Source organism: Ranitomeya imitator, chromosome 7 (genome assembly GCF_032444005.1).
Source record: "Ranitomeya imitator isolate aRanImi1 chromosome 7, aRanImi1.pri, whole genome shotgun sequence".
Lineage (NCBI taxonomy): Eukaryota > Metazoa > Chordata > Amphibia > Anura > Dendrobatidae > Ranitomeya > Ranitomeya imitator.
Genome location: NC_091288.1, coordinates 209,242,379 through 209,312,711, shown reverse-complemented (window position 1 = coordinate 209,312,711; position 70,333 = coordinate 209,242,379). Strand labels below are relative to the sequence as shown.

Genomic DNA, 70,333 nt, shown 5'->3' with positions numbered 1-70,333 from the left:
CTATCCATTAACTATCTATCATCTATCTATCTATTATCTATCTATCTATCTATCTATCTATCCATTAACTATCTATCATCTATCTATCTATCTATCTATCTAGTATCTATCTATCATCTATCTATTATATCTATTATCCATCTATCTGTTATCTATCTATTATCCATCTATCTGTTATCTATCTACCTATTATCTATCTATCTATCTATCTATCTATCTATCTATCTATCTATCTATATCTATCTATCTATCCATTATCTATCATCTATCCATCTATCTGTCTATCTATCTATCTATTATCTATCTATGATCTATCTATTATTTATCTATCTATTATCCATCTGTCTATTATCCATCTATCTGTCTATTGTCTATCTATTATCTATTATCTGTCTATTATCTATTATTTATCATCTATCTATTATCTATCCATTGTCTATCTATCCATTATCTATCAATTATCTGTTTATTATCTATCTATCATCTATTATCTATCTATTATCTATCATCTATCTATTATCTATCTATCATCTATTATCTATCTATCTATCTATTATCTATCTATCATCTATCTATTATCTATCTATTATCTATCTATCTATCTATTATCTATCTATCATCTATCTATTATCTATCTATCTATCTATTATCTATCTATCATCTATCTATTATCTATCTATTATCTATCTATCTATCTATTATCTGTTTATTATCTATCTATTATCTATTATCCATCCATCCATCCATCCATCGTATCTATCCATCTATAATATCTACATCGCTCACTCTGACAGAGTTGGACGTCTGTGTAAAATGTAAATTAAGACAGAATCTGATGATTTTGGAATCTCTTAAATCCGTGTTTTATCCTCGGCAGGACACAGGACACAGATCAGAAGTTGAACGTTGGACATTTCTCCATTTCTGTTGATGAAATGAGCTCAGCTCAGATAAAGGTTTTCTTTTGTTGTTTCCCTTTTTAACAAGCCGTAAAATAAAGCATGCTGGGATGTGTAGTTCCCTTATGACATTAGATGAAATAGATAACGTATATGTCACAAGAGACGTCAGAACATCTGCAACATTGAGACAAAACTGTAGAGGCAAGATGTAGCCATCTTATTGTCCAGCCTGAGACGCGGACCCCCGGACCCTCACCCACTGGGTTCAGCGTCCATGTGCAGTCTTTGTGCTGCAGGGTTAATGATGAGCAATCACGGTGCGTCCTCACTGTCTCCAGGATCCATAAATATCAGCCGGAGATATTAATTTGTCCCCTGAGTTCCTCAGATCTCGTTTTAGTTTACTTTCAAAAAGTGCATTAGATTAGGAGCTGCGGCGGAAACTAATCGCAAGATTCATCAAAACTGCAGGGGGGCATGTCGTCTGAGTGAGGGGTATGGGGAATGACAAAAGCACTAATTACCCAGAAGCCTCAGCAGCCGGCCAATTAACTGGTAAACTATGTGCTGCAGAGTCAGTGATGCGTGCATTGTATGGTGCGAGGAGGAGGCATTGGGTTATGTATGGGTCTACAACCACAGAGGAAGCAGGAAAGGCTCTTATCATGAAAGCAGGATCCTTCACCATTCATGGAGATGTCCCATCCTCAGCACCTCCTGCCACAACTGCTTTATTATTTTACCTTAAAGCTAACTCTAACAAAAGAAAAGCCTCAACATTAAACCTAGCTCTATCCCTATCCCTAGCTCTAACCGTAATCCAGGCTCCAACTTCAACCCTAGCTCTAACCCTAACTACAACCTTAACCCTAGCTCTAACCGTTATCCTAGCTCTAACCTCAACCCTACCCTAACTACAACCTTCACCCTAGCTCTATCCCTAACCCTAGCTCTAACCGTAATCCTAGCTCTAACCTCAACCCTAGCTCTAACCCTAACTACAACCTTAACCCTAGCTCTAACCGTAATCCTAGCTCTAACCCTAACTCTAACCTTAACCCTAGCTCTAGCCTTAACCCTATCTCTAACCGTAATCCTAGCTCTAACCTCAACCCTAGCTCTAACCCTAACTCTAACCTTAACCCTATCTCTAACCGTAATCCTAGCTCTAACCCTAACTACAACCTTAACCCTATCTCTAACCATAATCCTAGCTCTAACCGTAACTACAACCTTCACCCTAGCTCTAACCGTAATCCTAGGTCTAACCCTAACTACAACCTTAACCCTAGCTCTAACCATAATCCTAGCTCTAACCCTAACTCTAACCTTAACCTTAGTCCTAACCTTAATCCTAGCTCTAACTCTAACCTTAACCCTAGCTCAAACTTTAACTTTAGCTCTAACCTTAACAATAATTCTAAAGTTAAACCCTATCTCTGTCCTTAACCCTAGCCCTAACCAAAACCCTAGCTCTAGCCTCAACTTTAACTCTAACCTTAATCCTAGCTCTAACCTTAACTCTAACCTAACCCCTAGCTCTATCCCTAACCCTAGCTCTAACCGTAACCCTATCTCTAACCTTAACCCAAGCTTTAACCTTAACTCTAGCTTTAACCTAACCCCTAGTTCTAACCATAACCCTAACTCTAACGCTAGCTCTAGCCTTAACCTTAGCTCTAACCTTAACCCTAGCTCTAACCTTAACTCTAACTGTAACCTAAACCCTAGCTCTAACTTTAAGCCTAGCTCTAACCCTAACCCATGCTCTAACCTTAACCCTAGCTTTAAACTTAACCCTAGCTCTAACCTTAACCCTAGCTCTAACCTTAACCCTAGCTCTGACCCTAACCCTATCTATCCTTAACCCTAGCTCTAACTTTAACCCTAGATCTAACCTTAACCCTAGCTCTCACCCTAGCTCTAACCTTAGTCCTAACCCTAGGGAAGCCCTTGCCTCAGCCTTAACCTCTACCCTAGGTCTAACCGTACAAAAATCTTAGCCCTAACCTCTGGATAAAGTGTGTAAAGATATAATTTTTCATTTATTTATTAGAATGTCAGGGTTTCTATTGTTTGTTTGTTTTTACTGGATACACAGAGAGAAACTAAATCAGAGAGGCAAATGCAGAAGAGCATTCAGCAGCAAACGTGCAATGCACATCATGTACTGCTGTCTTACTTAGCCTCTCACATCTTAGTCACTGCCTATATGCAGAGCGCAGCAATTGCTGACAAACTCATCTCTCTACTACTGCGCTCTGGAGTATAATACAGGATCAATAATAAATAATAAATGTATGTACACAGTGACTGCAGCAGCAGAATAGTGAGTGCAGCTCTGGAGTATAATACAGGATGTAACTCAGGATCAGTAATGTAATGTATGTACACAGTGACTGCACCAGCAGAATAGTGAGTGCAGCTCTGGAGTATAATACAGGATGTAACTCAGGATCAGTAATGTAATGTATGTACACAGTGACTGCACCAGCAGAATAGTGAGTGCAGCTCTGGAGTATAATACAGGATGTAACTCAGAATCAGTAATGTAATGTATGTACACAGTGACTGCACCAGCAGAATAGTGAGTGCAGCTCTGGAGTATAATACAGGATGTAACTCAGGATCAGTAATGTAATGTATGTACACAGTGACTGCACCAGCAGAATAGTGAGTGCAGCTCTGGAGTATAATACAGGATGTAACTAAGGATCAGTAATGTAATGTATGTACACAGTGACTGCACCAGCAGAATAGTGAGTGCAGCTCTGGAGTATAATACAGGATGTAACTCAGGATCAGTAATGTAATGTATGTACACAGTGACTGCACCAGCAGAATAGTGAGTGCAGCTCTGGAGTATAATACAGACTGTAACTCAGGATTAGTACATTATAAGTAATGTAATGTATGTACATGTAAGGGTGGTAGACTGTACCCCTGATGGCACCAATCACATTGTCATGTGAATTGTGTTGTACTGTATAGTGTGTAGTGTGATTATTAATATAAGGCATTAGTGTATGAGATAAGATACAGTTAATGATTGGGACAAGCCCGTAGTGGGTGGGGCTCAGTGTTAGGGCAAGTGACTGCTTCCTGTAGTTAGTTACATAGGGTTTGGAAAGTGAAGAGAGCAGGGCTGTGGCATAGGCAAAAGTAGCAAAGCGGAATCCAGCCCTTCATCAGGTTCACTTACAGAGGGGAATGCCACAACCAGTAGCGCCGGCCCACAGCTGGGAGTGACCGTTGTTACAGAGTAAGGTGGAAGGAGATGGCCCGCCCAGCACAGTATTGTTTAATGTGCAGTAATATAATGTAAACTATTGTGGCATAATTATGCAAAATCAACTCGTAGCAGCCAACATTATCTTAGCATGTCGTCTTCTTTGTTTTTGCGGCATAATCCTCCCGTGGGCTGTCTTCTTGACGATTCTCATGGCTGAATATGCCAGTGAAGTATCCTTGTTGTAGGTGCTTCGGATGATGGCAGGCACGTGGTTCACACTTCCGGAGCCAGAACACTTCCCGAGGACTCATTCAGCCAGAGGTGGTATGTTCTAGTGAACACAGAAATAAAGCTTCCCTGTCTCACTTCTCATTCCGGCACGTTTTGTGCTCTTCTAGGAGGTATCTGAGCTCACGAGCCGCTCCACATCAGCACTGTGAGGCTTCGACACAAGGATACGACCATAAAAAGTTGCTAGATTTTTGTAATTCAATGAAAAGCCAAAATATTTCACATTTTCTGTGAGTGTATTGGCGTTGAGAATGCCTATATTTTGCAGACCCTTAAGATCTCGATACTCAAGGTCTAGTTCTGATAGATCGAGATCACTGACAATGGTATTAAATACAACCTTTGTATCCGCTTCCTTGGACAGATCGCAAAATGGCTTCACAATATCAATCATGTTTTCATCTAGATTGAAATGGTCTCTTAAGAAAGTTATGAGGCCCTCCTTCACCTCCACGAATATGGCGGTTAAGTCCTTCTTATCAGTAACATAGAGATTGTGTCCCTTACTTGTTCTTGGTTATGATGATCTGAAGCCACAACCAGATCCAGAAGTCAGATCAACGCCTTTCAGTTGTCTCAAACCACATGGGACTACAGTAATGCTTTCTGCGAGTGTCTGTGTCCAACCTTCCAAGATGAGCTCTTCAAGCAAAGATGATATTTTTGACTTCACAGATTCGGTCAATCTAAGCCATGTCAACAATATTGGTAAGACGCAGAAGAGACAACGTTGTCCAAAGGAAATAAGTGGGCGAGAGAACAGCATAGAGCAAGGATCGTGGAGTCAAGGGAGGTCTTTGAGGACATGTTTGAAGACATGAAAGCATCAGAGCAGGTTTGCTCATTGGTAAACAGCTGCCTGCGACCCTGCACCAAGCGGTTCCACTGGGCAGCCAAGACTCGAAAGAGGGATACAGCCTTCACTTCTGGGGTTCCTGAGGATCAAGGAGGGGAGAACCAGAATTGTGGAGCTGGTAAGAACTCGTGAGGACTGGGCTGGATGGAAGAGAGGAGGAGATGGGCCAGAACACAGGCCAGAGATATGGTGGATCCACTAGCTGAGAGGTACCGAGGACTGGCTTCCAGGGGAAAGGTTGTCAGCTACGACCCACAGTGTAGACAAGGGTTTATAGAGGAATTTGGGACCCGCCACAATATTCTTTTCAACCAGAGGACAGTCGAGACGGAGCATCTGCCCCAAAGGCTGCAGGAACTTACAGCCAGTACAAAGGCTGCCTTCCTAAAAATGAAGAGATTCTATCGGGGGTATGCTGTTAAGGATAAACCCTTCTTGCGAAACAAGAGGGCCTGGGAGAGGGTCATGGAAGTGGCCCAAATCTGGGCTACCTCCTCTGAGGCATCAGAAAGTCTCTGCGGGCCCCTTCCCACACGAGAACCGGTAGTCGTTAAGGTGATGAAGGGGGCGGTGGTTCACTTCTATATGTCAAGGTCACCGACACTGTCAGAAACCAGTCCACCTGTGGCTCAGATGCCTGGGAACCAAGCTCCGAGGATTACTTGGAGGCAGTCCTCAAGTTTCCCTGAAGAAGAGGAGAACACGGTCACTGAGAGAAAAGAGGAGTCAGAACATGGAGCGGGTCCAGTTGTGCCGATAACACGCATGTACGTTGATACAGTGCTCGAGTGGGTTGAGGACTCTCAGAATCCAGGACCATTACTGGTGTTATGCGATTTATGTGCATTGATATCTTCTAGGTGTTCGGATGGTCATGGACGACAATCATTAAAAAGGGGAGGAATGTAAGGGTTGTTGGCTGTACTGCAGCGTTCCTACCCCTGAAGATACCCATGGCATTGTCTTGTGAATTGTGTTGTAATGTGCAGTATGTAGTGTGATAATGTAAGGCATAGAGTATAAGATAGGATACGGTTAATGCTTGGGACTAACTCATAGTGGGAAGGGTTTATTGTTGCAGAAAGTGACTGCAGAAGATATTTCTGATTTACGAACCAGCCCCGTAAAAATGGGGGAAGTTTGGAGTTTGTTATATTTCTGTTCTCTTGGATTCTTGGGGAGTCTCATGACATTGGGAAGACTTATTTTAATTGAGGTCCTAAATCGTCTAATCCAGGGATGTTCAGCGGTGGACAACTCCTTTAAAGGTTCATCTAACGTGATTTTAGCAATTTATATGCAAGTGGTGAAGAACAGACGAGGAACTTGATGACCTTATTTCGGACAACCACTGAGGAGAGACGTCTGGTCGGTTCTGAGGAGAGACATCTGGAGAGGAGGCAATGTGATATGGGTTGTGAGAGATTTCAACCTTGGAAAAGGCTACAGCGACGTAAGGGAGGGCTGAGTTGAGTTTTGGAGGGGATAGGCTCCATCGCGTGGCCTGGAAAGTTTGATTTTGTAATGCAGTGGTGCGAACCATCAAGAATAACCAGAAGTGTAATTTTAGAATTTATGGCCACCTAGATTGTACTGCAACCAACAAGCCTGCTCTGCCTCGTGTGGACTGGAACCATCAAGAAGAATGAAAAACAAAATCTGTGACTTAATCAGTGTTTCGATAGGGAACCTTTTAACCAGGATCTTATACTTCTCCATAACAGTAAAAACCACCTCCATAACAAGAACAGTTCCTTTATTGCAATAGGGTCACCATGATAACCCACATATATACTCAAGTAACGAGGGATGCATTCATAAATAATCCATAAAATATCTTGAGAATGTCTGAAAAGCATCCGGTTGGGAAAGACTAGATAATCAAGAACATCCAAACCTTCAAAGCTAGAATCTCCAATAATTGCAGGACAGTCGAGAAGATGAGATTGGATGACATTCAAAAGTGGGCTGCAAAATATGCAAAACACATCCACATATAACTGGTTTGTCAGCTATTTGTATCGTCTCCTTAGGGGTCTACGTAGAGGAACCGCAAACCCCTGAACAGAAGGTGGAGGACATGAAATATTCTCATCATGTACCAGGATGATAGAATCGAAGGACATCTGTTCCCAACTGGGACTTGTCCATGGATGAAAGATGTATTAAAATGTTAGGCAAGAAAAGTTCTGAAATAGCAAACTCCACTGGATCATCGTGCGATAATTTCTCCTAAAACAAAACCAATTTTTTGGGTTGGTGATTTTTTTCCCATCTGGACAATGTCTTCTACTGTGGCAACCATGCCCTTCCACCCTGGAGAGAAGGATTTCTGGCTAGAACTTGTCCTGACTTTTGTAACAGTTTAGGGTATGTGTCCACGTTCAGGATTGCATCAGGATTTGGTCAGGATTTTTCATCAGTGTTTGTAAGCCAAAACCAGGAGTGGAACAATTAGCGGAAAAGTATAATAGAAACATATGCACCACTTCTGTATTATCACCCACTCCTGATTTTGGCTTACAAAAACTGATGGAAAATCCTGACCAAATCCTGATGCAATCCTGAACGTGGACACATACCCTTAGTCTTGGCTCTGCTCTTGGTTTGACTTGTAAGCTCTCTTTACTTTGGGAAAACGTAACGACATCATAGCCTCAAAAACAGTTATCTATTGTCCTCTCATGTAGACTGAATCTTGGCGTGGAGGGGAAAGAGGAAACCTTCGCCTCCTCAAGTAGATCATTTCTTTCTTAGAATCTAGGAGTCGTCTATCTTCTGACTCGTGTCATTGATGCGTGAGAAAATAGCCAAAAATGAAAAAGCCTTACAGCTCAAAACCCTAAAGGATGACCATTTCCCAAAGTTGAGAGCCCATGCTGGAAACATGGCAGCCAATTCTTCATCAGATCTCTAAGGACTTGGGTTATCGGACCCATTACAGTCAGCTGATCACAATCAGGTCCACTAGTGTGGGGTGGACCTTCCTCAGATATTGCCTCGTATGTCATACGTAAAAGACCACAGACCTGCTCCAAAAGACCTCAACTCCTTGAAGGCCACAAGATCTTGAAACCTCCTCCTAGATCATTACAGAAATGACCACATTGGGACACATTTACATAGACCATATTGACTTTTTTGGAGGTCCATGATCCATCTAGTAAGCATGGGGTGGACCTTCCTCAGATATTGCCTCGTATGTCATACGTAAAAGACCACAGACCTGCTCCAAAAGACCTCAACTCCTTGAAGGCCACAAGATCTTGAAACCTCCTCCTAGATCATTACAGAAATGACCACATTGGGACACATTTACATAGACCATATTGACTTTTTTGGAGGTCCATGATCCATCTAGTAAGCACATGATGAAAAGTAGACACAATGGTGGCCCATCAGCAAGACGAAGACTGACTATAGATACCTGGATTGGGCTTATGAAGAAGTGAATAGAGATTAGAGGACTGTTCCACTTGGAATTAAGGCATATAGATAATGACAAGATATAAAAAATATATATATATACACTAGGAGATGTAAATTTTCTTCCAATAAATTGATTAGTTTTTGTAAATTGTATAATTAGTAATTTCCTACTAAGACTGATCTGATTGTAAGAAATTAATAACTCGACAATTATCGGAATAATCACCGGCCCATAAAAGCATCATTCATCACATAACGACTCGAAATTTAACAAAACAAAACCCGACTTTGTTGTTTTCTTATTCTTCACAATGAAAAATTATCACATTACTTTGTCCGCTCGTAAGACGAAAATTCCATTTTAGTGTGCGATGTTGTGGGTTTTGTATAGATTAGGAAACAAGAAAAATCATATGTGAATTTCCAAAATTATGTTTTTCCATTTCTTTTTTTCGAAAATTGCAAAAAGAAAAGCTATGTTTTCTAAAATGGTGCTGCAATTGCAGCTTTCCCCTGAAATGAATAGAAATCTTAGTTCAGGATTGCAAAATAATTGCTGCTTTCTTACTAGGAGCAGAGTAACAGAGAGGTACATATACACAGAGTTGCTACTGGTTTGTGGTAAGACATTTAATTTACCCTCAGAACTGGATTCACAGCTACACAGCTTAGTACTGCGGTATAATATCATCTCTGCTGCTACTTTCTTGCAAATGGGTCTCACCCCAGAGCTGGCTACACGAGTACTCTGTTAGGTATTGCTTAATCCCTGCCCTGCTGCTGCTTTTTAGCAAATTTTTATCTCACCCCAGAGCCGGATTCACAGCTGCACTGCTCAATACTGCTGTATAATATCTTTCATGGTGCTGCTAGCTGGCAAATCTTTCTCTCACCCCAGAGCTAGATTCACAACTGCACTTTTCGGTACTGCTGTATAATATCTTCCATACTGTTACTCTTTAGCAAATATTTTTCTGAGCCCAGAGCTGGATTCACAGCTACACTGCCCTGTACTGCTGTATAATATATTTTATACTGCTGCTATCTAGAAAATGTTTAAATCACCCTAGAACTGGATACATAAGTACAGTGATGAGTACTGCTGTATAATATCTCCCCTGAAAACATGTTGTTGTCACCACAGACCTGGATTCAAAGCTACACTGCTCAATACTGCTGTATAATATATTTTAGGCTCTTATATAGCAAATGTTTATTTCACCCTAGAGCTGGATACCCAAGTGCACTGCCCAGTACTGCTGTATAATATCTTCTATACTGTTGATTATTAGCAAATGTTTACCTCAATCCAAAGCTGGATTCACAGCTCACTGTTGAATACTGCTATAAAACATCTTCCATGCTGCTGCTTTCTTGCAAATGTTTATCTCACCACAGAGATAGATTCACAGCTGCACTGCTCCGTACTGCCGTATATGTTCCATACCAATACCATCAAGCAAATATTTATCTCACCCTAGAGCTGGAATTTCAGATACACTGCTCAATCTTGCTGTATAGTATCGTCCATGTTGCTACTATCTAGTAAATATTTATCTCACACCAGACATGGATACACAAGTACACTGCTCAATACTGCTGTATAACATCTTCCCTGCCGCTATTTTTCAGCAAATGTTTATCTCATCCAGAGATGGTTTCACAACTACACTGCACAGTACTGCTCTATAATATCTTCCCTGCTGCAGCTTTCTAGCAATTGTTTATCTTATCCAGAGATGGATTCACAGTAACACTGTTCAGTACTAATGCATACGTACTCTGTGCTGCTGCGACTTCTAATACATATAGAAAGATCAGCAATTCCTTGTGGCTATTGGTGCTGTGATGTGTATGGGAGACATTCTAGTAGCTTCTAGTAGCTAGTTTCCACCCACAAGCTCAGAGACAACTGAGAATAAGGGATAGAGGCTGCAGAGGGGAAAACTGATGAGAAATGCAGGATACAAGTCATATAATGGTCAGATACGGTATTATTTCTCACGTACTTTTAAAAAGTTTTTGTGGACAGAAATGAAAAAAGTTACACTTTTTATTGTCACCGAAACTTTCCCCAAAACTCAAAAGGTATAAAGGGACATCGTGCTCCAGATATCAGGCTATAAATATGGACGTGGACGCAAAGTCTCCTGGAATAACTGAGATCCATAACCATGTAACCCGGCGCTCACTGATACGTAATACAGCCGATAGGTATCAGAACGGGGGATTTACTTCTGGTGGTTGGTACATTGTGATCCGGGAGCAGAGACGCACTGATACCTCGCCTTATACGGCTCCAGGAAAAACCGTCAGCCGCGCACATTCATCACCGAGGTCTGTATCCTCACAATCCCGGGATGCACTCACAAAACCTACTGCACTTATCCGAGGGGGGATTATCTGTAGGACATAAAACTGCAAACTCTGCCTCATGTTCACTTCTTCAAATTTACTGACACATAAGTCAGAATGCAAATTTCTGCAACGAGCTGAAAATGGTGAAATAGAACATTACTTTGTATAATTATCTTAGGAAAATGTCTGTAAATATTAGACAAGAATATAACTACTAAAATACTGCCCCTATGTACAAGAATATAACTACTATAATACTGCTCCCATGTACAAGAATATAACTACTATAATACTGCTCCTATGTACAAGAATATAACTACTATAATACTGCCCTTATGTACAGGAATATAACTACTATAACACTGCTCCCATGTACAAGAATATAACTACTATAATACTGCTCCTATGTACAAGATTATAACTACTATAATACTGACCCTATGTACAAGAATATAACTACTATAATACTGCTCCTATGTACAAGAATATAACTACTATAATACTGCCCCCTATGTACAAGAATATAACTACTATAATACTGCTCCTATGTACAAGAATATAACTACTATAATACTGCCCCTATGTACAAGAATATAACTACTATAATACTGCCCCAATGTACAAGATTATAACTACTATAACACTGCCTCCTATGTACAAGAATATAACTACTATAATACTGCTCCTATGTACAAGATTATAACTACTATAATACTGACCCTATGTACAAGACTATAACTACTATAATACTGCCTCTATATACAAGAATATAACTACTATAATACTGCCCCCTATGTACAAGAATATAACTACTATAATACTGCCCCAATGTACAAGATTATAACTACTATAATACTGCCCCTATGTACAAGAATATAACTACTATAATACTGCTCCTATGTACAAGAATATAACTACTATAATACTGCTCCTATGTGCAAGAATATAACTACTATAATACTGCCCCCCTATGTGCAAGAATATAACTACTATAATACTGCTCCTATGTACAACAATATAACTACTATAATACTGCCCCTATGTGCAAGAATATAACTGCTATATAATACTGCCCCTATGTACAAGAATATAACTACTATATAATACTGCCCCCTATGTACAAGAATATAACTACTATATAATACTGCCCCCTATGTACAAGAATATAACTACTATAATACTGCTCCTATTTACAAGAATATAACTACTATAATACTGCCCCTATGTACAAGAATATAACTACTATAATACTGCTCCTATGTACAAGAATATGACTAATATAATACTGCTCCCTATGTACAAGAATTGAACTACTATAATACTGCCCCTATGTACAAGAATATAACTACTATAATACTGCCCTTATGTACAAGAATATAACTACTAAAATTATTCCCCTATGTACAAGAATATAACTACTACAATACTGCTCCTATGGACAAGAATAGAACTACTATAAGACTGCCCCCTATGTACAAGAATATAATTACTATATAATACTGCCCCCTATGTTCAAGAATATAACTACTATAATACTTCCCCCTATGTACAAGACTATAGCTATCATATAATACTGCTCCTATGTACAAGAATATAACTACTATAATACTGCTCCTATGTACAAGAATAACTACTATAATACTACCCCTATGTACAAGAATTGAACTACTATAATACTGCTCCTATGTACAAGAATATAACTACTATAATTCTGCTCCTGTGTACAAGAATATAACTACTATAACACTGCTCCTGTGTACAAGAATATAACTACTATAATACTGCTCCTGTGTACAAGAATATAACTACTATAATTCTGCCCCCTATGTACAAGAATATAACTACTATAATACTGCCCCTATGCACAAGAATATAACTACTATAATACTGCACCTATGTACAAGAATATAACTACTATAATTCTGCCCCTATGTACAAGAATATAACTACTATAATACTGCCCCTATGTACAAGAATATAACTACTATAATACTGCCCCTATGTACAAGAATATAACTACTATAATACTGCCCCTATGTACAAGAATATAACTAGGGTAGGGACCACAAGGTAGGCAGAGTCCAGCTGGTCTGCAGGCAAATCCAGAGTTCCCTCATCCAGGTGGAAATCAGTAGCCTTCCTCTAGCGCCTGAGTGTTGTAGTTCCTCCCTGCTGAGCTCCTTGGTGAGGTCTTCACAACTATCATAGATGTAATGTCTCTTTCTCTCTGTCCCCCTGATGGATAGGACATACCCGTATGACTGGTGGCCTGAGGCTTTTTATAGGGACCCTAGAGACGCCCGGCCTCCACAAGTTGCCACCCTGCCTCCTGGGTATATGGTCGGGCAGCCAACGTGGAATCAACTGTCCTGCCAGTCTCTGAAGTAAAGCGTAGAGATCTTTGCTCCCTCGGTGTTCTGGCTACTGGTTACTGCGCTTCAGAAGGAGGCAGCCTGCTTCTAGCTGGTCTCCCCCTGATGTTCCTCTCCTTTCGCTATGACTTCGTTTCTCACTCACTGCAACACAATTCCTTTCAATGTCTTTCTTTGGATGCTGCCGCACGTGGGGCAGGCGCAGCTCCGTGAACCCTCGTTCTCCCACAGACCTCCGTCTGCTCTCCTCTCCTCGCTTTGACTCTCTGTCCAGACTACCAGTTTTACCTAATTGTGAGGAGTGCCCTAATAGATAGAAGCATGGCTCCCCCTGGCGGCCTGGAGTGTGAAGTGTGTATTGTGGTTGTGATACCTGGACAGAAGATCTCCTTCATTGCCTTCAGACGTAACATCACTCCCCCTGGTGGAAGAATAACATTACTGCAACGACCAGGACTCTGGGGCGCTGCAGATTCACAACTGCACCTCTCAGTACTGCAACATAATGACCTTCAAGTTGCTGATTTATAGTAAGTGTTTTGTCTCATCCTTTTGCTGGATTCACAGCTACACTGATCAGTTTTGCTGTATAATTTCCTTTTTGCTGTTGCTGATCTTTCTGAACATGTGCTACATATTTATGTGTGTGCGTCCTGTGCAAGGGAGACATCTTTGTAACTAGTGTCTACTCGCTAACTCAGAGACAACTGAAAATTTTTGAGGCTGCTAGGAAGGGGGGACAGGTACCCTTTAATTTCCCTCTGGTGGTGGCAGAATGCAGGAGATAAGGAGCATTATAGCTGAGAGATGAATTAGTGCAGAATTCTGGGTCTTGGACTTTGTTCCTGGCGTTATATTGAGCAGTGAAGCAGTTAACGGACGTCGCTCCACAACATCTGTCCTCCACCACTTTTCTCATAACCCATTTGCACGGTTTTGTATGAAATCTCCGCTCCGTGGACGTAGGTCTCTGCTTTTCATTTGATTCTCTCAGCGGAAATGTTTTATGATGGAATTACTGGCAGCGCGCTGGAGTGACGGCATTGTCAGGGAGCCAAATACAACAGGCAGCGAGCAGAGAATGAGAACGGGAGGAGGGAGGCTCCCAAAAAAGACGACTACCTCCACCAGTACAGGAGAGAGCCTGGACCCCCAAGATACCTTCTAAAAATCATCCTAGAATGTCAATTTCTCTTCTACTCCCTCTAGAGGTTGCATCTGGTATTGCAGCTCAGTCCAATTCATTCAAGTACAACTAAGATGCAGTACCAGACATGACCTATGAACAAGAGGGGGCGCTGTTTCTTGAAAAAAAAAACACCCAAGTAATAGAGCTATCTTTACAAAAATAAAACAGGAAACAGAGACCTTCTATATTATTGGTCTCTAACATAGGAAACCTCAGCAACCATCATTCCTCGAGGGGATGATGGCTATTGTAGTTTCACTATAGTTACAGATTTATAGGACGCAGAACACTGCTCTAAACATTTCCCTAATCCTTCCTTCATGACCTAGAAAATGAATAAGATTAAAAGCCAAGTTTAAGCAAATTTCCCCATGACAACACTTCCTGTCCTGGAAGTTTACGGTCATAATATGAACTCTGGGGTTTATAGTTACCAGAATCCAGTCTAAAAGAAGATCATTATACTGGAGATTGCAATTGTTCCTATCAGCACCTACGATGGCTCTGAGCTGCCGGGGCACATGACAAGAAGTGTTGTCATGGGGACCCAAATTAGAAAAAAAATAGATTTTTGTCTTTCTTCAATTAGAAGGTGTTGTTTTTATATCTGGGGGGTTATATGTTGCCAAATACAGCATTGTGCATGAAGTCTCATACTAATTACTCAGTAGGGGGCGACAATGAGCACAGAATAAAAATTGGAAATCCCTACTTGGTGGAAGCGATGTTCCTTATAAAACCTATTATGCTTCCCGAATATTTTTATTTCATTTTCAATAATAAATTCAGATGCCCTTTAAATGCCTGAATACTAGAAATAATCCTTGGAAACATAATATGTATCAGTCTCAGAAACCCGTCCTGTATACAGGAGGCAATTAGTTTCTGAGTCTGTCCGATGCTCCGGTGTTAAGGCAAGGAACAGACATCACCTTTAAAGCAGCCAAATTTTTCCTTGCAGTGCTTGTTCACACTTGTCTTTCTTTCTATACACAGGCCACGCACACACGATGGATTCCTGCTCTCCTGTCTCCATGTCTGTTCAGAAGCAGCAGCATGAGGGACATTACACTGGGGGAGAGTTAAACACTTACTAGAAAGCAGCAGCACAAAGGACAGTATACATCAATAACGAGCATTGTAGCTGTAAATCCATCCCTTGGGTGAGATTAACACTTACTAGAAAGAAGCAGCATGGAAGACATACCGCAGAAGTGAGCAATGTAGCTGTGAATTGTCACTGTGATAATATAATTACTTACCAGGAGACAGCATCACAAAGGTTACTATAAAGCAGTACAGAGCAGTGTAGCTGTGAATCCAGCACTGGGATGAGATAAACACTTCCCAGAAAGATGCAGCTCAAAGGACAGTATACAGTAGTAACAATCAGAGTAGCTGTGAATCCAGCATTTGGGTGAGATAAACACTTAGTAGAGAGCAGCAACATGGAAGACATACAGCAGTAGTCAACAATGTAGCTGTGAATCCCTCACTGGGGTAATATGGTCACTTACAAGAAAGCAGCAGCACAAGGGATATTATACAGGAGTACCTGACTGTGTAGCTGTGAATCCAGCACTGGGGTGAGATAAACACTTGCTACACTTACTAGAAAGCAACAGCTTTCAACTAGAAGGTGTTGTATAATAATACAGCAGTACTGAGCAGTGTACCTGCAAATCCAGCACTTGGGTAATATAAACGCTTCCCAGGAAACAGCAGCATATAAGACATTATACAATAGCACCGAGCAGTGTAGTTGTGAATACAGCACTGGGGGAGAGAAACACTTAGCAGAAAGCAGCAGCATGAAATACATTATGCAACAGTACTGGGCAGTGTTGATGTGAATCCATCTCTAGGCAAAAGAAAATACTAAAAAGTACATATGTTTGTGTGTGTGTGTCCTTCTCTTTCTTTTCTCAGCTCCTCCTCCCCTTACTCTGCCCCTTCTTCTTCCTCTCACTTCCATAGACTTCAATAGGAAGCTGTAACCTGATCACTCAGTGAGATGACAATCCATGTTGTCTTGACCACAACACATTTTAGCAGTTTTCACAGTTAATAATGAGTTCAAGAAGCAAAGGGAGGGAACAGGGGGAGGCGTGGCTCATACTGTAAGCTGAGAAAGAAGCATACTTCTCTGATGAGACATATGACAAGGTTTCTTACATTCGTTTGCACTTTTCATTCATGCAAAGTTTGTTTAAATGACGGTGAACAAATCGGAACACTCAAAACTGATACATTGTGGCAGGTTTACTAATTCTGGCCACTGTTTACACAGTGTAAACTTAGACTTGAGAGTCTAAATCAGACAAGAGAGCACACAGCAGTGTACAAATACAGTAGTGACAAATATTTTCAACAAATTCTTGATACAAACATAAAACCATCTGTAAAAATGCTGAAGGTGAAAAGAGGATGAGGATGGCTTCTACAAATGGAGAATAATCCTAAACACACGTCAAAATGCACAATAGATGACCTCAAAAGGCGCAAGATGAAGGTTTTACAATGGCCCTCACAGTCCCCTGATCTGATCATCATTGAAAATCTGTTGCTAGACCTCAAAATAGCAGGGGATGGAAGACGACTCAGGAATCTCACAGAACTGGAGGAATTCTCCAAGGAAGAATTGAGGAAAATTCCTCAAACAAGAATTGAAAGACTCTTGTCTGGCTACAAAAAGTGTTTACAAACTGTGACACTTACGAAAGAGGGTGCTACTAGGTACTAATCGTGCAGGGTACCCAAACTTTTGCATCTGCTCATTTTCCTTTTTGTAATTTAGAAAATATAAAAAAAGTTTATATATATATATATATATATACATATATACTATGTATATATGTATATATATATATATATATATATGACATGTGACATAGAGTGACATGTCAAGCATCCCCGATCTTTCCTAGAAATCAAAATGACCCTCGTCATCCAAAAAGACATTTCGATTAGGGAAAAGGGGGTGAGAGACAAGTGAAATGCTTGTTGTTGTGCAAAAAAAAAAAAACGTTTTGGTGCCGAACCCCTGTAGCATTTATAAAAGGTGGCAAGTATGCAATAAATTTTGCCCAATGTCTCTGTCCTGTCTATAGTCTTATTTACGGGTGTTTTTGGCAACATGATAAAATACTTCCATTAGCTTGGAAGTGATGTTATCCTCCTAGGGATGGCGGTATGTTTATAGTGCAAACCATATGTCTGCCATGACGTCATTCTGCCCAGTGCACCATACAAGTATATCATAGAAGTGTGGAGCTATGAATTAATCCAGAATTGATCCAGAAGGGAACTGAAGGTAACTGGATACAGTCACGGTAATCAATGTTTCTGTTTGTTTTCACTCTCACCCCTATAATCCTTCACTTTCTGCTAACCCCCTAATCCCTACACCTAGTAAGGAACTGGTTATCTCTCCCTCCATCCTCCCCATCCTTCTCACCTCCTCCTCAGATCTGTTCATCAACATATAATCCTCTGTCTCCAAACACAGACAGCCCCCCCCCATGCCCTCTCTTGTTTCCCACCTGCTATCACTTCTCTGCTTCTCACTGCCAGCGATATTTCTCCAAATCCTGGTCCTCCTCACCACATCACCACAGTAATTTCTACTTCCTATCCACGCTCTATCACAAATTTCCTTAACCTCTCTAACCTTATACCCATTCGCCCATACCCCACTTCCCCAATCCCACTAACAGGAGCTCTAAGGCTACTTCATTTCTTCTCTGCTGACATCCCACTCTGATCATGGGCAACTTCAACATACCCATTGACACATCCCACTCAGCTGTCACTAAACTTCTATCTCTCACTTTCTTCTTCGGCCTCACTCAATGGTCTTCTGCAGCTTTTCACAATGATGGCCACACACTGGACCTCATCTTCACCCATCTCTGCTCCCTATCTAACCTCTCTAACTCACCTCTTCCTCTTTCTGACCACAACTACTCACATTCTCTTCCCTCTCCTCTCCTTTTCCACAGTCCCCACTCCACAAACTCGCACACCCTCGTAGAAATCTTAAACACCTCTATCAACACTCAATTTCAGAATCCCTCCTCCCTCTTACAGACATAAGTTCCCTACACAATGTGGATGCCGCTGCCGCTTTATTTAACACCACAATAGCTGCAGCTCTGGAATTGGTCACCCCTCTCACACATACCAAAGCTCACAAAATCAACAGACAGCCCTGCACACCAGCCTGACCAGAGAACTGAGACAGGCTACCAGGGTTGCTGAGCGGAGATGGAAAAGATCCCACTCCAATGAGCACTTCATCGCATTCAAACAGTCCCTCACTACTTTCACATCAACACTCCCTGCAACATAACAAACCTACTTCTCATCTCTCATATCCTCCCCTTCTCACAACCCTAAGCAGTTATTCAACATTTTCAATTCTCTCCTCTGCCCCCCAGCACCTCCTCCCTCCCCACTCATCTCAGCTGAAGACTACACCTCATTTTTCAAGCAGAAGATTGATAACATCAGAGAAAGCTTTGGCCTACAACCCCCAGAGCCCTTCCTCCTAACTGCCCAGCCCTCCTCCGAAACCAACTTCTCCACCATTACAAAAGATCGACTTTCCACCCTACTCTTAAGATCACATCTCGCCACCTGAGCACTTGACCCGATCTCATCCCACTTCATCCCAAACCTCACCACAGTCTTCATCCCAACCCTAACCCATCTCTTCAACCTATCACTAATAACTGGTGTTTTCCTGTCATGCTTCAAACATGCCTCAATCACACCTATCCTCAAAAAGCCCTCTCTTCACCCATCCTCTGTATCTAGCTATCACCCTATATCACCTCAAAACTACTGGAATAATACGTCCACTTTGAACTGTCCTCCCATCTCTCTTCCTGCTACTTCTTTGACCACTTACAGTCTGGCTTCCAGTCACACCACTCCACTGAAACTGCCCTAACTAAAGTGATCAATGACCTACTAACCACCAAAGCCAAGCAACACTACACTATCCTCCTCCTCCTGGACCTGTCCTCTGCCTTTGACACAGTGGACCACTCCATATTTCTACAGACCCTCTCATCTCTTGGCATCACTAACTTGGTCCTATCCTGTCATACCTAACAGACCGGACATTCAGCGTCTCCCACTCACACACCACCTCCTCACCTCGCCCCCTATCTGTCGGAGACCCACAAGGTTCAGTCCTAGGGCCCCTGCTCTTCTCCATTTACACCTTTGGCCTGGGACAGCTCATAGAATCTCACGGTTTTCAGTATCACCTCTATGCTGATAACACACAGATCTACATCTCTGGACCAGATATCACCTCCCTACTAACCAGAATCCCACAATGTCTGTCCACTATTTCATCCTTCTCCGCTAGATTTCTAAAACTTAACATGGACAAAACAGAATTCATCATCTTTCCCCTATCTAACTTGACCCCCCAATGGACCTTTCTATTAAAGTCAATGGCTGCCCACTCTCCCCAGTCCCACAGGCTCGCTTGCTTGGGGTAATGCTTGAATCTGATCTCTCCTTCAAAACACATATCCAAGCCCTTTCCACTTCTTGCCCACTTCAACTCAAACATATTTCCGTACATTTGTCAAACTAGAATCTGCAAAACCCTAGTGCATACCCTCATCTCCCGCCTTGACTACTGTAACCTCCTGCTCTGTGGCCTCCCCTCTAACACCTAGCATCACCCCTACCCTGGAACTCTCTACCCCAACACATCAGACTCTCACCTACCTTCGAAACCTTCAAAAAGAACCTGAAGACCCACCTCTTCCGACAAGCCTACAGCCTGCAGTAACCACCGATCCACCAAACCGCTGCACGACCAGCTCTATCCTCACCTACTGTATCCTCACCCATCCCTTGCAGATTGTGAGCCCTCGCGGGCAGGGTCCTCTCTCCTCCTGTGCTGGTCATTAGTTGTATTGTTTAAGATTATTGTACTTGTTTTTATTATGTATACCCCTTCTCACATGTAAAGCGCCATGGAATAAATGGCGCTATAATAATAAATAATAATAGTTTAGGAGTTGCTGAGAATAGTTTATGGCCTGCTCGATTGACAGCTCATTCATGCACATTGATAAACGAGATGCTGTCGATCACTAACTGACTCCTCCCCTGTGACTCTTTATAGTAAGTTACAATGAATCTTGTAACAATAACACTATATCATTACACTTCGCTCCTCCTGCTCTAGATCCGACCTCCTGAATTTTTGCATGGACTTTTTTGCACTATTGCATAAGTACGAACCCCTTGGGCAAAAATCTTTCTTCTTTCTGCACTTCTTCATGGTCACAGCTCGGCTGCAGGGTTCTCCACCACTTCTCTCCTCTTTCGTCCATTATCATAGCTATTTATATCATAGCAAACAATTACTGAAGGAGCAGCCGGATGTCCCAAGTGACCCCGTGTGAAGATACCGCCCCCGGCCAGCCCCGGTATGTAATGCTCCATCAACAACTTTTAGGGATTAAGGAACTGTGCTCCAGCCACTCGGGAGAACAAGGCCTGAAAAATCTGCTCCTGGTGCTCAGGTGAGTCTGCAATGCATGCTGGCGGTTATGCAACTGGTATTTTTTATGGGTTTGCAAAATTTTTGTAAAAACTACTGTCATATTTTTAATGTATCGTCCTAATCCTGGAGGCAAACGCTCCCTGGTGCATATTTTATTTTCTTTCCTTTATGGCCTCTCAGTCGTCCTCTCTAGGTGTCATTGCGTTGTCCAGCATTGCGAAGGGCAAACCTAATCTCTTATGTCTCCTAACCAACGGTCTCTAGGTGTCTTTGGTGGATCTTGTGATTGCCACTCCTAGGCCTGGCCCTGCTCCACTTAGCCCAACATTTGTTTGGCCCCACTAGCAACTCAAGAGTTTCCAGTGACAAAAGGGTCCACTCTCAGCTGCCTAAGTACCACTCGCAGTTCCCTCCGGGGCTCTGATGCTGACGTCTGTGACAAATGTAAACAGGTCAAGGCTCAACCTGAGTTGGCACAATTCTTCAGGTTACATATCAATTTTGAGCTTGGAAGTTATAACATAAACAGTCTGTAGCTTGACAGATACACTTCTCCTAGAGGCACTGGGCTTGGTGGTTACACTCCAGAAGAAAAAGTCTCTAGATTGGTGGATATATTTCTTTCAGAGCTTGATGACTACACAACAAGATCAACATCTCTCTTGGAGGTTACAGTTTTTTCAGAGGCAATGGTCTTTTTGGTTAAACAATAAGAGGAAAAGTCTTTCTTGATAGTGACACTTCTCGTAAGTTGCACTGGGCTTGATGGCTACACAATAAGTGGACCACTCTCTTCACGGTTAAACTTTGGATCAGATGCGCTGGGCTTGGAAGTTACATAATAAGAAGAACAGTCTCTACTGATGGTTAAACTTCTATTTGAGGCACTGGGCTTGGTGGTTACCTTCTAAAAGTAAAAGTCTCTACATTAGTGGTTGCACTTCATCCACGAGTACCAGGTTTGATGGTAACACAATAAGAGAAACAGCCTTTCTTGGAGGTTACACTTCTTTCAGAGATGCTGGGCTTGAAGGTTACAAAATAAAAAGAAAAGCCTCTCTTGACAATTACATTTATATCAGATGCACTAGGTTTGGCTTTTACACAAAAAGAGGACCAGACTCTCTTGGTTTTAACTTTTCTAACAGATACACTTGGCTTGGTGATTAAACAATAAGAGGAACAGTATCTCTTCATGGTTACACTTCTATTTGAGGCACTGGGCTTGGTGGTTGCACACTAAGGGGACTGATCTCTCTTGGTAGTTACACTTCTATCAGATACACCTGGCTTGGTGATTACACAATAAGAGGAACAGTCTCTCTTGATGGTCACACTTCCATTTGAGGCACTCGGCTTGGTGGTTATACAATGATTGGGATGGTCTCTCTTTATGGTTTAACTTCAGATTAAATATCCTGGGCTTGGCTGTTCCACCTTTAGAGGTACAGTCTCTTTAAGGCACCAGGCTAATGGTTAAACAATAAGAGGAATGGTCACTAGCTTGCTGGTTAAATTTCTCTTAGAGTCACTGGGATTTGTGGTTATACAATAAGAGGAGCAACCTCTCTTGGAGGTTACATTTCTTTTAGATGCTCAGGACTTGGCGGTTAAACAATACAAGGATCGGCCTCTCTTGGAGGTTACACTTCTATCAGATCCACAAGGCTCGGTCATTACACAATAGGAGGAACCGTCTCTCTTGACGGTTATACTTCTATTTGAGGCACTGGGCTTGGTTGTTACACAATAAGTGGACCAGTTTCTCTTGATGGTTAAACTGCCCATCAGATACGCTTGAGCTTGGCAGTTACTCAATAACACACAAGACTCTCTAAGACAATAGGTTAGTGGTTATACAATACGAGGAACAGTCGCTAACTTGCTTGTTACATTTCACTTAGAGGCACTGAGCTTGGTGGTTAAATGTTTTTGCATTTGACCCACGATACGGTCCACGGCAATTCCTTCAGGAACAGTGGGTAACGCATGCCCACATATATGGAGCACAAGCTTAGCGTAAAGTCATATTCTTCCACTGCAAGTCATGGTTTCTCTCCTTTTCTGTCTCAGAGCACAGCTACACAAGTCACTGTCCAGACCGCAGCCTTACCCGCAGTCTCTGGCCCCAGGCACCACTAGGTGTTCCAAGCCACAGGCCTTCTCCAGGTCTATGTGCATCACTTCGCCACCCCCTCTACTGAGGTGTCAGGTCACAGTCTCTCTCAGGACGGGAACGTTGGCATGGTCATCTATCAGCCCTCATATACAGTAGGCGGAATCTACCAACAACGACAGGATCTGCTGATGGTCTAATGTTTATGGGGGACTTCCTAACTCTCCCCCAACAGATGATGTCAGGGGAGTGAAGGCTATTGTGTGTAATTTCTGCTGCTGATCTTTTTGTTTTTTTCCTGGAAATAAGCCACCACCAGAAGAGTTTGGCTGCAGCTCTCCCATAGAAAACACAGTAGCGTCCAACAGACCGAACGTTCTTGTATATGGTGGACCAGCGGTATAGCTGTCGGACGAAAGATCGTTTGCCCAGTAGCTATCTTTTGTGAATGGTGCACTTAACTCACTTTGGGACCACTCCAACATCTTCAGTCATGGCTACATACGGACACCAAGAAAAGAGGGTGTATAAATGCTGCAACTGTTCAAGAGGATGCACCCGCCACGTGTGAGAGTGACCATCAAGCCTTGGACCTCATCCAGAGACTGTAACCATGTGCTCCTTATAGTCAGAAAAACGTGTCTGCAACAGCGCCACCCCTATCCATGGCTGTGTCTGGTATTGCGGCCTGTCTGAAAAAAAAAATAGTCGGACTACAATACCAAACACAATCTGGGATCCATGGTGGCGCCGTTTATAGAAGGAGGTAGGGATTTCTTCTCATTATCCCTATAAATATGGAGAAATCTCTCCCGATCACAACGATTGTGCAATTTGTTCTGTTTTATAGGACAGATATAGATATTATGTGGAGTTGCATGCTGTGACAAGTGTATGTGGGGGTGTATGGAAGTGCGTAAGCCGTGTCCCTGGCACCAGGTTCATCCTTTATTAGTGTCAGTGCTCTCTTCTGGGCCCCCGGGGGCCGACAGGGAATGGGATGATGATCGGAGAAAGCTGCAAATTCACAAGTGAGAGCCAAATCTAACACTTTTCACGTAACCTCTCAAGGAGGATTCTGCAATGTGTCTGTGGGAATCTTCGGCAGCCGAATCCTGAGTTCCTGGAGAAGCCTTGGACCTGGAGCAGAAGGCAAGTGATCCAGGGGGAAAAAGAAATCTCCGAAATACCCTGCAGGCGAGCGAGGTAAGACCGCAGGGTGGAGATGTCATCGTGGCCAGTTCTTGCTGTAAAACAGGCTGCACATTTTTTTTTTTTCAAATTTTTTTTTTTCCCAAACCGCCATCAAGGGTGGAGTCCTAAAAATCTGACAATGTCTTTTGTTAGGAACTAAGCAAACTGCAAACACCACATGGATCAGTCCATGAAAACTACTCGGGTTTCCAAACCGTAAGTTATAATTATCATTATTACGATCCCTTCTGACCCCACAAAAATCTTCGATTTCAGAACTTTTGCTTTATAGGTTGTGGAATGTTTTTACATTGATGCTTTTTGTTGTTGCTTTGTTTTGGGTTTTTTTTTTGCTTCTTTTTACGTTTCTTAAAGCCACAGTTCTTGGAAATGTTCCAGCATGCCTAAAAAAAAAAAGAAGCCAAACCCACATTCCTTAAAAAAAAAAAAAACCCCCACAGAGAATGGATTTTAACCCTGTAGGTCAATCCGGACTTTTTAGGGTATGTGCACACGTCCGGATTTTTAGCGTTTTTTATTGCGGAATTTCGCTATAAAAACGCTATAAATCCGGTAAAAAAAACGCTAACATTATGCATCCTATCTTTTAGAATGCATTCCGCATTTTTTGTGCATATGTTAGCGGTTTTTTTCCGTAAAAAAAACGCAAACCGCAAAAAGAACGGACATGCTCATTCTTTTTACGGATTTTTTGCGGATTCCATATCAAAAAGGACATTCATGAAAAAAAAAAAAAAAATCCGCAAAAAATCCGCGCAAAAAACGCGCAAATTCCGCGAGAAATCCACGCGAAAAAAGACGCGGATTTCTGGCAGAATTCTCAGGATTTTGTCAGGAAAAAAACCTGACGTGTGCAAAAGTCACATTTAATGTTTATGTACAAAAGAAGCGGAAATGGAAAAAATGCTAGAAATCAGGTTGGAAAATTTAAACCGGTTTAAAAAAAAAAAGAAGAAAATTTTTTATTCCTCATGAAGAGTCAGGGGACGATAATCCATCCACAAAACTTACAATAAATTACATGATGTCACACATCATAAATTGGCGCACGGCGATAATAATTTATTTTTGGCCAGATCCACTTCGAAAGTTTTTTTTTTTTTAACCCTGTCCTACATGTTGCACGGTTTTCCTAAATTTGTTGTATTTTTCTAATGTCACCCAAGGAAAATGTGACCCGGGGCCAACGCTCATCGTCTCTGGCCGGTGGTCAGTTTACTCTGGCACTTCTTGGTATTTTAAGGGTTAAACCTTACACCACCAGCACTCAGAGGTCTGCTTTACATGAAGGTTTTCAGCACATATGAATTCGATCTATTTGAAGGACAAGTACAAGAAGTTGTCTCCGGCTTCTTCTGAGAACCGTTTTATCTCGGAGTAGGAAGAGCGGTGAGTGGCGGAAGCGGTTTCCATCGTTGCAGACTATAGATTGGCAACTGTGAGGACATGATCCTACAGACACAGCCAGTAACCTGCAGGGATCTCCAACCCGTGACTCTCAATCTATTGGTAAACTACAATGACCCAGCTAAAAAGTTTCTAAAACTTTCTAAAAAAAGTTGGGATGTTTGTTGGTTAAAGACTTCAAGAGTAATTTACGTCCCGGCAAAATGCAATATATGCCGACGTATTTTTTTTTTTACCAACACCAATTTTATTGTGGACACTCCTTCTCTACGCCCCTCATTCCCACCACCCTCCGTGTCCTTTTCCCATCCCATAAATATATACTTAGACACTAGGATGCTCGATAATTAGATGGAGGCAGTGCACAAGACATCTTCTGGAAATGCTAGTTTTTGGAAACCTTTGGTGCTTAGAAACCTTACAGGAGCATCCCAGACGTTACAGTAAGTTTGGTGAAACTCAAAGTTTTAGGGAAGATCTGACTAAGGTACTAGGATCCAAGGCCAGCTGCAACATCTGCCCTCAATTTTGTTTGTCCGTTTTTGCCTAAACTAATGGCCAAGTCATTTATACATTTTTAACTACACATTGCTGGCCGCCATTTTTGGCCACTGACTGCAGACTGCCATAAGGTTGTCAATGTACCGTATGTATTTTATGAGCAATTTTCAATGCAGTAGCTCATGTATATGATAACTACCTGTAGGGGGTCTGTATAATGGACTCAATGGCTGCCATATTTATAATACCGCATGCTTTGGAGTATGAAACTGTACTTGCGGAGTCTCAAAGGAGCGTCTAAGGATGCAGAATACGACTATTTGACTATGGAGCCTTCACAAACCTTATTGTGTCCTAGGACGGAAAATAGATAAAGTGAAGGGTTTAGACAATCGGGCCCCAAGTTGTCCTATAATTACCTTGGTCTGATAGTCGTCGCTGTTAGACCACAAATCAGTCCAACTTAGAAGTTTCTCGGATAAAGTTTCCACCAATAAAAGAAGAAATACACACAAGTGATTTCCAAAAATCTCCAGGGTTTGCCTGAGTGTTGGTTTATTTTATACCCTTCATCAAACGTTTAGCATCTGATTTTTACGAATATGCTTGTTCCTCTAATTGAACAATTGAACAACTGTTGAACAACTCCTGGTTTTGGCTTACAAATACTGATGTAAAATACTGACCAAATGCTGCTAGTGTGACGGCAGCCTAATAGTTGAACTACTGTTATGACAAGCAAGAAACATCAGCTGTGCAATCAAATCCGACTTCTGCTCTTGGAAACATTCATTAGTTTGTCCTCCTGAGGTTTTCATGAGTCCATGGTTGCTCTTGAACTCCCATCTCATCTGGATGACTCTCACTACATCTGTAGGTTATTGCAGCCGGGGGATGGTTTCCAGATGTCTGCAGACAGTTACGAGAGCGGCCGAGGAACTGTAGCATTGTAAACATGTTTGGAGACATTTGTTGGTGACAACGCGTCCATGCTTACACCATATTAAAGCCTGGTCTTACATGGAGCAACTCCACCAAGGTCATCTGCTCTGGTCCAATGTACAGCCTATACCAATGGACTCCAAACTGTCCGTCTCCGGATGATGTGAACCTACATGCTCGATGTCCTCTTTCTATGATCATCGAGTCCGTTTCCGACCACAAACCGTTGCCTTGTCCCTGGCACGGCACAGTTTCTGGTAGCCCATGGGTCATTATGGCTGGAATTTCGGAAGCAGGAAATGCTACATGGTAGGAAGGAAAACCATTGAGTAGATCACAGCTTCAGTATAGAGGGTTAGGTGTAGTGGCCATGTATAGACGGGAAAAGGAGAAAAGACCACATCGCCCCAAAATGTAGATGGTACTTGAGTTTCACCAGTTTACAGACCTGTATAATTCAGCAAAAACAGTTAAAGGGAACCTTTCATGTTGAACATGGTTTCTGCAAACACCATATCTGATAAGACAGGTATAATTTATGTGTTACTCATTTAAATCCCTGTTCATTCCAGATCTAGGGGTCCAGTGGGTGGTCTTAATCAGTGATGAACACTATTTCCTGTATATGTGTACATACAAAGAACTCGGTCAATCAGTGAGCAGCACCGCCCACTGGACTCCTAAGCCCAGAATGAGCACATGCTGTTCACAGATAGGACCGCATGCTGAACATGACCGGTTGGGTTAGGGTTTGTCACTATTGCCAGATGCTGGAGAGACTTCTGGCATCATGTACTCCATGCTCTGGCTGATGATACCCCCTCCAATTAATGGGGATCTAAAATCTCTGCAGAAAGTGACCTTATTGATGACCTTCTGACATATCACCTCTTGATGAGTCCTCCCAATCAGTCAATATGACAGTGATGACATCCTTCTTGGACCTTAAACATTTTTTGTGGCTTACCTGTGGTAGACTTGGCTACTGCTCCAAGCTCTTACGGTGATCCATTGTTATGGCTGTCATGGTGTACATGGACATGACTGTTAGAAAAATTGAAATGGGTCATGGAAAGAAGTTTTGTCTCCATGAGGGAGTTTGTTGTCCACTTTAGAAACCCATTTTCATGTACCAGATTAGTGTTTTATGAGTTGACATAGGGAAGGGGCATTATGTTTGGGATCCTCATCTCTTGGCTTGAGTGGAGAATAGTTATGAAGATTCTCTCTCACTCTGGAGGACTTGTCCTGTCCTGGGTTACACAGACAAGCCATTGATATGAATGGACTCTGTGCAATACTTAGTTTCACCAGAGATGGCACTGCAGGGAGACTGAACACTTACTGCCAAGTGACCTCACAGATCACAGCTGATCACTGGGGGTTCCAGCCGGGGACTAATTTTCCTGATCAGCTTATTGTCAAGAGACCTTCCAGGATTGTTGAGAACCCACTGTAGATATCTATATCGATGACAGGATCCCTTTAAAACTTGACTTGTAGATACATTTTTGAAGAATAACACCGATTGTCTTGTAATTAATTTCAATGCAGATGGTGGTTATGAAATCTTGGCGCCACTTGTCGTGTCCCGGGGGCATATTTAGGGTGGATCATACAATAAATAAACCACATTCTGATGTCGTCTTAGTTCTTGTTTATAATGAATTGTCCGTGTTGTTATTCCTCATTGCTGCGGGAAAACAATGCAAAAGCACATGTCTTGGTCTGGAGGACTCGCCGAGGCCATGACCAGATTTTAAGTGGTCAACAGTAGAAATCAGTGAATCTCCTGAAATTTGTTTCAAACAAATTCAATAAATTTGGCCGACAGATTCTGTTTGGTGAAACTAAATTTTTAAAACAAAAAACTCCAAAAAGATATTTCTTGTGCTTTAAGGTCTCTCCGAAGGCTAATAAACAGAGGGCCAGGGAGGGGTTAAATAAACATTATACCGGCTTGATCCTAATCGGTCCTACCACAGCTCCTCACCTGTCCTAGGATTTCCCTTTTCTTACCCCTCACCGGTCCTGCCGCCTCCACAGCTCCTCACCTATGATGGACTTACCCCTCACCGGTCCTGCCACCTCCACAGTTCCTCACCTATCATAGGCTTACCCCTCACCGGTCCTGCCGCCTCCACAGCTCCTCACCTATCCTAGGCATACCCCTCACCGGTCCTGCCGCCTCCACAGCTCCTCACGTATCCTGGGCTTACCCCTCACCGGTCCTGCCGCCTCCACAGCTCCTCACCTATGATGGGCTTACCCCTCACCGATCCTGCTGCCTCCACTGCTCCTCACCTATCCTAGGCATACCCCTCACCGGTCCTGCCGCCTCCACAGCTCCTCACCTATCCTGGGCTTACCCCTCACCGGTCCTGCCGCCTCCACAGCTCCTCACCTATCCTGGGCTTACCCCTCACCGGTCCTGCCACCTCCACAGTTCCTCACCTATCATAGGCTTACCCCTCACCGGTCCTGCCGCCTCCACAGCTCCTCACCTATGATGGGCTTACCCCTCACCGATCCTGCTGCCTCCACTGCTCCTCACCTATCCTAGGCATACCCCTCACCGGTCCTGCCGCCTCCACAGCTCCTCACCTATCCTGGGCTTACCCCTCACCGGTCCTGCCGCCTCCACAGCTCCTCACCTATCCTGGGCTTACCCCTCACCGGTCCTGCCACCTCCACAGTTCCTCACCTATCATAGGCTTACCCCTCACCGGTCCTGCCGCCTCCACAGCTCCTCACCTATCCTAGGCATACCCCTCACCGGTCCTGCCGCCTCCACAGCTCCTCACCTATCCTGGGCTTACCCCTCACCGGTCCTGCTGCCTCCACAGCTCCTCACCTATGATGGGCTTACCCCTCACTGATCCTGCTGCCTCCACTGCTCCTCACCTATCCTAGGCATACCCCTCACCAGTCCTGCTGCCTCCACAGCTCCTCACCTATCCTGGGCTTACCCCTCACCGGTCCTGCTGCTTCCACTGCTCCTAACTTGTCCTTGTCCAATGCAGGACAATGGAGCTGATTTGCAGTACGTGACACAACTCAAGGATTAGGGTGGCGCTTTTTCTTGGGAAAAAAATACCTTTTTTTGTGGCTCCTTTTAAAGGTTTTGTCCAATAAACAACGTTTACATTCCCTATCTACAGAATCGATAATGAATACATGATCACTGGTGGTCAAAATCGCTGGGAACTTCTCCAATCACAAAAACAGAGGACCCAAAATCCCTTGTGTAAATGGAGCTGTAGTGAGTATGTGTGATCACTGTTCCGGTCATTGTCCACAGCGGTCGTAGTTGCTCATTAATACTTTATTCCTACAGGGAAGTTCCCAAGTATGGTGGGGGATCCAGCAGCCGGTCCCTCAGTGAACATATGTATTCATGGAATACCCGTATTAAGTATTAGCATCTTGTCCACTTTGTCACCGAGCACCAAGGACACCAATGTCCACCATTATCCACCTTGGCACCGAGCACCAAGGACACCAATGTCCACCATTGTCCACCTTGGCACCGAGCACCAAGGACACCAATGTCCACCATTATGCACCTTGGCACCGAGCACCAAAGACACCAATGTCCACCATTGTCCACCTTGGCACCGAGCACCAAGGACACCAATGTCCACCATTATCCACCTTGGCACCGAGCACCAAGGACACCAATGTCCACCATTGTCCACCTTGGCACCGAGCACCAAGGACACCAATGTCCACCATTATGCACCTTGGCACCGAGCACCAAAGACACCAATGTCCACCATTGTCCACCTTGGCACCGAGCACCAAGGACACCAATGTCCACCATTGTCCACCTTGGCACCGAGCACCAAGGACACCAATGTCCACCAGCCTTCGCCCGAGCTAGATCCATGGGGCACTGGGAGGTGCAATCACTTTACCATTGCACTGGGTCATGAGTGGAATTTGAAGGCTCTGGCCAAATATGAAGAATCTCGCTGCACAGCAAAATAAATCTAAAGAAAAATGTGAAGTCATTGACCTCGGGTTCAGAAAACAAATCTTGGTGTCTGTAATGAACTATCTGTAAAGGAGGACACTTCATCATCTCAGCAATTCGTAAAATGTCTTCACCCTTTTCCATCATTACTATTAAAAAAAACCATTATTTTTACATTCTTGTGTCATTTTATCGGTTGTCCACTTAGTGCAGTATTTTTATTTTCTTAAAAGTTCCCAGTTCATAAAAGGATTATAAGGTGTTTGATTTCCAGGATCCACAGTGACAGCGATCAACCATAATTTGTTAGGAAAACTGGCAGCGAATGGTGAGCTCCACTGCAGTGCCCCCGCAGGGAAGATGATGAATTACACAGCATGAAAATGTCAGGTCCTCCAATACCAGGCACATTCTGTCTAGGTACCCTTTCCTCTAGGTAGTTAATGAAGGTCCTAAATGGTATACGCTTACTCAAAATGCATTCTCAATTTCTTAAAAGGTAATTATAGGGTTATTCTGAAGATCACTATGTGGTGTTATAATAATGTACATATGTAGTAATTAATTTGTGCCAATATGACTTGTGAAATATTCCCTGTTTTATTCATATCTCCAAAATATGCCCCTGGTTGCCACTGTATCCGTCCTGTAATTCCCAAGGTCATACTCGCGCATGAGCAGCAAGTGCAGTTTCTGCCATCCCGATCTTCTGCCATCTATGCCAACAGAGCTGCTTGTGTGTTTTTACATCATTGTTCTGCTTGTCAGTTTTCAGCAGAGATCAGCAGTCCTGCACTCTGCTCTTCCTTCACAACAGAGATTATAATAATTAGGCACAGCAGAACAGAGACTTATAGGCCTTAGCTGCGTTTGATGTCTGCTTCTGACATATCACTGACTTGATACTGCAAATGTCGCTCTGCTGATGCATATGTAAAGTCTGCCATATGAATCAATTGACTGGCATCGTTTGCTTTAAGCATCAACATTGCGACGTCTTCGCCAGAGAATTGATAGGGTGGCATTTTCTGTCATAGCATATTCTGCCATATGTATCAACAGAGCAGCATTTTCTAAGCTGTGCCTCAACAGAGCAGCATCTTCTGCAATATGTATCAAAGAGAGTTATCTTCTATCATATGCATCAACAGACTGCCATCTTTTACCATATGCATCAACAAAACAGCATCTTCTGCCATATGCATCAACAAAGCAGCACTTTCTAAAATGTGCATTAAAATGTTCATCAACAGAATGCCATCTTCTGTCATATGCATCAACAGACTATCATCTTTTGCCGTATGCATCAACAGAGTGGCATCTTCTGCCATATGCATCAACAGAACAGCATTTTCTAAAATGTGCATTAACAGAGCAGCATCTTCTACAATATGCCTCAACAGAGCAGCATTTTCTAAAATGTGTATCACCAGAGCACCATCTTCTACTATATGCATCAACAGAACGTCATCTTCTGTCATATGCATCTTCTGCCATATGCATGAATAGAACAGCATTTTCTAAAATGTGCATTAACAGAGCGGCATCTTCTGCCATATGTATAAAAAAAGCAGCATTTTCAAAAATGAATATCAACAGAGCGCCATCTTTTGTCATATGCATCAACAGATTGCCATCTTTTACCATATGCATCTAGAGAGCAGGTTTTGTAATTTCACATCACTGACCTATCATGAGCAGGCACCAAATTCAGCCCCTCTCTGCTTGTGTCAGCATTGCTATGCTTATTTATTACAAGCTCCGTTGTGCAAGCGGAGGAGAGCAGATTGCAGGACTGTTGATCTCTGCTGTAAACTAACTAAAAGATCGATGATAGAAATATACATGCAGATATGCTGATGTAAATGACTAAATATTAAACCGAGAACACAGAAGTCTGTACAGGATAGCACGAATAACAGAATAGAATGTTTTCTAAGCATAGTATAAGTTAACGAAGAGCCAAATATCTGTGTTGGATGCAGCTGAGCACAGTACAGCAGAGCTGTGCTGGAAGCCAGTGCTGTTTTATACATTCGTCAGTCTGCCTTTTTCCACTCACGGTTTGTTAGAGCTGGAAATATCCAGGAGTACATAGGAGAGGGAGAGGGGTCTGCATCACTGTGGAGAAGCAGGGTGTTGTTGTGAAATGTTTTAGCAGAAATAGGGCCATCCATTCAGCTGTGAAGCCTGAAGCACAGGGTGACAGATGGTGTTGAAAAAAGATTAAAAAAAGTACAAGAAATAATCTTTCTGTTGAACTTGGTCTGTATCTTAACAATAAGAATACATGTATTGTGAAAGATAATGTGATTGTGGGAATAACACCTTTAAATAGAGGAGTAGGCAGCTTCTTATTAAGTATTAGTTCGGCTATGAACATTATTTAATTATTAGGCTCAAATTTCTTAATATGGGTCAGAAGTCTTATTTTCCTATACCAACTTGTACCACTAGAGGGAGCTAACAACAGAGCTCTATAAATGTGTATGCATTGTGCTCCCTCTAGTGGTGGCTTTTGATTGTCAGAATCTTATGCTGTACATGGGGTGAGGGCTTTTATGGAGCGAACCTATGCTACACTATTAATAATCATTGTGCTTGTGAATAAACCTGGCACAAGCCCAGTATCTGTAACCTCTCATCAGAGGGCCCTTGCAAAAAATCTTAGTTTGCTGTGCGTCTCTTATTGTTTTCACCCATTGCTCCTTTAAGAAACTTTGGTATTCTTCTAGTTTTATCCTGCCTACTTCCTGGTAAGTCACATCAAAACATCTTCTGTCTATAGACAAGTATTATAAATTCCGCAAATGGAAGAATGGAACAGCGGGAACAAGGAACGACCTGTTCATCAGCCTCTTGTTCCTTCTATTCACATACAGACGCTTATTCTTTTTCTAAAAAAAAAAGTTTCTTAACTTTTAGAAAACTCAAACTTTTTCTCATTGAACGGGAGGAACGCACCTGCCATAGCAAAAAGGAAGATGATTATCTCCCAAACTGCGAGGGCGCTAATGCCTTAAAGGGACCTGAGACGAGCGGATGAAGAGTCGACTGTTTTCAAAGGTCTCAATCAAAAGCAGATGGGATGGAAGGGAAATCGTCCTCTGGCGAAATGGTTTGGACGGTGTTTGAACTCACACAGACGGCTCTTGTTAGTGAGCGCACCGCCGCCCCGGGACAAATCGTGTCCGAATAGAAAAAGAGGAATACTAATATGAAAAGGCATTGTGAGACGAGGAGGACGGGATGCGAAATATTTATCTCTTGGACACCAGGGCATTTATTGGGTGACGTCTTCACGTCTATGGAGGTCTCTGGAGAACAAAAATATCACTCCTTACGTAGCGCCGCTGTGCTCCGCAACCTCAACACGGATGGACCTACTGTAAACTGGAAGGGACCTGAAAAAAATGACTATATACCCTTTTTCCGAATTAACCCCTTCACCCCGAAACCTGTTTTCACCTTCCTGACCAGGCCAATTTTTTTCAATTCTGACCACTGTCAATTTATGAGGTCATAACTCTGGAATCCTTCAACGGATCCCGGTGATTCTGAGAATGTTTTCTCGTGACGTATTGTACTTCATGATAGTGGTAAAATTTCTTTGATACGAATTGTGTTTATTTGTGAAAAAAAACTGAAACTTGGCGAAAATTTTGAAAATTTTGCAATTTTCAAACTTTTCATTTTTATGCCCTTAATTCGGAGAGTCATATCACACAAAATAGTTACGGTAATAAATAACATTTCCCACATGTCTACTTTACATCAGCACAATTTTGGAAACATAACATGTTAGAAAGTTATAAGGGTTAAAAGTTGACCAGCGATTTATCATTTTTACAACAAAATTTGCGAAACCATTTATTTTAGGGGCCACATCACATTTGACGTCAGTTTGAGGGGTCTATATTACAGAAAATACCAAAAAAATGACACCATTCTAACAACTGCACCCCTCAAGGTGCCCAAAACCACATTCAAGAAGTTTATTAACACTTCCGGTGCTTCACAGGAATTTTTGGAAAGTAGAAGGAAAAAATAAACTTTTACTTTTCTTTCACATAAAATTTCCTTTAGATCTAATTTTTTTTACTTTTGCAAGGGTGACAGGAGAAAATGAGCCATACAATTTTGTTGTGCAATTTCTCCTGAGCATGGCAATACCTTATATGTGGGGGAAATCTACTGTTTGGGCGCACGGCAGGGCTCGGAAGCGAAGCAGCACCATTTGACTTTTTTAAATGTAAAATTTGCTGGAATAATTAGTGGATGCCATGTCGTGTTTGGAGAGCCCCTGATGTGCCTAAACAGTGGAAACCCCCCACAAGTGACCCCATTTTGGAAACTAGACGTCTTTGGGAATTTATCTAGATAAGTATTGAACACCTTGAACCCCCAGTTGCTTCACAGAAGTTCATAGCGTAGAGCCGTGGAAATAAAAAAATCACATTTTTCCATCCAAAAACTTTTCTAGCTCCAAATTTTGTATTTTCACAAGGGTTACATGAGAAAATGGACCTCAAAATTTGTTGTGCAATTTCTCCTGAGTTCACCGATGCCCCATATGTGGGGGTAAACTACTTTTGAGGCACAGTGCAAAGCTCAGAAGGGAAGTAGCGCCATATTACAGTGCAGATTTTTCTGGACTGGTTTGAGGGTGGCATGTTACATTGGTAGAGCCCTTGAGGTGCCAGAACAGCAGAACCCCCCATAAGTGACCCCATTTTACAAACTAAACCTCTCAATGTATTCATCTAGGGGTGCAGTGATTATATTGACACCACAGGTGTGTCACAGACTTTTATACCATTGAGTAGTGACGATAACATAATTTACATTTTTACCACCAAGATTGTGTATTTGCCCCAAGTTTTACATTTTCACACTGAGAAATGGGTAAAAATGGCACCAAAATTTGTTCCACGATTTCTGCTGAGCATGGCAATACCCCATATGTGGCTGTACAGTACTGCTTAGCCATACGGAGAGGCTCGGGAGGAACAGAGCGCTATTTGCCTCTTGGAACGCAGATTTTCCTAGAATAGTTTGCGGATTCCATATACAGAGCCCCTAATTGCTAGAAGAACAGAATCCCCCCCCTCAAGTGACCCCATTTTGGAAATTATAACCCTTTCGGAATTTTTCTACGATTTTGACACCATGGGTGTTTTTATCCCTTACAGTTACCTACTTTTTTTGTGGTTGCCTGGTCTACTCCATGTGTTTTTCGATTATGTAAGACCTGAAACAGATTTTCAGTGGAGTTCCCCTTTAAGTATTGAGTGGTCTCCAAAGTGTTAAGTCTTCTGCATAGTTCTCGCTTTATGCTAAGAATTTCTAGCCTGAAATCTCAATCATTTTTTTTTAACCTTGAAATAAACAAAATGTGCTGAAAAAAAAACTTTATATTCGACATCTGGATCGCGTATTCCTTAAATAGAAATGTGAATCGTGCTTCTGGGATTCAACCTTTTAAATGTGTCCTTGTAAAAAGAAAAAATGTCACGTCTGCCTGAGAAAATTTTGCGAATTTAAAAAAAAAAAATGTAATTGACTTTTTCCACCACTGGGGGCGATGTGTAGACAGTTATGTATGGCTTCTTACGGCCTGCTGAGCCCCCTGGTGGTGGCGACAGGTAATTAATATTTTTTTGCAATTCCGCAGTTTGACTTCTACATTATTTCTCATGATGTTTCAGCACGAGACCTGTGATGTATTTCCCGGTGGTCGTCATCTTAACATCTCTTGTGTCGGTTGACACTTCTGCACCAAGAACTTTTCTATGGCAGGAAGTTGGAAACCCTTCATGTGTTCGCTGCTGTGGAGCCTCAGATGAGCCTGCGGAGCCCCCCAAGAAGAGTCGAGTTAAGGAATATGTTGTCCACCCAATGCCAAGAGTCCAGCCTCGTATAGAGATGTCTATTCTTAAAGGTGAGTTATGGAGAGTGTGAGGTCAAAGGGATATGGTAATATAAGTAATATTATGCCCCCCCCCCCCCCCCCCTTACGGTGACCACATAGTAGGACATAGCAGGTATACACAGGAACTAGAATGAAATGGGTTTTCCCGAAAACATAATTTATCTCCTACCCCCAAGGTCACCTGTGTGAAAGGAACAAAAGTGCGACCACCACTCCCATTCACACAAAGGACTTTGAGACATCCGTTCTCCTGAACAGAAGGGGGTCCAAGCTGTTGAACCACCCGAGCAGTTTTACATTTATAGATCATATACAGGTCCTTCTCAAAAAATTAGCATATAGTGTTAAATTTCATTATTTACCATAATGTAATGATTACAATTAAACTTTCATATATTATAGATTCATTATCCACCAACTGAAATTTGTCAGGTCTTTTATTGTTTTAATACTGATGATTTTGGCATACAACTCCTGATAACCCAAAAAACCTGTCTCAATGAATTAGCATATTTCACCCATCCAATCAAATAAAAGTGTTTTTTAATAACAAACAAAAAAACCAACAAATAATAATGTTCAGTTATGCACTCAATACTTGCTCGGGAATCCTTTGGCAGAAATGACTGCTTCAATGCGGCGTGGCATGGAGGCAATCAGCCTGTGACACTGCTGAGATGTTATGGAGGCCCAGGATGCTTCAATAGCGGCCTTAAGCTCATCCAGAGTGTTGGGTCTTGCGTCTCTCAACTTTCTCTTCACAATATCCCACAGATTCTCTATGGGGTTCAGGTCAGGAGAGTTGGCAGGCCAATTGAGCACAGTAATACCATGGTCAGTAAACCATTTACCAGTGGTTTTGGCACTGTGAGCAGGTGCCAGGTCGTGCTGAAAAATTAAATCTTCATCTCCATAAAGCATTTCAGCCGATGGAAGCATGAAGTGCTCCAAAATCTCCTGATAGCTAGCTGCATTGACCCTGCCATTGATGAAACACAGTGGACCAACACCAGCAGCTGACATGGCACCCCACACCATCACTGACTGTGGGTACTTGACACTGGACTTCAGGCATTTTGGCATTTCCTTCTCCCCAGTCTTCCTCCAGACTCTGGCACCTTGATTTCCGAATGACATGCAAAATTTGCTTTCATCAGAAAAAAGTACTTGGGACCACTTAGCAACAGTCCAGTGCTGCTTCTCTGTAGCCAAGGTCAGGCACCTCTGCCGCTGTTTATGGTTCAAAAGTGGCTTTACCTGGGGAATGCGGCACCTGTAGCCCATTTCCTGCACACGCCTGTGCACGGTGGCTCTGGATGTTTCCACACCAGACTCAGTCCACTGCTTCCTCAGGTTCCCCAAGGTCTGGAATCGGTCCTTCTCCACAATCTTCCTCAGGGTCCGGTCTCCTCTTCTCGTTGTACAGCGTTTTCTGCCACATTGTTTCCTTCCAACAGACTTACCATTGAGGTGCCTTGATACAGCACTCTGGGAACAGCCTATTTGTTGAGAAATTTCTTTCTGGGTCTTACCCTCTTGCTTGAGGGTGTCAATGATGGCCTTCTTGACATCTGTCAGGTCGCTAGTCTTACCCATGATGGGGGTTTTGAGTAATGAACCAGGCAGGGAGTTTATAAAAGCCTCAGGTATCTTTTGCATGTGTTTAGAGTTAATTAGTTGATTCAGAAGATTAGGGTAATAGGTCGTTTAGAGAACCTTTTCTTGATATGCTAATTTATTGAGACAGGTTTTTTGGGTTATCAGGAGTTGTATGCCAAAATCATCAGTATTAAAACAATAAAAGACCTGACAAATTTCAGTTGGTGGATAATGAATCTATAATATATGAAAGTTTAATTGTAATCATTACATTATGGTAAATAATGAAATTTAACACTATATGCTAATTTTTTGAGAAGGACCTGTATGTTGTTTATGGGACAACTTCTAAAACCCAGTGACATCTCAAATTACACTTGTTCAATTGTTCACTTTTATTCTCCTTCTGGTCCAGACCATTATGACGACTTCTTCCAGCCATGACTCATTTCTGTAGAATTTGACACAGAGTCATCTCTGACTTCTTGATCTTTCCGATATCCTCACCACCTTCTCCACAAAGTTTTGTTCCATAATGGTGAACACAGTAAAAGTGTCCTCCTTTGTGACCCCGTACAGAAGTCTTCCCCATTGTCCCCCCAATGGAAGAAGTCCACCTATGTTCTGCTAAACAGTAGCAGATCACCTTTGTGCCTACTTAGAGTAGTCCCCCATTAATGGTGCCCCCTTTACACTAATCCAAAAAAGCACTGATAATCATCTAACCCCGTCCTCGTGTTAAGCTGTTGGGTCTTTTACTTATCTCAGCCGTTCATGGCTGGTCCAAGGAGACATGATGAAGTGACTTTATTGCACCTTTTGTGTGGGGCCGATAATGTCCTCATCATGTGAAAGGCCTCTCGTAAATCAAAGTCCAAAAGTGAGAGTAAGTGGTGTGGTGGGGATCCAATGGCTCCATGCTCTGCCATAATTGTTATCTGGATCTCCGGCCAAAAATTTTGGGCAAGTATCTGAGATATCTTTTGCCAAGAGGATTATTGTCTAAAACGTTCTTCGGACTCGGTCCGTCATTCCAAATTACCAATTGCCATGTTGTTATCAACCAGGATGAAATCCTCAAAAGTTAATTTGAACTCATTTTTCAGGTGACAAAGGTGAATTGGGTGGAAAAGGGCCTCCAGGAGTTTCAGGAAAAGAAGGTGAACGAGGATCACAAGGATCACAAGGATTTAAGGGTCAAAAGGGCCATACGGGTCCACCTGGGTATTCCTGCAAGATCCAGTACTCAGCATTTTCTGTGGCTCGTCGTAAGTCCTTACACAGTACGGAATATTACCAAACTGTTGTATTCGACACCGCGTTTGTGAACCTGTACGATCACTTCAACATGTTCTCCGGAACCTTCGTCTGCTACATTCCGGGGATCTACTTCTTTAACCTCAATGTACATACATGGAACTTAAAGGAGACTTATCTACACATCATGAAGAACAATGAGGAGACCGTCATATTGTACGCCCAACCTAGTGACCGCAGCATCATGCAGAGTCAAAGTCTTATGCTCCAGTTGAAGGAGAAAGATGAGGTCTATGTGCGGATGTTCAAAAGAGAGCGAGAGAACGCAATATATAACGATGAGACTGACGTCTATATTATCTTTAATGGCCACCTGATCAAGGAAATGGATGACTGAGTATTCATAGCACCAAACACCACTGAACCCCATGATGGTTGAGACCTAAAGACCAAAATTTGTACCCAAAGTCTCCAGCTTCAGTATTATTATCTGCGGAATAAATATTCTTATCGAGACGATTGTAAATAATAAATATTATATTATCAGGAATATTCAGATGTGGTAGATTTATCATTTCAATGCAACATAAAATGTATAACACACGCAGGTATGAAAAGTATTACCTAACTTTAAGGTAAGTATTAGGCTCTGGTATTATAGTAGTTATATTCTTGTACATAGGGGCAGTATTATAGTAGTTATATTCTTGTACATAGGGGCAGTATTATAGTAGTTATATTCTTGTACATAGGAGCAGTATTAAAGTAGTTATATTCTTGTACATAGGGGCAGTATTATAGTAGTTATATTCTTGTACATAGGGGCAGTATTATAGTATTTATATTCTTGTACATAGGAGCAGTATTAAAGTAGTTATATTCTTGTACATAGGGGCAGTATTATAGTAGTTATATTCTTGTACATAGGGACAGTATTATAGTAGTTATATTCCTGTACATAGGAGCAGTATTATAGTAGTTATATTCTTGTATATAGAGGCAGTATTATAGTAGTTATATTCTTGTACATAGGGGGCAGTATTATAGTAGTTATAATCCTGTACATAGGAGCAGTATTATAGTAGTTATATTCTTGTATATAGGGGCAGTATTATAGTAGTTATATTCTTGTACATAGGGGGCAGTATTATAGTAGCTATATTCTTGTACATAAGAGCAGTATTATAGTAGTTATATTCTTGTACATAGGGGCAGTATTATAGTAGTTATATTCTTGTACATAGGGGCAGTATTATAGTAGTTATAATCCTGTACATAGGGGCAGTATTATAGTAGTTATATTCTTGTACATAGGGCAGTATTATAGTAGTTATATTCTTGTACATAGGGACAGTATTATAGTAGTTATATTCTTGTACATAGGGGGCAGTATTATAGTAGTTATATTCTTGTACATAGGGACAGTATTATAGTAGTTATATTCTTGTACATAGGGGCAGTATTATAGTAGTTATAATCCTGTACATAGGGGCAGTATTATAGTAGTTATATTCTTGTACATAGGGCAGTATTATAGTAGTTATATTCTTGTATATAGGGGCAGTATTATAGTAGTTCTATTCTTGTACATAGGAGCAGTATTATAGTAGTTATATTCTTGTACATATTGGGCAGTATTATAGTAGTTCTATTCTTGTATATAGGGGGCAGTATTATAGTAGTTATATTCTTGTACATAGGGGCAGTATTATAGTACTTATATTCTTGTATATATGGGTCAGTATTATAGTAGTTATATTCTTGTATATAGGGGCAGTATTATAGTAGTCATATTCTTGTACATAGGGGCAGTATTATCTAATATATAATTGCCTAGAATACTACTTCCTGCAATTTGTGCCAACTTCCTGTCCGGAGCTAATGTCCGGAGCTAATGTCCGGAGCTAATGTCCGGAGATAAGTGACGTCAACAGTGTCCAGTGTCTGATTGGTTGCCGCCTGCTGCGAGCGACCAATCAGAAACGTGCCGTACTGTGACACACTCCGCCCGCCATTTTGGTGTGATTTTTGAATTTTTACCTCACAGCAAGTTTCTACTGCGTGGAGGCGGGCCCAGTGACGTTGCTCTTCAAGCTCCTGCCGAATTTCGTCAAAAAAAATGATAATACCATTTACCAAAACTATATATATTTAGTTGTGAAGTGGTTCAGTGACATTTTCACACCAATTTTGAACTTTTGTTTGGTGTTTTCTCCATATACTGCCTATTATTTTTGTTCTTTCTTACTATTATTTATTAATTGTATTATTCTTACATTTGAATAAATAAAGTATATATGGATTCTATACTCCCGATTCTTTAGAATCGGGCTGCCATCTAGTAGTAATTATATTCTTGTACATAAGGGGAAGTATTATAGTAGTTATATTCTTGTACATAGGGGGCAGTATTATAGTAGTTATATTTTTGTATATAGGGGCAGTATTATAGTAGTTCTATTCTTGTACATAGGGGGCAGTATTATAGTAGTTCTATTCTTGTACATAGGGGGCAGTATTATAGTAGTTCTATTCTTGTATATAGGGGCAGTATTATAGTAGTTATATTCTTGTACATAGGGCAGTATCATAGTAGTTATATTCTTGTACACAGGGGCAGTATTATAGTAGTTATATTCTTGTACATAGGGCAGTATTATAGTAGTTATATTCTTGTACATAGGGGCAGTATTGTAGTAGTTATTTTCGTGTACATAGGGGGGCAGTATTATAGTAGTTCTATTCTTGTATATAGGGGCAGTATTATAGTAGTTCTATTCTTGTACATAGGGGCAGTATTATAGTAGTTATATTCTTGTACATAGAGGCAGTGTTATAGTAGTTATATTCTTGTACATAGGAGCAGTATTATAGTAGTTATATTCTTGTACATAGGGACAGTATTATAGTAGTTATATTCTTGTACATAGGAGCAGTATTGTAGTAGTTATATTCTTGTACATAGGGGGCAGTATTATAGTAGTTCTATTCTTGTATATAGGGGCAGTATTATAGTAGTTCTATTCTTGTACATAGGGGCAGTATTATAGTAGTTATATTCTTGTATATAGGGGCAGTATTATAGTAGTTCTATTCTTGCACATAGGGGGCAGTATTATAGTAGTTATATTAATGTACATAGGAGGCAGTATTATAATTGTTACATTCTTGTACATAGGAGCAGTATTAAAGTAGCTGTATACTTGTACATAGGAAGCAGTATTATAGTAGTTATATTCTTGTATATAGGGAGCAGTATTATAGTAGTTATATTCTTCTACATAGGGGCAGTATTATAGTAGTTATATTCTTGTACATAGGGGCAGTATTATAGCAGTTATATTCTTGTACATAGGAGCAGTATCATATTAGTTATATTCTTGTGCATAGGGGGTCAGTGTTATAGTAGTACACTAACAGTCCTGTATGAATGTTGAGAAGTCTATAGATAAAAGTTCATAATGCTTACAGTATATGATCAATTATGCAGCAGGTCTGAACTGCTATGAATGTAAGTTACAGAAAAGAGTTTGCAGAGATTATTGCAGTGTAGTGTGAACAGTCACTTTATAACTGTTCATAATGCTTACAGCAGACGATGGGTTCCACAGCAGGTCTGAGGTGCTGTAGATGCAGCTTGTTTAAAACACATGAGTTTGTAGAGGTGATTGCAGCATAATATAAAAAGTCTACAGATAACTGTTCATAATTCTAATGATGGGTTACTCAACGGGTCTGAGGACCTGTAGAAGCAAGTTATAGAAAAACACAGCAGTTTGCAGAAATGATTGGCGTGTAAAGGGAACAGTCTTTAGAATACAGTTCGTAATAATTACAGCAGATGATGGGTTTCTCAGCAGGATTGCGGTGCTGTAGATGCAGCTTGCATAAAACGCAGGAGTTTGCAGAGGTGATTGCAGTGTAATGTGAACAGTCTTTAGACAACTCTGACAATGGATTACTCAGCAGGTCTGAGATGCCATAGATGCAAGTTATAGCAGCACAGAAATTGCTGAGATGATTGTAGAAGGAGAATCTGGATGGTGGCAAACTCTGAAACAAATAGCAGCTGAACCCATCACTGACGGAATACTCAAACCCACCGGTGTGTCTAACTAGACCTTAAAAAACCTCGCATGTTGATGTCAGAGATGTCCTCGGATCAATTTGTGAAACTAGAGCACAGCAAAGAGCAGCCGCCTTAGGGGAAATAGGAGCATGACATGACCTTCTCTACAGATGCAGGTCACAGAGGCGGCACACCTACGTGTCAGAGTCATGGAGATGCCTTATGTGTCTACATTGGGAAAGGGTATAAGACAGGGTCCCTTTAACCCTTGTCAGGCTGCATAATTTTACAACCTTAACAGGCTGCATAGGTACAATTGTACCTTCACATATACCTCCACTGTGGGAAGACTTTACTTGGTTTCAGAAACGAAAGTTCATTCAGCTACAAATGTTATGCTGATATCTATTGTTCAGTGTTGTTACTGGTCACTTATGTTGCTGTCAATTAAGTTAATTCAAACTGGGAGTGGCTTCTACTTGTCTTCCTGCCTCCCTCCTCTCATTAGCCATTTTGCTGTTCATCTCATTGCTGTGAGCACACATTTCTAGGCTTGTGAAGTCTTCAATTTCTTGGAAACGAAGGTAGGAAAGTCTCACAGCATCTAACAGCCAGTTATACCTTTATTCTCATTATGTGGGGACAGAACAGTCAAATTGTCTTTCAGCCTGGACTTGGCTTACATATATTTTGTATGAAACTTATCACTATAGGTATAATTTTTATACGAAAAATGGATAATAATTAGTATCTACATATTGTTTTACGATGTTTTATTTATATTCAGCACAAAATACGAAGCCAAAATTCATCTAGCAAGTCATCATGAGTGATAGTAATGCTGGATCTAGTTTCCGCCATAATCCAAGAAAACGTGTTTGCAGGTTAGTATAATTTTGTGAAAAGCCAATAATGTAGTATTTCGGAAAATTATTTATTTTACATTTTTTCATATTTACAGATTTACGTCTGACGAAATAATGCGAATGCTAGAAGAATCTGATTCTGAGCATGAGGATGAACCATATGTTCCATCTGATGATGAAAACTATGTACCACAAGTGGATGTTACTGAAGAAGATTCAGACATTGAACAAGAAATGGTCATAGAGCATGAAAATGAATACGAATCAGACGAAAGTGTTGAGGATGATTCTGTGCCTCAAAGTGCAGGCGACATTTGGACTGCTAAGGATGAAACTCAATGGTGCAGTAATCCACTGCCAAATGCACAAACAAAATCTCGTAATGTCCTACGACAAAGAGGTGGCCCTGCAGCAATCAGCAACCTATATACAGCAAAAGAGCTATTCAAGTCCATCATGACTCCCGAGATGTGTGACATCATATTACGGGAAACGAATCGAAAGGCCAAGAGAGTTTGTGATGCTTACAACAACGAACTGGTACAACGTTTTCCTGATTCTTCCAAACGGCCACCACAAAAAACATTCAAGCAATTTACTGAAACTGAACTTCATGCATTTTTGGGCATACTGATTGCTGCTGGTGTGCACAGAGCCAACAAAGAGAATCTGGAGGAAATGTGGAATGTTGCTGCTCTGCCTCTTATACGTGCAGCCATGTCTCGTGACCGCTTCAAGATGATACTCAGATTTATCAGGTTTGACAACGAAAATACACGTGCAGAACGTGTGCAAACAGATAAAGCTGCACCAATACGGGACATCTGGACAATGCTGAACAGTAATCTGGAGAGAGCCTACAAGCCATATCATTGTATCACCGTCGACGAGCAATTATTTCCATTTAGAGGTCATACTAAATTTACCCAGTATATACCTTCAAAACCAGCTAAATATGGCATAAAGATTTTCTGGGCTTGTGACTCATCAAATGCCTACCCTTTACAAGGTCAGCTCTACACTGGGAAACCAACTGATGGTCCTCGACAAGTAAACATTGGAGAACGAACAGTATTGGACCTAGTGAGCTCGTATAAAGGCTCTGGAAGAAATGTCACCACCGATAACTTCTTTACAACCATGGAACTAGCTAAGGTATTGAACTCCTGGAACATGACACTAGTTGGTACAGTGAGAAAAAACAAAAGGTTCCTACCTAACAACATGCAGCCTGCCAAAGAAAGGCCTGTATACTCGACAAATTTTGCCTACAATCATGATGCAACAGTCTGTTCATATGTACCAAAGAAGAACAAATCAGTCGTGCTTCTATCATCTATGCACATGACGGGAGAAGTTGAAGAGACACTAGCAGCCAAGCCAGAGATAATAAAATACTACAACATAACAAAAAGTGGCGTTGATGTTATGGATAAAATGTTGGGAGAGTACACTGTGAAACGACGAACATCACGTTGGACTTTGGCATTTTTCTACAATATGATTGATGTCAGTGGGTTAGCATCCTACATCATCTACAGAGAACACAATCCAAGCTTCAGGGCAAAGGATCAACGAAGAAAGTTCCTGAAAGATCTCGCAAATCAGCTGTGTATGATTGCAATTGAAGATCGTAGTACAAACAAAATGATAATGAGAAACCATTTTCTTCGAGGTGCAGTAGAAATGGTGCTTGGACGATGCATTGTGGTAGCATCGCAGCCAGCAGCTGGCCCCAAAATACCTCATGGTAGTCGTGGACCCTCCCCTGTTGTTGGTAGTTGCTATGTCTGCAGAGACCTGAGGCGAAAACAACGCAAGACTAGAAAGTCTTGTGTGGTTTGTGTGAAACCCATTTGCGATGAACACTCTGTAGCAAAGCCAACATGCATTACTTGCAAAGAAAATCAATTAAAAAAAGTTTCTTACATTTTCTTTTATAATGTAAATGAACAGTTTTTTACTTGTTTATAATAGTTAAATAGCATTATCATTAAAAAAAAATTTATGCTTTTTCCCTTGCATTATCTTCATTCAAAATATATGAGGTACATTTGTACCTATGCAGCTTGTTATGGATGCAAAAAGATCTCGACCCCTTATCTCGGAAGCGGGTGGAGATATTTTATTGAAATTTGGCCAATATATTCTGGACCAAAAATGTAGAGATGTCACGAAATTTCAGCCCTCTACGTCTTTTCAAAAAAAAGTTATTGCAATTTTAAAACGGAATAGTTACAATTGTACCTATTCAGCCGGATAAGGGTTAAGTCTCCCTTTGTGCCATGGACAAGGCTATTTACACAGCCTGTGTTTATTAATAAAATACAGAATAAAATATTGCAATGATTTTATAAGAAGTCTGAGGATGTGGATTGTTCTAAGAAGCCGTAGTCATTTCTCCCAGACAATGAGACAACTGATTACATTATTACACCGTACAATGTTAGCTTGTATAGAACGACTACTTTTCACTTTTCAAATGGCCTTAAATGTAATTGTACATTGAAGCAATTTTACTTGAAGTAGAAGAAATAACTTGCTACGGGCGACAAGTTCCACAGACAATGACGAGAATATTAAAGACTTATCTACTCAAGGAATGACACGCAATCGAGAAATGATCTGGGCCACCATTGATCCGTTCCAGATATCACTTCCATCTGGCACATTTCACCTTTCCTGGTAGATCTACTTCAACTTTGATGTTACGAAAGGTCAAGACCTTTAGTCTAAGTTCACGAGACCGGACAAAAAAAAAATTCATCCAGAAAAAGTATTCTTCTTCTCTACTGTCATCCATATTTTTTGCGCACCCATAGACTTGAGTAGGCGAGTCTCATCCGAAATGCCGAAGATGACAGTACAACAGTCTAACGAATATATCTTTACCCCTGAGAGATGATATCGGGAGAGAGAAGAACCAAACATGTCCAGTTTTTGACTCCCCATCCTTTTGATCTCTGGTAAATAAGTCAGTACCAAAGGAATCTGCCGGCGGCTTGCTTGTAGAAAACCCATGAGTGCCCGACCGAACCGCGTCGGGAGAGATTGCTGTTGGCCGAGCAATCATTTGTCTGACAGATATCTATGGTTAGTGGGTGTGGGTGGAGGTTATGGATAAGTCATCTAATTTTAAAAAAATGAAGGATTAGGGAATTATAGGTAGATGCCAGGACCAATTCTTGGAGGGTTATGGCCCATCTGTCCAGAAAAGGTTACCAGACCCCATGAAGACCAGACTTGAAGGATACATCACCAGACACCATACCGTACAGTTGATAGCTGTAAGTAAAACACCCTTTCAGGGAATTAGGAGGAAGCGTTGAAAGAAGCTGGGTAAAGATTGAAGATTAAAACAGGGGTCAGTTGACGGGTGTTGGAGAGTACGGCAGATTGGACCTGTACTATATTAAATCCTGGCGCTAACCCTAATTCTAATCTACCTGCCCAAATATAAAGAATTCTGTCTTCATGACAAAAAGAAAACTTTTGGTCAAACTTTAAACAAATCATGGGGAGGTGCCTTCCCTAAGAAAAAAGGAAAGTGTTTTGTGATGCTCCGCCCCCGCGGAACATGACACAATGTATCTGCTTCTTCTGGAGTGTTGCTTTAATACACATTGTGCATACTGTGTGATACTTTGCATACCATATAAATAAGGGCAGTTTATCAGAGATTTCCCATGATAATACTGATTAATTCATATAATAACATTTCTCATTTTGTGTATTGTTTCTGATAAGCAGAAATTTAGGAGATTTTCTTTTCAGGTTTTATATCTTGCATATTTATATCCTAGCCCTATACATTTCCTCGTACAAGTAAAATACATCTGACCTTTTCTTTTCTTTTACTCACTCATTAGCTCGGTGGATGTAAAATTACTAGAGATAAGCGAATAACTGTGATGAAAATTGAAATTGCCAAGAAATTTACAAAAATACTTGATTCGATTTACATTAATCCAACAAACTGGCACGTCAAGTTCTTCTCTCCACTCGTCATTAGCCTCGTGACATTATGATTTTGCATCTCAATATATGTCATGATGTCGCGTGAGGTCAAGGCTGGCTGGGTCATGATGTTGCGTGAGGTCAAGGCTGGCTGGGTCATGATGTCGAAAAGTCTAGCAAGCGTTGGAGGTGGCACAGATCCTACGCCACTGGTGGACACAGACAGAAGATGGTCCTCATGTAAGAACAGTATATTGGCCCCTTACAGCCCAATAAGTGATCAAAATGCAAAATTCCATCTGCTTTGGAGCTAAATGTTGGCCTCCTTACCACTTGGGTTCCTGTGCAGCTGCACAAGTTGCATCAATGATATGTCCGTCCCTGCCCTACACAACTCGTAACATGAATCCCGGTTTCGAACAACCAAGTGGGGAGTTGGGCGTACAAAGGTGAAGGACTGGGAGAAGTGAGAAGATTTTCTTTTTTACATCTTTATCATGCTCTGGGTTTGGAGACAACCCACAACATACTATTAAACATTGAAGTCAAGCCAAATAAATGTAATGCAAATCGAATTTCATGTCCAAATTCAAGCGAGATGCCGAAATCAAATTTTGGCACATTTGCTCATCACTTGAATATCATAAAATTCCTTTTGTCCAATGATATAATCATCCCGGTGGAAGACCCTATGGTCTTTAAAAAATAATGTTTCTGGTGTTTGTTTGTGGCCTGTTGAAGAGTTTTGGGTGTACTAAAAGGTTTTGGGATTAATTCAGGCCGTTTGAAGTGTGTTATGGTCTGTCGTGGTCCTTTTGAGACCTGATGGGGGTAGCTGGGGTCTCTTGAACACTTCTGCTTTCTGTTGGGATCTGTTAGAGTGATTGTGTATTTTGGGGTCAGCTAAAAAGTTTTAAGGTTCAATTAAGTTTTCTGAGTTCTTTAGGAGTTCTGTTGGAGGATGAACTAAGGTTTTTCCCTACAATGTTTTTTTAAGGGTTCTGGAATCTTGTGGAGAACTTTTATGGGTTCTGAGGTTTGTTGGACTCCGTTGAAGACTTCTGGGGTCTTTTGAACAATGTTCTTTTGACTTCTGCTGGAGAGTGGTGGTGATTGCCAAGGTCACTTAAGGGTTTTTTGATCAGCTGGGGTCTTTTGAATGGTTTTGGGGTCTTTAAGAGGACTGTAAATTGGACTGAGTTTTGTTTTCATATGTTGAAGAGTTATGTGGTACATGAGGATTTTTTAAATATAGTTTTGAGGTCTGTTGTGGGTCTTTTTCTTTTGAAAAGTTCCGTGGTCTGCATAAAGACATATTGGTTCACAATTTAAGAAAAATTCATGAGAAATTTACGGGTTATTGAGGGTGAGGAACATGTCTCGTCAAGCTATAATATACAGGTCACAAATGATTTTGTGTTTTACTGGTTTCTCAGAAGTTGACAAGTAGGGTTATAATCAAAATCCCAGAACATAGACATTGATTCCAAAGACTCTACTCATTATTTCTGCAACTAAGTCTCCTCTCCTTTCTCCTCCTAAAAAGAAAGAAATCTCAAAAATAAAACTGGAAATATCTTTATAAGAAGTAAGATCGATCCATATTTATAAATGCTTCCTGACTATTCTAACACTAAGTCAATTAGAAGGAGAATAAAACAGTGTTCTGCGCCTCTCTGCTGCGATTTATCAACTTCTTGACTCAATCGACCTCCACATAAATCATTGATGGTCCACTTCTATCTCCATCATATCATATTCATGTGAATAATAGAGCGAGTTGCTGAGAACACTTTAGATGTTTTATGGAGCTGTCATCGAAAACACAGAAGACTCGGAGGAGAAGCTCTGAGCCCAAAACTCCCAACTACCTGCAAAGTTTCCAAACTTTCATGACGTTGCAAGAGCGTTTGACTTGGGTTCCATCAATCTAAGGATTGACTTGATTAAATTAGCAAACATTGAAAATAACTCAAGCGCTATCAACGTGCTAGACTTGAGATTGCTTAGCAGCCGGGAGATTGACAGAGGGATGTGTCAGCCACATTTGATGTAGTTTAAAATGAAAAATAGTCAGTGAGATGTAGGTATTAGCAAAAGTATTGATATAGTTGGATCGCCCCCATGGGGCCGTGGGGTACTCGGTACCGGGTCCTTCGGTTCACAGGGGGATGCCACGGTGGCTGACCCAGCCCGTGGCCCTGGGACATCCGTGTAAAAGGGAAAGGTGTTTAAGGGGAATGTTCGTGATGCCACCTGTGGTATTCGGTCAGGGTGACCGACGCTGCTTTAAGGGGTCCACGGGGTGATGTTATGGCAGCTAGATGGTATACCTTCCCACAGGTGAAGTATGTCCCCAGGGCTCCCGGTGTGTAGATGGTGAATGAAGAATGGCACAGTGAAGAACATGGACACAAGGTTGCAGTCTCTTTACCTTTACTGAAGGCTTCAGCATCCACAGTCCAGAGCACCAGATCACAGGGCAGGCAGAGTCCGGCCGGTTTGCAGGCAAGTCCAGAGTTCCCTTATCCAGGTGGAAATCAGTAGCCTTCCCTTGCGCTGTGGTGGTGTAGTCCCTTACTGCCTATGGCTTCACATAAGGGTCTCACAAATGCGATGTTTCGCTCTCTCTGTCCCCCATATAGGATAGGACAAAACCTATATGACTGGTGACTTGAGCCTGTTTATAGGGTCTCTTAGATAACCCGGCTCTGTAGTTGTCACCGTGCCTCCTGGGTATAAGTGCAGACAGGTAACTTGCAATTAGCTGTCCTGCTGGTCTCTGAAATAAGGTGTAGAGGTCCTTACTCCCTCGGTGTTCCGACTTCCGGGATGTTGTGCCTCAGAAGGAGACAGCTTGAGCAGGGCTGGTCCCCTTCTGGTATCTTCTCCTTTGCTGCGATTTCCTTCACGCTCGCTGAAATACAATTCTGCCTTTCAACGTCTCTTTCTGGGAGCTGCAGCTCTGAGGGCATGCACAGCTCCTTTAAACCTTCCATCCTCCTCAGACTCTGGTCTGGAACTCACTAACTATCCCTACAGACTACCAGTTATATATATATATGGGGAGTGACCTATTATATAGGAGCAGAAGCTCCCCCTGGTGGTCTGGAGTGTGAAATGTGTTGCATGTTTGTGATACCTGGATGCAGTTATCCTTCTTTGCCTCCAAACGTAGCATCACTCTCCCAGAGAGGAAAGCAATACCACTGCGATGACCAAGACCCTGGGGCGCCACATAGTCCTTGATGCACATCCTATCTAATGTTTCGTCACATTGCTACAACACATTATTTTAGAGCAACTTTCCATCTGATCTCTATGGTTGGTCAGAAATGTAGCAAAATAGAGTTCATGACCTGTAATTTGTCCCCTAGATCTGAGGCTTTTTGAGTTCGCCTGACCTTTAAGAGAACGTTGAATCTAATGTAATCATTTTTGGGACACATGACGCCGATTCATCAAACAGTTTTGATCCCAGGTCTGACATAACATTTCTTAAAAATGCAACAAAATTATTAGGGAGATCATAGCTGTCCCAACATTTTTTCCATTTTTATGTCAACTTTTTGAAAAGTGGGGAGAGAGAACCATAGGGGATAAGGCCAAGAGAGGTGGACAAATTAATCATAATGTGTGCTGCAAAAGTGGTGTAAATTATGGCAAAAATATATTTCAGTCCCTGACTCGATAACATTTCATGCGGTGGAGCATGAGAACTGAAAGATGGAGCATCATACTCCCGAGAACTTGGTGCCTCTTATGCCAGACCACTCTTCATCAATACTGGCACATAGAACGCCATTCTTGATAAATTGGAGGCCATTGACTACCACTGTGCAAGCAAATATTTAAATGTTCTCATTTTACATGGCAGTGGTCCTCAGTTTATGGCTCTCCAATAATAGTAAAACTGCGAATGCTGTCGGGATATCCTAGGAAAGTTACAATTTGGAGATCACTCTCGAATGTTATGAGATATCATATTGAATCATCTGTGGCTTCTTTAGTATTTGGATGGTGATGGCCAACTTAATATGTTTAGTCTTAGGCGTTTTATGCTATGACTCCACTTGGAAGATGATGTGAAAATGGCGCTCATTTTCCCCCTTGGTGAGTGCCAAGACTTAGAAAGCAGATGATAAGTTGTCAGGAACCTCCTACTAAATGAGAAGAAAGACCTTTCCCAAGAAGAAAACAAGAGCTCACATTTTGAAGTCTTCTACCTTTTGATTTGGCTTGGTCATTTAGAGATTACTTCATGTCGAAGACTTACTGAAAATGGGAAAGAACCAAATCATTAACCACCTGACATCTTCTCGGATGAAGATGACTGTGTGCCATTTCCATAGAGTGGTTACATATTGTGATGTAGCTCTGTTCATGGTAGCCTGGCAGCACTTAATAGGGCTTACACGGTCAGGCTTTGCACAAGCCACTCCCTGGGGAACCCTGGCTTTCATCCTTTATCCTCTATCTGGACTTCCGCAGTGAGTGGATATTGACTGCTGGCTGGTGCAGCAAGCTGGCAGAAAGAAGAGTTGTCATGCTGGATAATTACCAGGAGATCAATCATGCAAAATATGCTCCGTTAGCTCACGATCATCCTGGGATAACACCTTATCTGAGCACGTTCGCTCATCACTAGACCCAATCCCAATTCAAGAGGGTCTTCTGCCTAGGGTATGGATTCTGGGAGACCTTCAGGGAAATCTACCATGAATCTTGACCCTTTATGGATTATTACACCATCATCTACTCTCTTGTACACTTTTTTTTATTCTTCTGTAACTTATATTATGCTCCCAAAGTATCACAACCCGTGCCCATCAGAAGACTTGAGAGCAATTACATGAAGATGATAGAACTTGATCTTCCATTGCCAATTGGAATCATCTAACAGAAGGCAAAAAAAACAGCTGCATTGTAGGCATAAGGTCATACCGGTGTTTGCAGATTTCATTTGTACGAAAAACAAAGCGTGGATTCAATAGTACCGTCATAAAATACTTCAAGAACACAGCGATGAGCACTCGGGTGTATTATGAGCTTGTCATGCAGTAACAAAAAGCAATGAATGCAGGTCAAACAGAGTGGAGAATCAATAGGCGCACAAGCCCCTTCCAAGTTTCCATCAGTCTCATGTGGACAATAGCTTTTCTTCTACCATAAAGGATGCAAGATAAATTCAGACAGGTATTGTCATTGGACCAGATGGCGGGCTGATATCCAGAAGACAGTTCTACAGATGACTTCAAAAGAGATAAACCATATATCTCCAGCTATTGGAAAACAGCAACTACCACCATGCCTCGGATTTGAGGTCTACAGGAATATTTTTAGGACCTCCAAATCCCATTAAACAACCTCAGACATTGTGTGTCTCTTCTAGAAGTCCTGGACAATAATATTTACGAGTATCCCGAATAGACAGCCCAAGCCAGGAATTACTCCTTACATAATGGACACTGTGTAAAACCCAGACCAAAAAGAGCCTCCATGCATAATTGTCAACCAGACAATTCTACGCAGAGTGCCACGGTCACAGAGTGCACCCATAGAGTGCTCTAGTCAGAGACTGTCCTCAAAGTAGTGTCCTAGCTAGAAAAAGTCCTCATAGAGAATGTTTACCACCAGAGAATCCACCCATTAATAATACCTTGGTCAAGAGAATAAACAAGGTCCAAACCAGAGTTTGTCTTTGCAAATAGTACCCCCCCAAACAATGCTCTGGGTAAAGAGTGACCTCATCAATGGTGCTCCAGAAAGATAAACCTACCAAAATAAATGCCAGAGATAAAAAAAAAAGGTGTCCTTACAAATAATACATTTGCCAAAGGCGGAACACATATACTGATATTACCACATTAATAGTATTCACACTTAAAAGTGACTCCATTCCCAGGTGCCCCAGCCAGAAAGTGCATCTATAGAGACTTCTCCAACCCAAGATTGTCCTCACAGTTGTCCTCCCAGTTAGAAAAACTCATCATAAAGAATGCCCAGGAGTTCACTATAGGGTGTCACCATGCATGGGGGCTTACTATAGAGTGCCATCATGTACATGAGCTCATTATAGAGTGTCACCATGTACAGGAGCTTACTTTAGCATGCCACCATGCATAGGAGCTAACTGGAAAAAACAAAATCCAGCTCACCATACCGACATTCCCAAGAGCTCGGAGCACGGAACCGCTGTGTCAGGGCGTAGACGAACAGGAAAGAGAAGGAGATCCAGCTCAACGAAATAGTGAAAAATCCATAGTTTATTTCCCTTAAAATATAGTGAAAGGACAAAACATCAGCATACAAAAAAAAATTTTAAAACCAAGGTCAACGCGTTTCCGGTGACTAAGCACCCTTAATCATGATACCTGGTACAAGACATGTCTATACTGTTATACTAGTATCCGGTTATCGCTCCGGTGCTGCAATTGGTGGAATTGTCTAATCAAGCAAAAATAGACACACATGATAATGGAAGCAAGACAAGCTTTCACTATATTTTAAGTGAAATAAACTATGGATTTTTCACTATTTCGTTGAGCTGGATCTCCTTCTCTTTCCTATAGGAGCTAACTACAGAGTGGCACCATGCACAGGAGTTAAATATAGACTGCCACCATACACAAGAGCTCAATATGGCATGCCACCACACACAGGAGCTTACTACAGAGCGCCACCGTGCACAGGAGCTCACTATAGATTGCCATCAAGCGGAGGAGATAATTATAGAGTACCACCATGCTGATGAGCTCACTATAGAGCACCGCCATACAGAGGAGCTACTTATAGAGTACCACCATGCTGATGAGCTCACTATAGAGTGCCGCCATGCAGAAGAGCTCACTTTAAAGTGTCCCCATGCGCAGGAGCTAACTATAGAGTGCCACCATGCACAGGAGATCAGTCTATCCTGTCACCATGCACAGGAGCTCAATATAGAGTGCCACCATGTACAGGAGCTAACTATGGAGGGCCACCATGCAGAAAAATTTGCTATAGAGTACCACCATGCACAGGAGCTCAATCTAGGGTACCAACATACACAGAAGCTTAATATTGAGTGCCACTACTGTTATGGCTGGCAATCAGGCAACACAGTGTGTAGTAATCAGCGCACATACAGAGATCTGGCAATAACCAAAAACAATAGGACGAGCTCTGAGACGTGGAATCTCTGTAGACTGCAGTACCTGATCTATCCTCACACAACTATAAGCAGCAGTGAATTGCGCCTAACAACTACCTATGCAACTCGGCACTGCCTGAGGAGCTGACTAGCCTGAAGATAGAAATACAAGCCTGACTTACCTCAGAGAAATACCCCAAAGGAATAGGCAGCCCCCCACATATAATGACTGTTAGCAAGATGAAAAGACAAACGTAGGAATGAAATAGATTCAGCAAAGTGAGGCCCGATATTCTAGACAGAGCGAGGATAGCAAAGAGAACTATGCAGTCTACAAAAAACCCTAAAACGAAAACCACGCAAAGGGGCAAAAAGACCCACCGTGCCGAACTAACAGCACGGCGGTGCACCCCTCTGCTTCTCAGAGCTTCCAGCAAAAGACAATAGCAAGCTGGACAGAAAAAAACAGAAAACAAACTAGAAGCACTTATCTAGCAGAGCAGCAGGCCCAAGGAAAGATGCAGTAGCTCAGATCCAACACTGGAACATTGACAAGGAGCAAGGAAGACAGACTCAGGTGGAGCTAAATAGCAAGGCAGCCAACGAGCTCACCAAAACACCTGAGGGAGGAAGCCCAGAGACTGCAATACCACTTGTGACCACAGAAGTGAACTCAGCCACAGAATTCACAACAGTACCCCCCCCTTGAGGAGGGGTCACCGAACCCTCACCAGAACCCCCAGGCCGACCAGGATGAGCCACATGAAAGGCACGAACAAGATCTGGGGCATGGACATCAGAGGCAAAAACCCAGGAATTATCTTCCTGAGCATAACCCTTCCATTTGACCAGATACTGGAGTTTCCGTCTAGAGACACGAGAATCCAAAATCTTCTCCACAATATACTCCAATTCCCCCTCCACCAAAACAGGGGCAGGAGGCTCCACAGATGGAACCATAGGTGCCACGTATCTCCTCAACAACGACCTATGGAATACATTATGTATGGAAAAGGAGTCTGGGAGGGTCAGACGAAAAGACACCGGATTGAGAATCTCAGAAATCCTATACGGACCAATAAAACGAGGTTTAAATTTAGGAGAGGAAACCTTCATAGGAATATGACGAGAAGATAACCAAACCAAATCCCCAACACGAAGTCGGGGTCCCACACGGCGTCTGCGATTAGCGAAAAGCTGAGCCTTCTCCTGGGACAAGGTCAAATTGTCCACTACCTGAGTCCAGATCTGCTGCAACCTGTCCACCACAGAATCCACACCAGGACAGTCCGAAGACTCAACCTGTCCTGAAGAGAAACGAGGATGGAACCCAGAATTGCAGAAAAATGGAGAGACCAAGGTAGCCGAGCTGGCCCGATTATTAAGGGCGAACTCAGCCAACGGCAAAAATGACACCCAATCATCCTGGTCAGCGGAAACAAAACATCTCAGATATGTTTCCAAGGTCTGATTGGTTCGTTCGGTCTGGCCATTAGTCTGAGGATGGAAGGCCGAGGAAAAAGATAGGTCAATGCCCATCCTACCACAAAAGGCTCGCCAGAACCTCGAGACAAACTGGGAACCTCTGTCAGAAACAATATTCTCAGGAATGCCATGTAAACGAACCACATGCTGGAAGAACAAAGGCACCAAATCAGAGGAGGAAGGCAATTTAACCAAGGGCACCAGATGGACCATTTTAGAAAAGCGATCACAGACCACCCAAATGACCGACATTTTTTGAGAAACGGGAAGGTCAGAAATGAAATCCATCGAAATATGTGTCCAAGGCCTCTTCGGGACCGGCAAGGGCAAAAGCAACCCACTGGCACGTGAACAGCAGGGCTTAGCCCTAGCACAAATTCCACAGGACTGCACAAAAGCACGCACATCCCGTGACAGAGATGGCCACCAGAAGGATCTAGCAACCAACTCCCTGGTACCAAAGATTCCTGGATGACCGGCCAGCACCGAACAATGAAGTTCAGAGATAACTTTACTAGTCCACCTATCAGGGACGAACAGTTTCTCGGCCGGACAACGATCAGGTTTATTAGCCTGAAATTTCTGCAACACTCTCCGCAAATCAGGGGAGATGGCAGACACAATGACTCCTTCCTTGAGGATACTCGCCGGCTCAGATAACCCCGGAGAGTCGGGCACAAAACTCCTAGACAGAGCATCCGCCTTCACATTTTAGAGCCCGGAAGGTATGAAATCACAAAATCAAAACGAGCAAAAAATAACGACCAACGGGCCTGTCTAGGATTCAAGCGCTTGGCAGACTCGAGATAAGTCAAGTTCTTATGATCAGTCAATACCACCACGCGATGCTTAGCACCCTCAAGCCAATGACGCCACTCCTCGAATGCCCACTTCATGGCCAGCAACTCTCGGTTGCCCACATCATAATTACGCTCAGCAGCAGAAAATTTCCTGGAAAAGAAAGCACATGGTTTGAACACTGAGCAATCAGAACCTCTCTGTGACAAAACCGCCCCTGCACCAATCTCAGAAGCATCAACCTCGACCTGGAACGGAAGAGAAACATCAGGTTGACACAACACAGGGGCACAGCAAAAACGACGCTTCAACTCCTGAAAAGCTTCCACGGCAGCAGAAGACCAATTAACCAAATCAGCACCCTTCTTGGTCAAATCGGTCAATGGTCTGGCAATGCTAGAAAAATTACAGATGAAGCGACGATAAAAATTAGCAAAGCCCAGGAATTTCTGCAGACTTTTTAGAGATGTCGGCTGAGTCCAATCCTGGATGGCCTGAACCTTAACCGGATCCATCTCGATAGTAGAAGGGGAAAAGATGAACCCCAAAAATGAAACTTTCTGCACACCGAAGAGACACTTTGATCCCTTCACGAACAAGGAATTAGCACGCAGTACCTGGAAAACCATTCTGACTTGCTTCACATGAGACTCCCAATCATCTGAGAAGATCAAAATGTCATCCAAGTAAACAATCAAGAATTTATCCAGATACTCACGGAAAATGTCATGCATAAAAGACTGAAAAACAGATGGAGCATTGGCAAGTCCGAACGGCATCACCAGATACTCAAAATGACCCTCGGGCGTATTAAATGCCGTTTTCCATTCATCTCCCTGCCTGATTCTCACCAGATTATACGCACCACGAAGATCAATCTTAGTAAACCAACTAGCCCCCTTAATCCGAGCAAACAAGTCAGAAATCAATGGCAAGGGATACTGAAACTTAACAGTGATCTTATTAAGAAGGCGGTAATCAATACACGGTCTTAGCGAACCATCCTTCTTGGCTACAAAAAAGAACCCTGCTCCCAATGGTGACGACGATGGGCGAATATGTCCCTTCTCCAGGGACTCCTTCACATAACTGCGCATAGCGGTGTGTTCAGGTACGGACAAATTAAATAAACGACCCTTAGGGAATTTACTACCAGGAATCAAATCGATAGCACAATCACAATTCCTATGCGGAGGTAGGGCATCAGACTTGGACTCTTCAAATACATCCTGAAAGTCCGACAAGAACTCTGGGATGTCAGAAGGAATGGATGACGAAATAGACAAAAATGGAACATCACCATGTACTCCCTGACAACCCCAGCTGGTTACCGACATAGAGTTCCAATCCAATACTGGATTATGGGTTTGTAGCCATGGCAACCCCAACACGACCACATCATGCAAATTATGCAGTACCAGAAAGCGAATAACTTCCTGATGTGCAGGAGCCATGCACATGGTCAGCTGGGCCCAGTACTGAGGCTTATTCTTGGCCAAAGGTGTAGCATCAATTCCTCTCAACGGAATAGGACACCGCAATGGCTCCAAGAAAAATCCACAACGTTTAGCATAATCCAAATCCATCAGATTCAGGGCAGCGCCTGAATCCACAAACGCCATGACAGAATACGATGACAAAGAGCACATTAAGGTAATGGACAAAAGGAATTTGGACTGTACAGTACCAATAACGGCAGAGCTATCGAACCACCTAGTGCGTTTAGGACAATTAGAAATAGCATGAGTAGAATCACCACAATAGAAACACAGTCTGTTCAGACGTCTGTGTTCTTGCCGTTCTACTTTAGTCATAGTCCTGTCGCACTGCATAGGCTCAGGTTTACTCTCAGGCAGTACCGCCAGATGGTGCACAGATTTACGCTCGCGCAAGCGACGACCGATCTGAATGGCCAAGGACATAGACTCATTCAAACCAGCAGGCATAGGAAATCCCACCATTACATCCTTAAGAGCTTCAGAGAGACCCTTTCTGAACAAAGCCGCTAGTGCAGATTCATTCCACAGAGTAAGTACTGACCATTTCCTAAATTTCTGACAATATACTTCTACATCATCCTGACCCTGGCATAAAGCCAGCAGATTTTTCTCAGCTTGATCCACTGAATTAGGCTCATCGTAAAGCAATCCGAGCGCCAGGAAAAATGCATCAACATTACTCAATGCAGAATCTCCTGGTGCAAGAGAAAACGCCCAGTCCTGTGGGTCGCCGCGCAAAAAAGAAATAATAATCAAAACCTGTTGAATAGGATTACCAGAAGAATGAGGTTTCAAGGCCAAAAATAGCTTACAATTATTTCTGAAGCTCAGGAACTTAGTTCTGTCACCAAAAAACAAATCAGGAATCGGAATTCTTGGTTCTAGCATCGATTTCTGATCAATAGTATCTTGAATCTTTTGTACATTTACAACGAGATTATCCATTGAGGAGCACAGAGCCTGAATATCCATGTCCACAGCTGTGTCCTGAAGCACTCTAATGTCTAGGGGAAAAAAAAGACTGAAGACAGAGCTAAGAAAAAAAAATGATGTCAGGATTTCTTTTTTCCCTCTATTGGGAATCATTGGTGTGGCTCCTTGTACTGTTATGGCTGGCAATCAGGCAACACAGTGTGCAGTAATCAGCGCACATACAGAGATCTGGCAATAACCAAAAACAATAGGACGAGCTCTGAGACGTGGAATCTCTGTAGACTGCAGTACCTGATCTATCCTCACACAACTATAAGCAGCAGTGGATTGCGCCTAACAACTACCTATGCAACTCGGCACTGCCTGAGGAGCTGACTAGCCTGAAGATAGAAATACAAGCCTGACTTACCTCAGAGAAATACCCCAAAGGAATAGGCAGCCCCCCACATATAATGACTGTTAGCAAGATGAAAAGACAAACGTAGGAATGAAATAGATTCAGCAAAGTGAGGCCCGATATTCTAGACAGAGCGAGGATAGCAAAGAGAACTATGCAGTCTACAAAAAACCCTAAAACGAAAACCACGCAAAGGGGCAAAAAGACCCACCGTGCCGAACTAACAGCACGGCGGTGCACCCCTCTGCTTCTCAGAGCTTCCAGCAAAAGACAATAGCAAGCTGGACAGAAAAAAACAGAAAACAAACTAGAAGCACTTATCTAGCAGAGCAGCAGGCCCAAGGAAAGATGCAGTAGCTCAGATCCAACACTGGAACATTGACAAGGAGCAAGGAAGACAGACTCAGGTGGAGCTAAATAGCAAGGCAGCCAACGAGCTCACCAAAACACCTGAGGGAGGAAGCCCAGAGACTGCAATACCACTTGTGACCACAGAAGTGAACTCAGCCACAGAATTCACAACACACTACTCACAGGCGCTAACTATAGAGTGACACCATGCACAGGAGCTATGTCACAAGGTTTCCGCAACAGAGAGAAGCCAGAAGACCATGACGTCTGATTGCTCCTACTCTTGCACTGAGCGAAGCACTTCTTCATTTTAATGGTGTTTATTCCTTTTGGCAGAACAGGGGTTAATTTACCATGTTGGAAAACCACTCCGATTCCCTTTATAATCTGGCTCCTGATTCAAATCAATGTCAGAGCTAGCATTTGCTGCATAGCTTAGGAGGAGAGAAGTTCATATCAGAAGGAGTTCTGGAGGAGTAAGCTGTGACTGTTGCATGGTTTGTAAGTGTGGTAATTCCCTTTCCTCCTCTACTTTGGTTTAATCCCCTTCCTCCACTCCCAAGTGCATTCCTCTGCTATATATATGTGAATATTTTGTATGCCTGATGTTTTCTGTTAACCCTCATTTGCGTTAGTGTACTGTGGTGCACGGTAGTGCCCCTCTTCCCTAGGTTAGCAAATAGAACAGACGGAGGGCTATCTCAGGAAATATAGCAAGGATGGGGGGCCCGGCATCTTCATTACTATAGAGTACCACCATGCACAGGAGCTAACTATAGAATACCACCATGCACAGGAGCTCATTACAGAGTGCCATCACATACAGGAGCATACTATAGAGTATCACCATGCACAGGAGCTTACTATAGAGTACCACCATGCACAGGTGCTTATTGTAGAGTACCACCACACATAGGAGCTTACTATAGAGTGTCACCATGTACAGGAGCTTACTATAGAGTGCCACCATGCACAGGAGCTACAGTAACTATAGAGTGCCACCATGCACAGGAAATTACTATAGAGTGCCACCATGCACAGGAAATTACTATAGAGTGCCACCATGCATAAGAACTTGCTATAGAGGGCCACCATGCACAGGAGCTCATTACAGAGTGCCATCACATACAGGAGCTTACTACAGAGTGCCACCATGCACAGGAGCTTACTATAGAGTACCACCATGCACAGGAGCCTACTGTAGAGTACCACCACACATAGGAGCTTACTATAGAGTGCCACCATGCACAGGAGATTACTATAGAGTACCACCATGCACAGGAGCTTACTATAGAGTACCACCATGCACAGGAGCTTACTATAGAGTACCACCATGCACAGGAGCTTACTATAGAGTGCCACCATGCACAGGAGCTTACAATAGAGTACCACCATGCACAGGAGCTTACTATAGAGTGCCACCATGCACAGGAGCTTACTATAAAGTGCCACCATGCAGAAGAGCTTGCTATAGAGTACCACCATGCACAGGAGCCTACTGTAGAGTACCACCACACATAGGAGCTTACTATAGAGTGCCACCATGCACAGGAGCTTACTATAGAGTACCACCATGCACAGGAGCTTACTATAGAGTACCACCATGCACAGGAGCTTACTATAGAGTGCCACCATACACAGGAGCTTACTATAGAGTACCACCATGCACAGGAGCTAACTATAGAGTGCCATCATGCACAGGAGCTTACTATAGAGTGCCACCATGCACAAGAGTTTGCTATAAAGCACCACCATGCACAGGAGCTCATTACAGAGTGCCATCACATACAGGAGCTTACTATAGAGTACCACCATGCACAGGAGCTTATTATAGAGTACCACCATGCACAGGAGCTTACTGTAGAGTACCACCACACATAGGAGCTTACTATAGACTGTCACCATGTACAGGAGCTTACTATAGAGTGCCACCATGCACAGGAGCTACAGTAACTATAGAGTGCCACCATGCACAGTAAATTACTATAGAGTGCCACCATGCACAAGAGCTTGCTATAGAGCGCCACCATGCACAGGAGCTCATTACAAAGTACCATCACATACAGGAGCTTACTACAGAGTGCCACCATGCACAGCAGCTTACTATAGAGTACCACCATGCACAGGAGCCTACTGTAGAGTACCACCACACATAGGAGCTTACTATAGAGTGCCACCATGCACAGAAGCTTACTATAGAGTATCACCATGCACAGGAGCTTACTATAGAGTACCACCATGTACAGGTGCTTATTGTAGAGTACCACCACACATAGGAGCTTACTATAGAGTGTCACCATGTACAGGAGCTTACTACAGAGTGCCACCATGCACAGGAAATTACTATAGAGTGCCACCATGCACAGGAAATTACTATAGAGTGCCACCATGCATAAGAACTTGCTATAGAGCGCCACCATGCACAGGAGCTCATTACAGAGTGCCATCACATACAGGAGCTTACTACAGAGTGCCACCATGCACAGGAGCTTACTATAGAGTACCACCATGCACAGGAGCTTACTATAGAGTACCACCAATGCACAGGAGCTTACTATAGAGTACCACTATGCACAGGAGCTTACTATAGAGTGCCACCATGCACAAGAGCTTGCTATAGAGCGCCACCATGCACAGGAGCTCATTACAGAATGCCATCACATACAGGAGCTTACTGTAGAGTACCACCACGCACAGGAGCTTACTATAGAGTGTCACCATGTACAGGAGCTTACAATAGAGTACCACCATGCACAGGAGCTTACTATAGAGTACCACCATGTACAGGTGCTTACTGTAGAGTACCACCACACATAGGAGCTTACTTTAGAGTGTCACCATGCACAGGAGCTTGCTATAGAGTACCACCATGCTCAGGAGCTTACTCTAGAGTACCACCAGACATAGGAGCTTACTATAGAGTGCCACCATGCACAGGAGCTTACTATAGAGTGCCACCATGCACAGGAGCTTACTATAGAGTGCCACCATGCACAGGAGCTTACTGTAGAGTACCACCACACATAGGAGCTTACTATAGAGTGTCACCATGCACAGGAGCTTACTATAGAGTGCCACCATGCACAGGAGCTTACTGTAGAGTATCACCACACATAGGAGCTTACTATAGAGAACCACCATGTACAGGAGCTTACAATAGAGTACCACCATGCACAGGAGCTCATTACAGAGTGCCATCACATACAGGAGCTTACTGTAGAGTACCACCTCACATAGGAGCTTACTGTAGAGTACCACCATGCACATGAGCTTACTATAGAGTGCCACCATGTACAGGAGCTTACTATAGAGTACCACCATGCACATGAGCTTACTATAGAGTGCCACCATGCACAGGAGCTTACTATAGAGTGCCACCATGCACAGGAGCTTACTGTAGAGTACCACCACACATAGGAGCTTACTATAGAGTGTCACCATGCACAGGAGCTTACTATAGAGTGCCACCATGCACAGGAGCTTACTGTAGAGTATCACCACACATAGGAGCTTACTATAGAGAACCACCATGTACAGGAGCTTACAATAGAGTACCACCATGCACAGGAGCTCATTACAGAGTGCCATCACATACAGGAGCTTACTATAGAGTACCACCTCACATAGGAGCTTACTATAGAGTGCCACCATGTACAGGAGCTTACTATAGAGTGCCACCATGTACAGGAGCTCATTACAGAATGCCATCACATACAGGAGCTTACTGTAGAGTACCACCTCACATAGGAGCTTACTATAGAGTGCCACCATGTACAGGAGCTTACTATAGAGTGCCACCATGCACAGGAGCTCATTACAGAGTGCCATCACATACAGGAGCTTACTGTAGAGTACCACCTCACATAGGAGCTTACTATAGAGTGCCACCATGTACAGGAGCTTACTATAGAGTGCCACCATGTACAGGAGCTTACTATAGAATGCCGTCATACATAATATGACAGTTCCTCAATTTAGATTTTCATGGTGTCTTGACTGCCATTCTGAGAAAGGTAGACTATGATTAAAGGGAATGTGTCATGAGAAAATGTCCTATTGTTTAAATCTATCTTTTTTTGTTAAAAATATATTTATTTTTTTAAATTCTGGCATTTTTTTTCTATAGCACAATTTGTATTAGTAATAAAAAATAGAAATCGTGAAATTTTCAGTCACTGGTCACTTGGACTTTTTTAGACCCCAAGTTCATGTAGTTTCAGGAAACCATACATTAGTAGCAATTATCAGGCTCTGGCCCTAACTTTTGTATTAATCATCCCATGAACAAGGGTCATTCTGAGGGGAGGTGAGCTGTGACATCGCCTATTGTGATCGGAGGATCTTGTGTTATCAGCTGTGCATACCGACGTTATCAGTCAGTGTAATCCTGCCTCTGACGATAAGGCGACTGCTGAAAACTCTTCCTAAAAGCACAGGAGTTGTGAGCCTAAAAAACCCCAGTGGCCAGTGTGAAAATTACATTATAACTTTGTTTTTTTAATAAAAATAATGACATTAAAAAAAAACCTGAATTTAACACAAAGTCATTTTTTAACAACAAATTCCCTGAGCTGTGCGAGAGGCAGCTATGTTTTCCAATCTTATGAAGCTGTTCAAAGCCAAGAAAATTCCCTTCCAATCCTATTGGATTAATTTCATTCTGCTTTATTATACTCCATAAAAAAAATATGATAGAAAAATAGATAACAAATGTGATCTCCTGGGGATTAGTTAGGTCACTCACTCATCTCAGAATTATCATTTGCTATTGAATTTTCGACATTTTTCCCTTTGGACACTGAATCAATGAAGATCCCTGGTGCCGAGATATATGTTCTCATACCTACTAGTATCAAAAACACATTAATGAGATGAAATCAGCTGAAACCTTGGAAGTCCTGACTTGATCCCGAAGGAAGAACCTAAACCGGCATACATTTTGGAAGCAACAAGATCACAGATCCATGGAAAAAAAAGACCCCTATAGCAACGATATAATTAAAGCCCTTTACAGCAGCTGCCTGACTCCACCAGCACCAACCTCCCATCACTGATCACAAAAGGTCCACTTCATGTTTGCTAACATTATGGAGACCACAACCCTGTACCTGTTTTTTGCCCCTATTAAAGGTGTAGAAAGTCAACCCAATATGGGCCCCCTCTTCCCAGGGGCCCCAACAATATTCGCCGTGAATGAGAAGACGTGAATTTTGAAAACATTCAGAATTTTCTATGTAGACAATTCAATTGAGAAAACGCAATTTACTTCTCTATGGCAACTGGAATTAATCACCGACTGCGATGTGTAAGCTTCAGCGAGCGCAGAACCAGGGCTGATAACAGCGTATTGGAGTTCTTTTACCTACCAGATAAGTTGTGACGTTCTATATCATAATCAGCCCTGAGTATCTAATGGAGGAGATCGGGTGATTTGTCACCATAGTAAACATCATTAATGGACGTCGTAGGTGCTACAAGGAAGGCAACTTCTTGACTAATTGCTATTTCTATAATGGCTTATACAGAAACAATGATTAGTGACGGCAGAAAACAAAAATAGAAATCCATCTAATCCGCCCAATTATTGTTATTTTTTTTTTTTATTTTATTCTTGTGAATTATTTTTTATTTAATTTTTTTTTAATTTTATTTTACATTTCTGCTGTACTTTGTATTTTGTTCTTAACATTTTTCATTTACTTTATATTTTTGTTATTTTTTATTTGCATTATATACATATTTCCAGTTTTATTAACATGTATTCAATTAGCTGCTTCTGTTCATCATTCACTATAAATAATGCAAATAAGGTGTGCGAATAATTGACTTTACTATAATACAACTACTAGGTATAATGTCAACCCAATTAGAAAATGACTTAGTCAGAAACCAAAGGAATAGGTTTTGACAAATTGCAAAGCTATTCTTCTGCAATGAATTATATTTTGCCTTTTTTTTATAACTGTATTATATTTTGAGGTTTATTTATGGCTTACTTTTAGTTTTATTATTTTTAAAAAATATTTTTTTCAAATTTATTTAGTTTATTTAATTTCTCAATATTTGCTTACTTTTTACATTTTTTTATTTTTTGTGAGAGGTATAGGGGTAGTTTAGCTTATTTATTTCTATTATTTCTATTATATTTATTTTACCTTTCTTTTATGTGTTTATTTTGTCAATATTTGTTTACACTTATTTATTATTTATTAATATTATTATTATTATTATTATTATTATTATTATTATTATTATTATTATTTTGGGGTATTGGAGTATTTTTAGCTTATTTTGTACTGCTATTTATATATATTTTAGCATTTATTTTATTTATTTTCTTCATATTTTTTGTTTTTAATTTACATTTGTAATTATTATTATTATTATTATTATTATTATTATTATTATTATTATTATTATTATTATTGTTATATTTGGGGGGTATTTTTATTTTACTCACTTAATTTTCTTCTTATTATTATTATTTCTCGTTTGTTTTGTTTGTTTGTTTTTCAACTTTTTTTTACATTTATTTAACATTTTTAATATATTTTTAGTTTACTAAGTTTTCTTTTTTATATATATATATATATATATATATATATATATATTTCTACATTTCCTTTATCTATTTGCCTTTTCAATTTTTTTTTACATTTACGTAACATTTTATTTTTATCATCATCATTATTGTTATTATTATTCAAATCATAAATCTTCAATTTTTAGGAGTGAGTTTACTTCTATTCTTTTCCTATTTTATTGTTCATCATTCACTGTATCGAACCAGACAGGAAGACAGCTGTGCTCAGGGGCGCAAATAAATTGCTTTCCATTTCCTACAATGCACCTAGTTATTATGTCAACCCATTAAAAAAAGACATAATCATAAGCCCATAGGATATGTTTTCACAAGTTGCATTTTGATTTACAGTGATCCTAACCAGCATAGGTTTGTATTTTCGCTGCATTGTTTCTCGGCAATCCTCATTGGTCATGTCCAATTCTCATAGGTGGTGCCCAGTCCTCATGAGTTGTGTCTGATCTTCATAGGTGGTGCCCGAGCCTCATTAATCAACTCTAATCCTCATAGGTGGTGCCCAGTCCTCATGAGTCGTGTCTGATCTTCATAGGTGGTGCCTGAGCCTCATTAATCAACTCTAATCCTCATAGGTGGTGCCCAGTCCTCATGAGTCGTGTCTGATCTTCATAGGTGGTGCCCGAGCCTCATTAATCAACTCTAATCCTCATAGGTGGTGCCCAGTCCTCATGAGTCGTGTCTGATCTTCATAGGTGGTGCCCGAGCCTCATTAATCAACTCTAATCCTCATAGGTGGTGCCCAGTCCTCATGAGTCGTGTCTGATCTTCATAGGTGGTGCCCGAGCCTCATTAATCAACTCTAATCCTCATAGGTGGTGCCCAGTCCTCATGAGTCGTGTCTGATCTTCATAGGTGGTGCCCGGGCCTCATTAATCAACTCTAATCCTCATAGGTGGTGCCCAGTCCTCATGAGTCATGTCTGACCTTCATAGGTGGTTCCTAATCATCATGAGTCATGTCTGATCTTCATAGGTGGTGCCCGATCCTTATTAATCAGCTCTAATCCTCATAGATGATGCACAATCCTTTTTAGTAATTTATCATTTTCATAGATGGTGCCCAATCCTCACTAATTATCTCCAATCCTCATAGGTGGTGCCCAATCCTCACTAATTATCTCCAATCCTCATAGGTGGTGCCCAATCCTCATTAATTATCTCCAAAGCTTATAGGTAGTACCAATCCTCACTAGTCATGTCTGATCTTCACATGTGGTGTCCAATCATCATTAATGATCTCAAATCCTGATAGGTGGTGCACAATCCTCATTAGTCATGTCCAATCCTCATAGGTGGTTCCCAGTCCTGATTAACCATGTCCAATCCTCATAGGTGGTTCCCAGTCCTGATTAACCAAGTTCAATCCTCATAGGTGGTGCCCAATGTCCATTAATCAACTACAATCCTCGTAGGTTGTGTCCAATCCTCAATAATCATCTCCAAACCTCATAGGTGGTGCTCAATCCTAATTACGGTAGTCATCTGTGATGTTCATAGATGATGTCCAATCATGATTAATTATCTCTAATCCTGATAGGTGGTGCACAATCTTCATTAGTCATGTTCAATCCTCATAGGTGGTGCCAAACCCCATTAGTCATGTCCAATCCTCATTTGTGGTGCCCAATCCCCATTAATCACCTACAATCCTCATAGGTGGTGTCCGATCCTCATTAATCATCTCCAAATCTCATAGGTGGTGCTCAATCCTAATTTTTCATGTCCAATCCTCATAGGTGATGCCCAATCCACATTAGTCTTGTCCAATCCTCATAAGTGATGCCCAATCCACATTAGTCTTGTCCAATCCTTATAGGTAGTACCCAGTCCTCATTAGTCATGTCTCATCTTCATAAGTGGTGCCCAATCCTTATTAGTAATGTTCAATCCTCATAGGCGGTGCCCAATCCTCATTAATCATATCCAGTCCTCATACGTAGTGCTCAGTCCTCAGTAGTCATGTTCGATCCTCATAGGTGATACCTGACTTCTTGACATCAACCAGTATTTATAAGCAATCATCCAACTTCATTGCTAAACGTCAATTATTAAAGATCATAAACTAGAAGTTGCTTCATTGGGCTTTCTTTGTAAGCTTTATGGAGGACTATGGGTCAGAGCACATTAGAGGATC

The 70,333-nt window shown here is 41.8% G+C and overlaps 1 protein-coding gene across 6 annotated transcripts; it reads left to right on the top strand.

Annotated features, from left to right (window-relative positions):
* Nucleotides 1–20,892: 20,892 nt before the first annotated feature.
* Nucleotides 20,893–40,662, top strand: C1QTNF8 (C1q and TNF related 8). 6 transcript variants are annotated; one of them, XM_069734643.1, is made up of 4 exons: nucleotides 24,252–24,435; nucleotides 24,631–24,693; nucleotides 37,033–37,265; nucleotides 39,962–40,662. In XM_069734643.1, exons 2-4 carry the CDS (start codon nucleotides 24,656–24,658, stop codon nucleotides 40,507–40,509), a joined length of 819 nt encoding a protein of 272 aa, XP_069590744.1. In that variant the 5' UTR covers nucleotides 24,252–24,435; nucleotides 24,631–24,655; the 3' UTR covers nucleotides 40,510–40,662. The 6 variants fall into 6 exon arrangements, with proteins under 6 accessions (XP_069590741.1, XP_069590746.1, XP_069590744.1 ...); XM_069734642.1 differs by having other exon boundaries at nucleotides 24,252–24,489; XM_069734640.1 differs by lacking the exons at nucleotides 24,252–24,435; nucleotides 24,631–24,693 and adding an exon at nucleotides 20,893–21,186.
* Nucleotides 40,663–70,333: the final 29,671 nt, after the last annotated feature.

What these genes read in the sequence shown, in the direction of transcription:
- C1QTNF8 (XM_069734640.1), top strand. Translation starts at nt 21,044, where the DNA reads ATGTCCCAAGTGACCCCGTGTGAAGATACCGCCCCCGGCCAGCCCCGG. An exon ending in AATCTGCTCCTGGTGCTCAG is followed by an intron (nt 21,187 to 37,032) that starts GTGAGTCTGCAA and finishes ATGATGTTTCAG; the next exon opens with CACGAGACCTGTGATGTATT. An exon ending in AGAGATGTCTATTCTTAAAG is followed by an intron (nt 37,266 to 39,961) that starts GTGAGTTATGGA and finishes CTCATTTTTCAG; the next exon opens with GTGACAAAGGTGAATTGGGT.